This window comes from Somniosus microcephalus, chromosome 9 (genome assembly GCF_052327205.1).
Source record: "Somniosus microcephalus isolate GS21.2 chromosome 9, FLI_Smic_1.0, whole genome shotgun sequence".
Taxonomy (NCBI): Eukaryota; Metazoa; Chordata; class Chondrichthyes; order Squaliformes; family Somniosidae; genus Somniosus; species Somniosus microcephalus.
Genome location: NC_140995.1, coordinates 60,417,923 through 60,489,796, shown reverse-complemented (window position 1 = coordinate 60,489,796; position 71,874 = coordinate 60,417,923). Strand labels below are relative to the sequence as shown.

General features: G+C 47.2%; 2 protein-coding genes and 1 non-coding gene across 4 annotated transcripts in view; 2 read left to right on the top strand and 1 right to left on the bottom strand.

Moving 5' to 3' along the window:
* The window catches only part of fbxo16 (F-box protein 16), a 45,545-nt gene extending 32,563 nt beyond the window's left edge, over positions 1–12,982 (top strand). Inside the window, exons 6-9 of one of the 2 annotated variants that reach the window (XM_085996651.1) lie at positions 2,278–2,492; positions 4,259–4,361; positions 10,684–10,876; positions 12,129–12,982. In XM_085996651.1, the coding sequence (XP_085852777.1) occupies positions 2,278–2,492; positions 4,259–4,361; positions 10,684–10,876; positions 12,129–12,196 (579 nt within the window). In that variant the 3' untranslated portion in view covers positions 12,197–12,982. Of the gene's footprint in view, positions 1–2,277; positions 2,493–4,258; positions 4,362–10,650; positions 10,877–12,128 lie in introns of both variants that reach the window. The other variant, XM_085996650.1, reaches the window with a different exon arrangement.
* On the top strand, positions 8,419–8,530 carry LOC147112413 (U5 spliceosomal RNA). The gene has a single exon (XR_015079658.1). It is a non-coding gene; the product is annotated as a U5 spliceosomal RNA (small nuclear RNA).
* A 14,829-nt stretch (positions 12,983–27,811) lies between the features above and the next one.
* On the bottom strand, positions 27,812–49,963 carry pnocb (prepronociceptin b). Its single transcript, XM_085996643.1, has 3 exons — positions 49,819–49,963; positions 36,579–36,724; positions 27,812–33,365 (listed from the first exon to the last, which is right to left on the bottom strand). Exons 2-3 carry the CDS (start codon positions 36,702–36,704, stop codon positions 32,793–32,795), a joined length of 699 nt encoding a protein of 232 aa, XP_085852769.1. The 5' UTR covers positions 36,705–36,724; positions 49,819–49,963; the 3' UTR covers positions 27,812–32,792.
* Between the last annotated feature and the right edge of the window lie 21,911 nt (positions 49,964–71,874).

Below are 71,874 nucleotides of genomic sequence, written 5' to 3'. Positions count from 1 at the left end.
TGGGATAAAGTACCATTTCTCTTCTGATTCATGCTTGCTTCTGTCTAATCTTTATCTTACAATAAATTTGATTAGTAATTTTGGCCTACGCTATCTGACCTGTCACATATTTCTTCACACTCTTCCCTTGGAGAATAGTGTGAAGTAGTGGAAGGATTTGCAGGCTGACGAAGGAGCAGCGCTCTGAAAGCTTGTGATTTCAAGCTGTTGGACTATAACCTGGTGTTGTGTGACTTCTTACATTTGTCCACCTCAGTCCAACTCCGGCATCTCCACACCATGATTAACAGTGTGACAGGATGGCGATGTGAACACTGCTTCTATGGCTGTAACCATCTTTATAGCAGCTGATTGGGATGTTAATCCTATATAGTGGTAGGGTTTTATGGGCTCCCACAACCCACATGGTGAGGGGACGGAGGGGCACCCACACCCACTGGATGCGAGGATCCCGTTGGATGTCAACCCAGAGTTCAGAGCCGGAGCTCTGGTCCCCACTCGCCGGGACTGTCTGGAGCGGGGTACGAACCCTGCACCTTCTGACTTAGAGGCGGGAATGTTACCACTGAGCTGAAAGCTTGCACCTAGCATGGTGTTTTCTGCTGCTTTGGAGAGATCTGGAGGACACAGTGGGTAGGCCGTACTCTTTCCAATGCATAACCCCAAGGGTAGAATATTTCAATGTTTCCCTATGGCACATTACCTTGTATGCTTCAAGCATAAGGTCAAGTTTCCATAGAAGTTTACATCACAGAAGGAGGCTCATTGCTAGAGCAATCCAAAACAAATCTCACTGCCCTGCTCTCTCCCCATAATCCTGTATCAATCCAAAACAAATCCCACTGCCCTGCTCTCTCCCCATAGCCCTGTATCAATCCCAAACTAATCCCATTGCCCCGGTCTCTCCCCATTTCCCTGAATCAATCCCAAACACATCCCACTGCCCCGCTCTCTCCCCATAGCCCTGTATCAATCCAAAACAAATCCCACTGCCCCGCTCTCTTCCCATTGCCCTGTATCAATCCCAAACTAATCCCACTGCCTCACTCTTTCCCCATAGCCCTGTATCAATCCCAAACAGGACAAAAGTCATTCCAGGCTGCTCCTAACAATCTCCCAGCAACTATTGGTAGAGTAGCCTCGGTGTGTACAGCAGCAAGTCCACAGTCTACTCACATCTGGGGGTTGGAGGACACATGGTAGAAAGAAAATGGAGACATTTAGAAAAAAAACTGTAAATCCACTCCTTCAACTTATTAATGATTTGAAGTTAGTTAACAAAGTACTTTATTTTTGTGGAATACAAATAAACTGCTTTGAGAGTTACTCTTAATCTCTGGCGAGGTGTCAAGGCTCCAAACAATGCAGCAATACTAGAATCCAGTTCTCACTGTCACTGTATGCACAGACACACCACAGTATTGGCTCGCCAGTGTCATCCATTCAATGCATGTGGACAATAAGTCTTTTGGCTTACATATGTTAAAACTATTAACCAGTTATTATTTGAACACAGAATGGCCTTGAATGCAGAGCAGCAAAGAAGGTATGCTAAACCTTTATAAAACACAGGTTAGGCTCAGTTGGAATATTGTGACCAATTCTGGACACCACACTTTAGGAAGGATGTCAAAGCCTTGGAGAGGGGACAGAGGAGATTTACTAGAATGGCACCAAGGATGAGGGCCTTCAGTTACATGGAGAGATTAGAGAAGCTGGGGTTGTTCTCCTCAGAGCAGAGAAGGTTAAGGGGAGATTTAATTGAGGTGTTCAAAATTATGAGGGGTTTTCATAGAGTAAATAAGGATAAACTGTTTCCAGTAGAGGGTCAGTAACCAGAGGAAACAGATTTAAGGTAATTGGCAAAAGAGCCAGAGGGAAGATGAGGATAATAGTTTTTATGCTGTGAGTTGTTATGATCTGGAATGCACTGCCTTAAAGGGTGGTGGAAGTAGATTCAATAATAACTTTCAAAGGGGAATTGGATAAATACTTGAAAACGAGAAATTTGCAGTGCTATGGGGAAAGAGCAGGGCAAGTGGGACTAATTGGATAGCTCTTTTAAAGAGCCAGCACAGGCACGATGGGTCGAATGGCCTCCTTCTGTGCTGTAAGATTCTACGCTTCTCTATTTTTAAACCTCATACTAGATTCGAGGGTCTTGTGCGGGTTGTGGAGTTCTTCCTTGACACCCGCCGCCCCCTTTCCAAGGTCAAGCTTAACAACCTGTGGGACTGACTCCACAGTCTCTTTATTCAGCGTTCCTCCTGTTCCCAGACTCTGCCCAAAGACGAGTTTATTGTGGCGGAAGTCCATCCGTTACCGAAGGATCCCGCGGACCAGAAGCAGCCCAAGACAACAGCAACTCGATCCCTGCCTGGGAAAGCGTGGCACGAGCTCCCGCCCTGGCGCGGGTCAGACCGGCACCCGACAGACACCATACGCTTCAACTACCTGGACAACTGTGACCCCACTGAGCAAGCCGGGCAAGCGTAAGGAAACCTGTTTTTGGGGGTTTGGGGAAGGGAGCGCAAATCACTCGGGAGGGGCTTGTTGGTGTCCCAACACCCCAGTTCTCTAGCTGTTGCCGCGACGCGTCAGTGGATTCCAGGGCCCTGATGTCGCTCTCAATGGGCCCAGGGAAAGATTAATTTCCCCGACGAAAAGGGGCGGGGATGTCTGTTGCCGAGTCTCCACCCCTTTCACGTTGTCCTGGGGTTTCGGGAGCTTTCTCTGGGTGGCAGGCAAAGGGCCGGGCACGTAAATGGGGCATTCCCAGCCCTACCATGTGTTCCTGAAGGTTCACCAGAGGGATAACTAGAAGAATGAAGCCTGAAGAGGCTGTCACAGGCTCCTGCTCCTGGCCCCCTTCACATGGGGCCTGTAGAAGCTGTCACAGGCTCCTGCTCCTGGCCCCTGAAGAGGCTGTCACAGGCTCCTGCTCCTGGCCCCCTTCACATGGGGCCTGAAGAAGCTGTCACAGGCTCCTGCTCCTGGCCCCCTTCAGATGGGGCCTGAAGAAGCTGTCACAGGCTCCTGCTCCTGGCCCCCTTCACATGGGGCCTGAAGAGGCTGCCACAGGCTCCTGCTCCTGGCCCCCTTCACATGGCCCCTGAAGAAGCTGTCACAGGCTCCTGCTCCTGGCCCCCTTCACATGGGGCCTGAAGAAGCTGTCACAGGCTCCTGCTCCTGGCCCCCTTCACATGGGGCCTGAAGAAGCTGCCACAGGCTCCTGCTCCTGGCCCCCTTCACATGGGGCCTGAAGAGGCTGCCACAGGCTCCTGCTCCTGGCCCCCTTCACATGGGGCCTGAAGAAGCTGTCACAGGCTCCTGCTCCTGGCCCCCTTCACATGGGGCCTGAAGAAGCTGTCACAGGCTCCTGCTCCTGGCCCCCTTCACATGGGGCCTGAAGAAGCTGCCACAGGCTCCTGCTGCTGCTCCTGGCCCCCTTCACATGGGGCCTGAAGAGGCTGCCACAGGCTCCTGCTCCTGGCCCCCTTCACATCGGAAGTTGTATGAGGGCCAGGCAGCAAGGTCAAGAAAGGGAAATGTGCTTTTCTTTTTCCACAGGGGCCATCAAGTCTTTGGGGTTGGGTTTCCCATTGCCACCACTGCCTTTCTGCCCCTGATTCTAGGTACAGGGCGATGGTGGGCGGCTGGACCACATTGGAGTCACGTAAATGGCCTGAACCTGCAAATGCCAGTGGGTTCAGCTCAGGTGAGGTGCAGCACCCAAGAACAGTGAGGAGAAGAATACTGGAGCCCAGTACCTTTCCGAATGGGAATCTAACTGAGACCTTGGGAATAATCTTTTTATTGAGGAGAGTGTGGAAAAGATTTAAATAAAAGTAAAATGAGTTCACTCGATCTATGAAAGCTATAAATAGCTTTATTTTGGGTCAAACTATACCACAGACCCCCAAATTAAAAAAACTGACAAAACTAACAATTTATGTATAAAACAATAAGTTATCTTTTATTGTATTTTATTATTTATGGATCGATTTTTAATTGAACAGAGTAGGCTATTCCTTTTTATGTTCGGTTTGATGTTTGACATGTTAGTGGGGATTATTGTGGTTTATTCGTGTAACCTGTCACATAGCCTCCGAGTAACTTCCCTCGCACCTTACTGCAGGTAATGGGTTGGGCCTGTGCCTATCTCACCTGTCGCTGTGCATTATTCTCTATTCATTCTGTATGTCGTGTCTTGAATTAATATCATTATTTTTGGGTGGGGGCTGCTATATTTTTCCAGGAAAAGGAAGGGAGGCGGAGCCACCCCTGACCTTAGCCGACAGGGACATGAAAGAAAGAAGCATCCATCAGTAAACTACAAAATGAGGAAAGTGAAATCACTGGTAGGCTTGCTAATACTTCCTTCCTCAACTTTCTTTAAGGAACTTGAAGAGGGTGAAATTGGTCTTTGGAGAAAGGGCAAAATGGCCGATAGTGAAGTCGCGGCCTGCTTTATACCGTGCTCATTGAGTTAAATGAAAAACAAAATTGTGCGCGATGTAATACGGGCTGCCGAGTCGCTGTCGCCCGATTCCAACTTTCAGCAAAGAGCAGTTTCATTCCCTTGGTGTCCTCCATGATGATGTCTGTTTCACGGTCACTGTTCCCAAATTTATGGTATTCTTAGGATCAGCCTTTCACTATTTACATTTTGTTGATGAGTTTGTGGCCGTGGGATTTTTATTGTCAGTTGATCAAGGAAGACTTTCTGTGGTTTGCAGCGGGAGGTGGGACCCAATTATCAGAGCTGCACTGATTGTCCTGGGCCCTTCCTCGACTCTTATCTACCTGAGACCTCGCAATTCCAAAAGTTGCCTGCTCCAAACTAAGCAGAGGGCCATTATAGTTTGTCGGGAGGCAGTCCTTCAGGCAAGAATAACATCCCTGCGTCGTCAACCCAAAGAGGCCTCAAGTTCTAGTTCTCAAGAGGTAATCCTCGAGGTGAGACCAAAATGGCAGCACCAGCTCCTCTTCCAACTCCAGTTTTGTTGAGTCTCAGAGCTTTGTAAGTCCCACTGGTGCTGTCTGAGCAAAGAAAGGAACTAAAGATCACCAGTACAAGTACAGGTGTCCCTGTCCTGTAGTCACAGTTTAACTTGATCCACCTTTTCTATTCCACTTAGTATCTTGCGTGCCTGTATCAGCCTCCGTCATTCACCTCCTTTTAAGCAGAAGGAGTCTGAGTCCTTCTAACCTTTCCTCATTACTCAGTTCTCTGACAGTAGGAATTGGCCTCGGGCCCTTCTCTGCATGGTTTTTAGGGTCCAGGCATTTCCCTCCCACCTCGGTGACCAGAGCTGGTCAAGGTGCAGCACCAGAGCACCATATGTCAGCGTCAGACTTGTACTCTGCTTTGACAATGTGACTGACCATTCTGTTTCCTTTGTTGATTGCTGCTCCACAATGATTGGATGTGGTAAGTGTTGAGTCTGCTGTTACTCCCAGATTTCTCTGATTCTCCCCTCCCCATCCCCACTAATTCAACACCTCTCATTGAGTAATGATGTCCCCATTTTTGTTTTTCTCTTTTTTTAATTTGGATGTACAATTTTTCCCAGGACTTCATCCAATGGTAAATTTCAAAGCACATCTTGCTGTAATTTTTAACAATAAAACACCGTGGTGTGGCGGGAGGGGGGAGACATGATTTTGATGCGGGTGAAAGGGGGCCAGAGTGAGCCCACCACCCAGAGGCCTGAACCATATTGATGGTCACCCCATTGTTATATTCGCAGGGAGCTGCCCCTGGATTCTAATCAGAGGAAGAGGGAAATCTAGTGGCTCCTCGGAGGAGTTAGGTTAAGGAGGGCAGGGGGGATGTTTTCACCCCGGGGGGTACAGCCTGCGAAGGGTCAGGCATCAGGCTGGTCGATTTTTGCAATAATGCTCCTACCTGCCCCATTTTTGGAGCGGCCACCAGCAGTCCCTTTACAGACTGCTTCTAAGGCTGCTCTATGTGCAATGCCACAGGACGCAGCACGCCCTCTGCCCATTGGGACTTGAAAATTGCACTGGGGCCCTATTGATGTCCTAAGATCTTGATTCGCATTGTAGAGTGAGGCTCCCTCCTGTTTCCGGTGGAAACCTTGGCTGCCTGTCCAAAGGCCCCAGTCAAAATGGCGGCGGACAGACACAGAGCAGGAGTGAGTTTTGGGCAATAATACATTTTGCACAATTGTTGGGAATAATCATCATAGAAGCAGGAGTAGGCCATTCAGCCTCTCGAGCCTGTTCTGCCATTCAGTTAGACCATGGCTGATTTGTACCTGAACTCCGTTTACCCGCCTTTCCTCCATATACCTTATACCCTTACCCAACAAAAATCTATCGATCTCAGTCTTGACAATTTCTGTGGACCCTCCAACATCCACAGCCTTTTGGGGGAGAGAGTTCTAGATTTCCACAACCTTTTTTATGAAGAAGTGCTTCCTCATTTCTAAATGGCTTGGCTTTAATTTTAAGGTTATGCCCCTTGTTCTGGATTCCCCCACCAGAGGAAATTGTTTCTCTTTCTCTTTACCCTATTGAATCCCTTTATCATTTTAAACACCTCAATAGATCACCCTTCAATCTTCTAAACTCAAGGGAATAGAAGCCAAGTTTATGCAACCAGTCCTCAAAATTTAACCCTTTTAGCCCTGGTATCATTCAGCTAATGCTGCGCTGCATCCCCTCCAAGGCCAATATATTCTTCCTGAGGTGTGTTGCCCAGAACTGAACACAGTGCTCCAAATGGGGCCTGTACAAGGCTCTGTACAACTGAAGCATCACTTTCCTCACCTTTGTATTACAGCCCCCTGAGATAAAGGCCAACATTCCATTAGTTATCAATCAAGCAAATTCTAAAGCAATGATTTGGAAACCATTTACATGCCATGCAAAATCTTGCAGCACACATAGGAATGTTCCTACCAAAGGGACCGTGTTCTGTCACTGATACCTGTGGGCATCGGACCATTCATCAACACCAGCTGGCAGTGCCTGTCCACCCACTCTTTGCAAGTCCTTAAAAGTGAATGAAATATACTGGAAAACACCCCAGACTCTGAGGAGGGTGGAACAAGCATATATTCACAAGGAACAGGAGGATGTAGAAGGAACAAGCCTCAAACATGATCTGGAGTACTCCCAATGTGAACACAATGCCAGATGATTATCCAACAGGCCTGTATTTAGGCGGGTGGTGTGAAGGTATTTTGCCCACTCCTGGAGGCCACTTGCAGTGCTAGGATGTAGTGGAGAAGCTTAGTACAGTGATGTATAGTCGCCAAGAGATGTAAGCGGTTTTTGATCCTAGCCCAATTGCTAGACGGACGGTTCGAATCACCCCCACCTTACGAAAGTTCTATACCCGGGAATTATTATTCAGAGTGTAAATGGAATAAGTAACGGAGAGGAATGCTTCGGTGAAAAATCAAACTTATATTTATTTGGCCTAACATACACTGGCTAAAACATGCACTATTAAACAAAATCACTGTATCTGTGGAGAATAAAATCCAGGTTACAAACAACATAGAGTACACAACTGGGGACTATAACAAGCAGTAATTCCCTTGTTGCTATGGTGGACTCTAATTCCACCCCTACCAACGAATTACCCAGTCGCATAAGCCCCTTCGCCTGGCTGAACCAAACGAAGCTCCCATCCCACCATTTGCTCTGTCAGCTGTTAAACACGTCAGAATTGGTGCTTCTATGCCACCTAGTGACAGTTCTCCTTTACTGCGCCTCTGTAATAATGGGGATAACAGCTAGGTTTTATTTTATTGATGAAAAATTGTGCACTACAGTTAAGGGCTGAAATACCAGGAGACACAAGTTCAAATAATAGGAGTTCAGGGGTAAGAAGGGAAGCCAGGCAGAACTTTTTTGACAAAAGGTAATAGATTTGGAGAATAAATTTCCAGGAAAGCCAGTGGCTCAGTGGGTAGCACTCTTGCCTCTGAGTCAGAAGGTTGTGGGTTTAAGTCCCGCTCCAGGGACTTGAGCACAAAAATCTAGGCTGACACTCCAGTGCAGTGCTGAGGGAGTGCTGCACTGTTGGAGGTGCTATCTTTCGGATGAGATGTTAAACCGAGGCTCCGTCTGCTCTCTCAGGTGGATGTAAAAGATCCCATGGCACTATTTCGAAGAAGAGCAGGGAAGTTATCCCTCAATCAACATAACAAAAACAGATTATCTGGTTATTATCACATTGCTGTTTGTGGGAGCTTGCTGTATGCAAATTGGCTATGCCTGCCCACTCTTTACAAGTCCTTAAAAGTGAATGAGGAGGGTGGCGCAAGCATATATTCACAAGGAACAGTGACTACACTCCAAAAGTACTTAATTGGCTGTAAAGTGCTTTGAGACGTCCAGTGGTTGTGAAAGGCGCTATATAAATGCAAGTCTTTCTTTTACACCCTGGTTTTTCCATATCCTATAAATCTTTAGCCTTTTACTAAAGGTTTCTGTGGAGCAGATGATTTCAAGTGGTAATTAGATCCATTTCTGGAGAGAAAAAAGATTTAAAGGTGAGTGGGTGGGTGGAGTTGATACGGTGAGAGGGTGAGCGAAGGAACTTGCATTTATATAGCACCTTCTATGACCTCAGGATATCCCAAAGCTTTTTACAGCCAATGAAGTACTTTTGAAGTGCAGTCACTGTTGTAATGTAGGGAAACACAGCAGCCAATTTGCACACATCAAGCTCCCACAAACAGCAATGAGATAATGACCAGATAATCTTAGAGGATTACATAGGATATACGGCACAGAAACAGGCCATTTGGCCCAACCAGTCTATGCCGGTGTTAATGCTCCACATGAGCTTCCTTCGGACTTTCCTCATCTAACTCTATCAGCATAACTCTCTATTCCCTTCTCCCTCATATGCTTATCTAGTCTCTTAAATGCATCTATACTATTTGCCTCAACTACTCCCTGTGGTAGCGAGTTCCACATTCTCACCACCCTCTGGGTAAAGAAGTTTCTTCTGAATTCCCTATTTGATTTCTTAGTGGCTATCTTATATTGATGGCCTCTAGTTATGCTCTTCCGCACAACTGGAAACACTCTCTCTCTATCTACTCTAATCAAAACCTTTCGTAATTAGGTCACCCCTCAGCCCTCTTTTTTCAGGAGAAAAGAGACCCAGCCTGTTCATCCTTTCCTGATAGGTATACCCTCGCAAATCTGGTATCATCCTTCTCTGCACCCTCTCCAGTGCCTCTATATCCTTTTCATAATATGGCTACCAGAATTGTATGCAGTACTCCAAGTGTGATCCAACCAAGGTTAGATACAGGTTTAGCATAACTTCACTACTTTTCAATTCTATTCCTCTAGAAATAAACCCTAGTGCTTGGTTTGCTTTTTTTATGGCCTTGTTAACCTCTGTCGCTACTTTTAGCAATGTGTGTATTTGTACTCCAAGATCCCTTTGCTCCTCTACCCCACCCAGACTCACACCCTCCAAGTAATAAGTGATCTCCCTATTCTTCCTACCAAAATGTAAAACCTCACATTTATCTGTGTTGAAATTCATTTGCCAATTATGTGCCCATTCTACAAGTTTATTAATGTCCTCCTGTAATTTGTTGCAGTCCTCCTCAGTACAGGAAACTTTCGATTAACCGGCCACTAAATAACCGGAAATGTCGGTTAACCGGCAAAATTCAGGAGTCGGTTCAGATAACTTTGTTTACTTTTAGTTTTTTTTTACTCATTTCTGGCTGTGCAAGCGTCTAACTGAAGCTGTTGCTAAGCTACAGAGACGCAAGCTGTGCTGATCGTTTTGAAGCTGTTGCTAAGCAACAGGGTTTGTTGGAGCTCCGTATGTTTTAACTATAGCGCTCGATTCTCCGGCAATGTTGATATACCGGCACCAGCTCGGTCCCGTCCGTGCCGGATACCAGAAAGTTTCCTGTATTGACTATCCCCCCCAATTTGGTGTCCTCTGCAAATTTAGAAATTGTGTTTTTGATTTCAAAGTCTAAATCGTTAATATAAATTGTGAACAACAGTGGTCCCAGCACTGATCCTTGTGGAACACCACTACCTATCTTCTGCCACTGTGAATAGCTACCCTTTACCCCTACTCTCTGCTTTTTGTCTTGAAGCCAGCTAGCTATCCATTCTGCTACTTGTACCCTGACTCCGCATTCTCTGATCTTATTCATTAGTCGATTAGGTGGTATCTTATCGAAGGCCTTTTGAAAATCTAGATAAATGACATCTATTGCATTACCCTTGTCTACTCTCTCTGTTACCTCTTCATAAAAATCAATAATCTGTTTTAATGATGTTGGTTGAGGGTTAATATTGGCTGGGACACTGGGGAGAACTCCCTGCTCTTCTTCCAATAGTGCTGTGGGATCTTTTACGTCCAACTGAGGGGGCAGACAGATTTTTTTGCCAACCCTAATGCAGGGGTACAGTGCCCACACTGGTGCCCCAGTTCCGATCAGCCAGGTGTTTTATCTCCTTTCTGCCAACCATATCAAGTGCATAATGAGTCTACCTTGTCCCATCTGTCTAATGATGCATTATCTCTGTGGAACCAGCCTGCCATCAGCCTTATTTGTTGCAACCTTCCTCTATCTATTTTCAAACACTTCTGATTGTTTCTTGGCTTTGATTTGTGCTCAGATGTGCATGTCTCTTGACTTCAACTTAAGTCAGAAACGTCAAGTGCGCCCAGTCTGGGCAAGTCATGGTCCAGTGGGAGATTTTGTTTCCAAGGAGGAAGCCAAGGCACTAACCCGGAGCTCTGACTGGAACGCCGGGATTCGACCAGGGCCAGTTCGACCTGCGATACCAGCATTGAGCAAGAGGGGACAGAAAGCCTCCCTGCGAACTCAGAGGACCGTTCCTTGTGAGTAACAATGCCAGTCATCTGCATTATTCACCTTTTTAATACTGTCTGAGCATTGCTGGTAATAGCAAATTAAGCAATCTATAAACGGTTTAGTGGCCGCAGAAATAGAAAGAAAAGAAAGATCTTGCATTTATATAGCGCCTTTCACATTCTCAGGACATTCCAAAGCACTTTACAGCCAATGAAGTACTTTTGAAGTGTAGTCACTGTTATTAAATAGGCAAATGTGGCAGCCAATTTGCACTTAATCAGGTCCCACAAACAGCAATAAGAAAAATGATCAGGCAATCTGTTTTTAGTGATGTTGGTTGAGGGATAAATATTGGCCAGGACACCGGGGAGAACTCCCTTGCTGTTCTTCAAATAGTGCTTTGGGATCTTTTACGTCCACCTGAGAGGGCAGATGGGGCCTCGGTTTAATGTCTCATCTGAAAGACGACACTTCCGATGGTGCAGCACTCCCTCAGTGCTGTACTGGGAGTGTCAGCCTAGATTATGGGCTCAAGTCTCTGGAGTGGGGCTCGAACCGACAACCTTCTGACTCTTGAGATGTTTCCTCTCTGCAGAGAAGCACGTTTCCTCTACTGTGCTTTCTTACAACAAAACTGTAACTAGTTTTATACTGAAGTGATTCACTATCCTAATGATATCCGTGCACTGTGTATGGAGGCTTGGTATACTGTCAGGTTGTCACATGGTAGCTGGCCAGTGTGCACATTGCTGACTATGTTTTTGGCCTTTTCTGAAGCATTTATAATAAACAATCTGTTGAAATGGCTGTTGCAGAAAAGATTCGGTGATGAATGATGTGGCACTGGCATGCACAGGATTAGTGCAGATCACGGTTTAGATTAGGCAGAAGGGACAGAGAGTCTTAAGTACAAACGTATGTATCATGCATTGCCTTAGGGCTAAACGGAAGTGCTGAATTTATCCATAAACCACTGCAAATGAGCCCTTAGTCACTCCATGTGTTCAGTATAAACTATCTAGTTACTTGTGAGACACATGCATACCTTTTAGTTCTGCCCGAGTTCCAGGCCATGAAGCAATAACTGCAGTGGGAAAATGTGCCTCCTGATCCAAGGAGATCAGTGCTCGTCCGACTGTAGCGTTATTCTCACTGGAGAGTGACGTGTCCCGCAATCGCTCACTTTATAGTTTGAAGAGGAAGAGAATAACGCACCCGAGGGAAAAAAACAAATAACCATCTTGCTATGTTCTCTGCTCCCGATTCCCACCCCCGCAGCCTGCCCATTCTTTGAGAGTCAGCCGTGGCAAGTCCCCACGTCAGAGAGAGGGTCTGATGAAGAATGAGAGGAAGAAGCCATCTGGAGCAGAGACAGTAACCCCACCAGCGGGCTGAGCCAGTTAGTGCAGAACGGCGAGGAGTGGGTGAACTGGAGTAGGACTACACTGAAGGCACTGCTGGATTGCTGTGTCAACACCTCCTTTAATCATAGCATGAACTGCAACACTTTGAGTGGTTGGGTTAAATGATTATAATTCCTGTTTCATTTTGGTGAAAGCAAGAGACAAAAATGAGAATTAAAGGCATTTTTATATTGTGTCTCAAGTCACTGAAGAAATATATTAAAATCACTGCTAATAGCCTGAACCATTGAATGCAATATTGTTTGCTTCTCTCGCCCCACCCAGTATTGAGCTTTGCACCTTTTCTGATGTGTTAGGACAGTGTACAAAGGAAGAGAAGAGCTAACCCCCAGATAGGGAGTGAAATCAGAAGATGAATGCAACTCCTAGCAGTGGATTCTGTGTGAAGTTAGCTGAGGTCTGAGATCCCGGTGTGGGGAAACTTCAAGAGGAAGAAAAAGTTCACAGGAACACTTTTTAATTTTTTTCAAAACTTAAATTCACAATTCCTTCCTCCCACCCACAATGATCGTGCATCTACACATCTAGAAAACATCTCAAAAGCAAAAGCCATACTGGATTTAAGAAAAGCTACATTGGCTCTATCCCCTGATTTGCTGTGTGGTGACATTATGATTCATGGATTGGAGTGGAGTACAAATGATTGCTGTAAAATCAGTTGACCAGACTTCCTAATATACTATCTCAAATAAATGGTTTGAATCACGATTGTTGAATGATTTATTGATTATCATAGAATGGTTACAGCACTGAAGGAGGCCATTCGGCCCATCAAGCCCGTGCCGGCTTTCTGCAAGAGCTCCCAAACCCCACCACCCCCTTTCTCCGTAGCCCTGCAAAATTTTTTCCTTCAGGTACTTATCCAATTCCCTTTTGAAAGCCACGATTGAATCTGCCTCCACCACCCTCACAGGCAGTGCATTCCAGATCCTATTTCTTGCCCGATCTCCATATCCCTTGATTCCCCTAGAGTCCAAAAATCTATCTATCTCAGCCTTGAATATACTCAAAGACTCAGCATTCACAGCCCTCTGGGGCAGAGAATTCCAAAGATTCACAACCCTCTGAGTGAAGAAATTTCCCCTCATCTCAGTCTTAAATGGCCTACCCCTTATCCTGAGACTATGCCCTCCAGTTCTAGACACTCCAGCCAGGGGAAACAACCTCTCAGCATCTACCCTGTCAATCCCCTTCAGAATCGTGTATGTTTCAATGAGACTTCGTCTCCATGACGACTGTGTGGTGGTCACTGGACAGATGCATCTGCGACAGGTAGATTGGTGAGGATTGGTCAAGTAGGTTTTTCCCTCGTGTTGGTTCTCTCACCACATGTCGCAGCTATGTGCTTCAGGACTTGGCCAGTAGTGGTGCTACCGAGCCACTCTTGCTGATGGACATTGAAGTCCCCCACCCAGAGTACATTCTGTGCCCTTGCTACTCTCAGTGCTTCTTCCAAGTGGTGTTCAGCATGGAGGAGTATTGATTCATCAGATGAGGAAGGGCAGTAATCTGCAGGAGGTTTCCTTGCCCATGCTTCACCTGAAGCCATGAGACTTCATCTGGAGTCAATGTTGAGGACTCCTAGGGCCACTCCTTCTCGACTGCATATCACTGTGCCGGTGGGACAGGACATACCCTGGGATGGTGATGAAGGAGTTTGGGACATTGGCTGAAAGGTATGATTCTGTGAGTATGACCATGTCAGGCTGTTGCTTAACTAGTCTGTGGGACAGCTCTCCCAATTTTGGCACAAGTGCCCAGATGTTGGTGAGGACTTTGCAGGGTCGAATGGACTGGGTGTGCCGTTGTCATGTCCGTAGCCGGTGCCAAGGTCAATGCCGGGTGGTCCATCTGGTTTTTTAATTATTGTTTTTCACAACTGAGTGGCTTGCTAGGCCATTTCAGAGGGTAGTTAAGAGTCTACCACATTGCTGTGGGTCTGGAGTCACATGTAGGCCAGACCAGGTAAGGATGGCATATTTCCTTCCTAAAGGACATTAGTGAACCAGATGTGTTTTGCGACAATCTGAAAGTCACCATTACTGATACTAGCTTTTTATTCCAGAGTTATTTACTTAACTGAATATTAAATTCCCCAGCTGCCGTGGTGGGATTACTAGTCCAGTAACATAACCACTATGCTACTGTTCCCAACTGAGTTCTTTGATGAGATAACAGAGAGGGTTGCTAAGGGTGATGCTGTTGACGTAGTTACATGGATTTCCAAAAGGCGTTTGACAAAGTGCTACATAATAGGCTTGCCAGCAAAGTTGAAGCCCATGGAATAAAAGGGACAGTGGCAGCATGGATACGGAATTGGCTAAGTGATAGGAAACAGAGAGTAGTGGTGAACGGTTATTTTTCGGACTGGAGGAAGGTATACAGTGGTGTTCTCCAGGGGTCGGTTCTAGGACCACTGCTTTTCTTGATATATATTAATGACTTAGACGTGGGTGTACAGGGCACAATTGCAAAATTTGCAGCTGACACAAAACTTGGAAGTATAATGAACGGTGAGGAGGAGTGATAGACTTCAGGAAGCCATAGACAGGCTGGTGAAGTGGGCGGACATGTGGCAGATGAAATTTAACGCAGGAAACTGTGAAGTGATACATTTTTGTAGAAAGAACGAGGAGAGGACATATAAACTAAATGGTACAATCCTGAAGTGGGTACACTAACAGAGAGACCTGGGGTATGTGTGCACAAATCGTTGAAGGTGGCAGGGCAGGTTGAGAAAGCAGTTAAAAAGGCTTACAGGATCCTGGGCTTCATAAATAGAGGTATAGAGTACAAAAGTATGGAAATTATGATAAACCTGTATAAAACACTGGTTCGGCTCAAACTGCAGTACTTTGTCCAATTCTGGGAAGCACACTTTCGGAAGGATGTGAAGGTCTTAGAGAGGGTGCAGAAAAGCTTTACGAGAATGATTGCAGGACTGAGGGACTTCAGTTACATTGATAGACCGGAGAAGCTGGGGTTGTTCCCCTTGGAGCAGAGCAGGTTGAGAGGAGATTTGATAGAGGTGTTCAAAATCATGAGGGGTCTGGACAGAGTAGATAGAGAGAAACTGTTCCCATTGGCGGAAGGGTCAACAACCAGAGGACACAGATTTAAGGTGATTGGCAGAAGAACCAAAGGTGACATGAGGAAAAACCTTTTTACGCAGCGAGTGGTTAGGATCTGGAATTCACTGCCTGAAAGGGTGGTGGAGGCAGATTCAATCGTGGCTTTCAAAAGGGAATTGGATAAGTACCTGAAGGAAAAAATTTTGCAGGGTTATGGGGAAAGGGCGTGGGAGTGGGACTAGCTGAAGTGCTCTTGCAAAGAGCCGGTACGGACTCAACGGGCCAAATGGCCTACTTCTGTGCTGTAACCATTCTATGATTCTAGAATTGTACCTTTTAGTTTATATTTCTTCTCGTTCTTCCACAAGCAAAATAATTAGTAAACCTCTTACACCTTGAAAGAACTACAAAAGCAGGGAGGTTTCAGGCTCAATGTCCCATCGGTTCTGAACTAGCTGGTCTTAGCCTGGCCCTACAATTGGCTCGGTAACCCCAGAATGGGGAGTGGAGATGTTCAGCTAGGGTTGCCACTCCTGATCATTTTTATGACGCCCCTGCCCCACTGGAAAATGAGGCACATGGCCACCAGATTGGCCTCAGTCGGCATAGTCTGCTGCTGCTCACTCAGGCAAGTTACCAGAAGGGAGCTGGTGCGCATGAAATCATACCTAGTATGAGACAGTTCCTTGTGGGGAGGAGAAAAAATTGTGGTTAAACCCACCCCCCCCAGCAAAATCACTTAAAAAAAATTCATTCTCGGGATGTGTGCGTTGCTGGCAAGGCCAGCACTTATTGCCTATCCCTAGTTACCACAACTGAGGGGCTTGCTGGGCCACTTCAGTAGGCAATTAAGAGTCAACCAGGTTGGTGTGGGACTGGAGTCACATATAGGCTCAGACCAGGTAAGGACAGCAGGTTTCCTTCCCTAAGGGACACTAGTGAACCAATTGGGTTTTTACGACTATCCGACAGCTTCATGGTCATTTTTTATTTTTTTTAATTGATTTCAAATTCTCACAAATGCATGATGGGATTTGAATTTGCATTCCCAGGATTCTTCGTCTAAGCCTCTGGATAACTTAACTCGACTGTAGCTTGTTGAGATTTGTTCTATGTTCACCTGTATCCCAGGTGAACCCAGGCTGTCTCCTGAGGAACATACGCTGTTGGCAATGTTATTCTCCAGTCAATCACTGGGAGAATACTGACTGATCACTACTGTACCAGAGATCGTTAGGTACCAACAGTTCGGATAAGGAGCTAACGTTTTGGACTGCTGACCAAAGCTCTTCAGTTAGGAGCACTGACCACTGAAAGAGTAAACTGCAAGCAGTGAGGCCGTTGCACGATTATAAAATAAGAGAAAAAGGGGGGGACACCTTTGCCCCAAAGATACCCCCACCACAAAAGAAACCCTGAAAAATTCGAACTATTCATGAAGGTCGAGCAAATGCGGAATGCATAGGGGGGCAGTCAATGCTTACAGAGAATCTGGATAAAACCTTTCAATAAATAGCGGCTCCCAAATCATATCAAAAAAACAACAGCAGAGCCAGATTGCGCTGAAACAATAATGGCCTCAGGGCTGTTTCTGGTTCACGTGTAATGGCTTGAAAGAAAGGACTTACATTTATACAGCACCTTTCACAACCTCAGGGCATCCCAAGGCACTTAACAGCCAATTAAGTACTTTTAAAATCACTAGGAAACACAGCAGCCAATTTGATAATGACCAGATAATCTGTTTTTTAGTGATGTTGGTTATGGGATAAATGTTGGCCAGGATATATAATGCTGTGGGATCTTCTTACCTTCACCTGAGAGGGCAGAGGACTTGGTTTAAAGTCTCATCTGAAAGACGGTGGGCTTGATTTTTATAGAGGAGGCAGGTTGAGGGCGGGCCCGCTGCTCGGCAGCTTTCGGACCCACTCCCGGATGCCGCCGGCCCGCAGTTCCGATTTTTGCTTGATTGGCCTCGTTACGGCCGATGTGCGGGTCCCTCCAGGCAATTACTTGGAGCATGTCAGTTTCTCGTGTCTGATGATGCATTTTTGGAGTAAAAATTTAAAGGGGCCATGTCCCTTTTGCAAAAAATGTAACTGGAATGGCTTGGTGCTGTATTATCTAGAAAAGGGAGTTGACAGTGGCTGGTGTGAACACAAATAATTGAATGAAATTGCTGGTCATATTATTCCAGAAAGACATTTAGGATTTTTAAAATATCAATGTAGTATGTGACTAAGAAATGAAAAATATGTGTTCCAATCATTGGCTTGGTAAAATTAATGCTTTTTTCTCTTAAAGGTGCTGGCTGGTGCAGGAATAGCAGCCCCAAAAACTAAAGCTGCAGCCAGGTTCAATGAGGGCTCCCTCCATGCTCTTGTGGAGGGAGTTAGATGATGTCAGGAGGTCCTCTTCCCTGGAAATGGAAGGAGGAGGCCTCCTCAGCAAACCAAGGCAGCTTGGCTGCAAATTGCTGAGGAGGTGAGTTCGAGGTCTGTGCGCAGATGCACATGGGTTCAGTGTCGAAAAAGGTTTAATGATCCGCTAGGATCACCTAAAGTGTGGCCTCTGTTCTGGGAAATTGAAGTTCAAGAGTGAGGGCTCAGGGTGAATGCCATGTTGGTGGTGACACTGAGCGCTTTAGCAGACAGATGATGCCTGGGGTTTTGAGAATGCCGGACTTATATTCATCTCCATGTGCCAGCCACCTGTGGTTGAAGCGTAAGCTTACGCGAATCTGGCATGGATGAGTGCATCCACACGCCACTCTAGGCTTCAGGTGTTGGTGCAGCACTGCGCAGATGGCAGCGACTATGTCTCTCAAAAGTCTCAGCCACCTTTGGCACTGCTGCTCAGTCATGCTGAGGAAGCTGATCCTCTGCCTGTAAACCCTGTGTTGGGGGTATCTCCTGCGGCGAGGTGCAGCCCTGCGCTGAGGCTCTCTGCCTGTGCATCATCAGGTGAGTGAGGAGGAGGTTGGCGCTCCTGGTGCTGGTGCTGCTGTTGTGGCTGGTTGTGGTGCTGCCGCAGCTGCTCTTCCTCCAAATCTGACGACCAGGATGAGAGGATATAAATGTTTCCCATCCCGTAGCTATAGATTTCACTTGAGGCAAGAAGCTTGCAAGCGCACACTAGAAGTAGCCTGAAATTATTCCTATCAGGTCACACTGCAGATGGCTGTCAGCTTGAACACTCAAGGTCAGTAGATTTTGTAAGATCTTTACGATCTCTGAGTTCTTGGACAAGACACCAATAGGCAGCAGCCAGTACGTTTGAGCAATAGATCAAGATTTATTAAGCATACAGTGTAATATACTTAATATTAGGCGATAGCTTTAATGAGTAGCTCACAGCCCTTGGTCCCTGGAACCTCTCGGACACAGATGATGTCGTCTTAAGTCTGTTCCTTTGTCCTCGCTTTACGTCTGTGTGAAACTGTTCTTTGAATATCGAGGTTTTAACCCATTCCTTATCAACAGTTTGGTTGGCCAGTGTCCATATATGGACTTTAACAAAATCACCTTTTTTAATTGGTTCTAATGGTCAAAATACAATTGTCACTCAGGTTAAGGCTAGTAACCTGGCCACTCCTTTTCCTAAACATTTCCATTAACTCCGTTCTGCTGTCGTGTTATCTTGTTTATAGCTTTTCACCCCATTGGAATTTGCCATATCTCTTTCATTTCATGCCTCAAGCTGTACAAGGCCTTTCTATACCAAGGGCCCAGATCGTTTCAGCGCTGTTTCACTAGTCTTGATGTATCCAGACTATCTCACCAGATAAATACCTTAACTTCCATGATCTCTCTCATTTATTGGAAATTTATACTAATTATTCTTCAAATATTGTTGCAGTTAGTTTTGTTAAGCAAATTCTAAGTTCTAACAGGCCCAGAAATTCGGGTCTCCACGGGTGAGTACGCACGGGGTACTCACCCATAGGCCCGATGAAAGTGCCGGTTTCCTGCATGCACTGCGCATGCGCGGGAAACTGGCACTTCCGTTCCTCTGAAAGCAGGGGTTCAGAGGTCGAACACGTGCGTGGGGGAGGATGCGCGTGCGCATCAAACGTACGTTTTTTTTACAGGTTTCTCTGGGATCGTAAGCCTGCAGGATTTAGAAATGTAAAAAGCAGGCGTAAGGCCTGCTTTTTACAAGGTAAGTGGTGAATTAATTAAAATTTAAAAAAAATTTCCACAGGTTTATTATTTTTAAATACTTTAAAGCAAGGTAAGTTTATTTTTAGCCCGTTAGAATATAAAATTATTTTTTCCAAAAATTTAAATTATTGTTTAAAATAGTTATTTCATGTAATTTATAGTTTATTTTAAAAATGTGATGTATTTTAAAAAATTATTTGAATGTTTAATGCTATTTTGGGGCCGTAGTATTTATAAGTCTTGACAGCTCTTCCTGTCAGACTTATGAATGGGCTTTTCCCTGCTCCGATTGGCTGCCCATGGCCCACGTGATCCCAGGGGACGCATCGAACTAACTGCGCCCCTGGGATACGCAAGCACTGCGCGCCGGCAGCTGGACCAGGCCCAGGATCGGAATCCCACGCGGGCCCACAGCTCAACGGCCGGCGCGCAAGGTAAGTGCAGATCGGGGGCTTGCACCCGCGGGAAGCCCCCGACCCGAATTTCTGGGCCAATATGTTTTTCTTAGCAATTTAATGATTTGACCTTCACTTGCAGTCTGTGGCTGTTTGTTATCAAAACTTAGTCAAAACTGCTTTTGACTGTGCAGCTACATTTTGAACAAGTTCTAGTTACCCAGGCATAATTATGGGTAATATTATTTGGTCAATGGCTACACTTGAATTTATACATACTGTATTTGATTCTCGTCTACTAAATATCTTTAAATATCAGCCTTTCGTACAATTTGCAAAATCTTACCCAAACATCCAACAACAAGGTTGTTGCATTTGAATGTCAGCCATGTTACAGGAGTGTTTTTAAAGTGCTGCACCAATTAATATAAATCATGTCCTCCAGCAACCCGTCTCCTTGCAGCTAGCCTGTTTCTGACAAGACAGGAAACAGGAGCCAGAAGCACGAAAATGGGAAACCATCAAAATAGGATTAGCAAGGCAGTTAACAGGCTCTTAACTGCCTTAACTACCTGTTTCCAGTCGGATCAGCTTGGGAGCGGTTGAACAGACACTCACAAAAATCGGGTAGGGTCGGGATGGAGGTCTGAAGCCATTTTTTCTGATTTTTGCTTCCAACCCGCCTCCTCAGGGCTATTAAAATTGAGGTCACTACCTTCAACAGTGCAGCATTCCCCAGTGCTGCAGTGGAGTGTTGGCCTAGATTTTGTGCTCAGGTTTCTGGAGTGAGACTTGAACCCATAATTTCCTGACTCACAGGTGAGAGTGCTACCCACTGAGCCACAGTTGACACTTATATAAGTGGAGATAGAAAAACTATGCAAGAACTGAACTGATTGAAACATCAAGCATAAAGATCACTTATCTTTATCAGTGGTCAGGCTTGTACATCTTTCACAAATATTAGAAACACTTGATGAATCTTCAGAGACTGAGGAACTCTGCAAACCGTTGGCTTTCATTGTCCAAGGTGTCACTCTGTACTGTGTCCCATACTGTAAAACATTTGAGTGCTGGGTACAGACTGAGGAGCACATGTGCTGTGCTTTGATTTGCATTTGGTTTGAATAATATAATGAATGCAGCAAGTTATTATGATCTGGAATGCTCTGCCTGAAAGGGTGGTGGAAGCAGATTCAATATGAACTTTCAAAAGGGAATTGGATAAATAATTGAAGGAGAGAAAATCGCAGGGCTATGGGGAAAGAGCAGGGGGGTGGGACTAATTGGATAGCTCTACCTGAGAGCCGGCACAGGCACGATGGGCTGAATAGCCTCCTTCTGTGATGCAAGATCCTATGGTTCTATGAAATGTAAAAGTGGAACTGGAAGTGGGCTAATCTTTCTAATTTCTTTGTACTCATTATTTTTAAACGTTGAACTAACTTTATTTTTGTCACAATTGTTGAAATTTATTTTGTATTAAAATCTATTGATATAGTCTTCAGAAAAAAAACAAGTTGTACATTTTAGTGTAATTTTAATGTTTGCTATGAAAGATCAGTGGTTTGGTGAGTACATTGAAGAAATAATAAAAGAAGAAAATATGTAACTTTGGAGGAGTGTATCTACGTTACAATTAAAAGAAAAACATTCAAAAATGCTATTCCCATTAATATCCCAGCTTCCAGATTAGTTAACCCTTCAAACGCCATTGAGTCCGGTGATGCCTGCTTTTAAAGATTTCAGCTCAACCCCCAATGATGCTGTAGAACTGTATGAATACTAAAATATCGGGAGTGTCTATTACTATAAATACTAAGATACTGGGAGTATCTTTATTACTCTAAATACTAAGATATCAGGAGCGTAAGTACTAAGATCAGGAGTATCTTTCTGTAAATACTGAGATATCAAGAGCATCTTTAGTACTGCAAATGTGTAATTAGTACAGTATAGTGTTTATACTGTAAATACTAAGATGTCAGGAGTATCGTTATTACTTTAAATACTAAGATATCGGGAGTATTGTTATTACTTTAAATACTAAGATATCAGGAGTATCGTTATTACTTTAAATACTAAGATATTGGGAGTATTGTTATTACTTTAAATACTAAGATATTGGGAGTATTGTTATTACTTTAAATACTAAGATATCAGGAGTATCGTTATTACTTTAAATACTAAGATATTGGGAGTATCGTTATTACTTTAAATACTAAGCTATTGGGAGTATTGTTATTACTTTAAATACTAAGATATTGGGAGTATCGTTATTACTTTAAATACTAAGATATTGGGAGTATCGTTATTACTGTAAATACTAAGATATTGGGAGTATCGTTATTACTGTAAATACTAAGATATTGGGAGTATCGTTATTACTTTAAATACTAAGATATTGGGAGTATCGTTATTACTTTAAATACTAAGATATCGGGAGTATTGTTATTACTGTAAATACTAAGATATTGGGAGTATCTATCACTGTTACAATGAAGATATCATGGAATCTTTGTATTCGACCCCCTTGAGATAAAAGTCAACATTCCATTCGCCATTTTGATCACTTTCTGTACCTATGCACTAGCTTTTAGTGATTTCTGTACCCGGACACACAAATCCCTTTGCTTTTTCACAGCTCCTAGTCTCTCACCATTAAGAAAATACTTGATTTGTCTTTCTTGGATCCAAAGTGGATGACCTTACACTTCCCCACATCGAACTCCATCAAGATTATCTCTTACTGTAAGTCGTAAGCGATTGTAAGTATCATTATCACTGTAAGTAATATGATATCAGGAGTATCTTACTGTAAGTACTAAGATATTGGGAATATCTTTACTGTAATTTAAATGCTATATTTGAAAAAATATTTTAAAATATTGTTTCTACTCTTACTTTTTTCCCTCATACTTATTTCCTACTCATTCCTTCTGATGTATTTCTAACTTTTATATTATTGTTTTAAACATTTTCTATGTTTTGTATTTTTATTTTAAATTTATATTTTTTATTTATTTGCTTTCTCCTCTCCTGAAAGCGTGAGTCCTTGCTCACACCCTCTGATAAATGAGCAAGGTGGCCATTCTCATGTTTGACAGTGAATGGCAGTGCACTGTTCAACTAGGGGGGCATCAAATTCCTGGTCAATCCTGCCCTCATCCAAACTCCACACACATCCGCTTCCAACAAGGATGGCTGGATAGGTGTAATTAAGTTCATATCAAAGACAGAGGATATTGTAAATCTTTAAGTCCAACTTACTTAGATGCTTGCGACTTTCTAAATACAAGTCCATTTCGTACTTTGGACTTTCATGGGAAACATTTAATAAGAATTTGGGGAATTTCTCATATTGTTCAGTCAATGGTGAGTTAGAGTAAATATTTCCACTGACAAATAGTAACTTTACCTAAGGTCCATGAACCTTTTGTGTTGGAGTTGTCCTGAGTTGTCTGCAGTCACTGGTGCTGATACAGTCATGATGCTCCAGCCATCGTGAGTTATAGGGCAGGCTTGATGGGCCAGCTAGTCTTTTCCTGTCTGTCAATTTCATATGTTTGTATGATCTCATGATGGTGAAGGACATGTCAGCTGTGACTCAGTTGGTAGCACTCTCACCTCTGAGTCAGAAGTTTGTGGGTTCAAGTTCCTCTCCAGAGACTTAAGCACAAAAATCTAGGCCGACACTCCAGTTGCAGTACTGAGGGAGTGCTGCATTGTCAGAGGTGCAGTCCTTCGGATGAGAAGTTAAACCTCAGGTGGATGTAAACGATCCCGTGACACTATTTTGAAGAAGAGCAGGGGAGTTATCCCTGGTGTCCTGGCCAATATTTAGCCCTCAATCAGTGTCACTAAAAACAGATTATCTGGTTATTATTGCATTGCTGTTTGTGGGAGCTTGTTGTGCACAAATTGACTGCCGCGTTTCCTACGTTACAACAGTGACTACACTTCAAAAGTACTTCATTGGCTGTAAAGTGCTTTGGGACGTCCTGAGGTTGTGAAAGGTGCTGTATAAATGCAAGTCTTTCTTTCTTTCTTTCTTTATTAGCTCATCAGAGTTCTGAAGATAAGGTCATTAAGAATCCCCAGTATTTCTTTGCTCGTTTAGGGATTGGGCTGGTGGAGCAGGTTGAAATATTGTCCTTTCACTGGAAAACGTTAACATTCTGAAGACTGTTAAGGACTTCTAATTGATATAGGTTTCAGAAGTTTGAAACTGGTTCCCATTGAACAATAGTCTGCATTGTAAAGGTTGCTTTTCATTTTTTGCATGGATTGACATTAATTTAATGGGCGTGTATATGAAGCTATGGAAATGTGACAATGGAGCTGTATGTGGGGAAAGTGATGGTCTGGCTGGAGGCTGAGTTAGAGTTTGGGGCTATTGTAAGTAGAGTTGTAAGTTGATCTAACCCATGTTACACTGGCCTGTGAGCGCTTGATACGGTTGATAGGTACAAGAAAATGTGCCGTATTTTCCGATGCCTACGGGTGTGTACGAGCTGTGTACACACCCGTAGGGACATCAGAAATGCCGGTTTTAGGCATGCAAAGCGCATGCGCTGAAAACCGGCATTTCCGATTCTTGACAGATCGGATACCTGCCCTGGAGAAGGGCCTCTGCGGGTGGAGAGTTCCGCTTTCTGCACAACCTTCACCTGCTGAAAACATTTTTACCAGCATAAGAGTTGAAAAAAGTTAAAAAAATAATTTTTTTTCACTCATTTATAATTTTAAAATACTTTTGAAAAAGGTATGTTTATTTTTAGCCCCGTAAAAAACGTAAATTATTTTTTTCAAAAGATTAAATTTTTGTTTAAAATACTTAATTTAATGTAATTTTAACTCATTTTAAAAACATGATGGTTTTTAAAAAATTTATTTAATATTTTGATGTGTTTTTGGGGTGATCCCCATTCATACTTTTGACAGTTCTATCTGTCAAAAGTATGAAGGGAGATTACCTTCTCCTATTGGCTCACCTGGCCCACGTGACCCCAGGGACACTTGCGAACCTCATGCGCCCCTGGGATACGTGGGCCCTGCGCATTTCGACTGTGGACAGGCCCAGCATCGGAAGTGTCCGGACCTCGGGAGCCCTCAGGTAAGAGCGTAGATTTTTTTTCCGATAGGAGGCATCCACACGCAGGAAGCCTCCTATCGGAAATTACGGGCCATTGTTTTATTTCCTGCAAAATGCACAGAATTTAACAAAATATTTAAATTCCTATTCATTACAAAACTGATCTGACAAATAAATTCTTAACATCCGAGGGGTAGATTTTCTGGTCGCGCCTGCAAGGTCTGTAGGGAAATCGCCGGCCACGTACGTTCAATTTCACGACATCCGTCTTCGGTGGACAGATAATCATGGACTCCTCGTGCGATTTTCTCGCAGTGCCTTATTGGTGGTCGAGGTTGTGTGCCCAGAACGCCAATTGGAAAATCGAGCCCCTGCTACCTCGCTGCCCCGATCATTCAGTGAATTTATTCAGGGAGTGCCTGAGTCACACAAACCAAGAAGGTCTCAGGTTTTTTTTATGTTGAGATCCTATTCCAATGCTCTCCTGCCTGGCCCCCCATCTTCAACCCTCCACAAACTTTAACTCATCCAAACCTCTGCTGCCTATATCCTAACTCACACCAAGTCCCGTTCACCTATTACCCTTGTGCTCGCTGACCTACATTGGCTCCCAGTCCGGCAACGATTTAAAATTCTCATCCACATGTTGAAATTCCTCCATTGCCTTGCCCCTCCCTATCTCTGTAACCTTCTTCAGCCCTACAATCCTCCTGGAACTGTGAGTTCCTCCAATTCTGGCCTTTTGTGCATTCCCCACTCCCTTCACCCCATCATTGGCGACCGTGCCTTCAGCCATACAGGCCCTAAGCTCTGGAATTCCCTCCCTAAACCTCTCTGCTCCTTTAAGATTCTCCTTAAACCCACATCATTGACCAAGCTTTTAATCACTCCTCCTATGCCTCGGTGTCAATTTGTGTCTATAATTACGCTCCTGTGAAGCGCTTTGGGGTGCTTTCCAACATTAAAGGCACTATATAAATGCAAGTTGTTGTTGTTGTTATCTCATCTCAGCAAAGGGTAACAGGAAAATAAAATGATTAAATAAAATGACATAAATGGGGTCTGCATGCTAACTCTCAACTTTGGTAACGGGAGTTCTGAGCCTGCTTATAAGACACACGTTCCTTGAATAAGATTATTCCTTCCCCTATTTCTCAGGTCCCCCACTGACCTCATGTCTCTCTTGCATTCCAGCTTGAGTGCTCAGAGCTTCCCTCTATCTGACCTTACCCACGGAATCCACAGGACCCACTGCTGGCTGTGCCAGAGCAACCTCATCTCCCTCTCCCAGAGAGTATCTCACCCAATGCAGTTCCTCTGTAACTTCCTTCCTACCCCTCTTTCCTTTGCCACTGCCTGCTTTCCCAACACGCTGTTCTCCAACCACCAGCCTGCTCCATGTTGTCCTCCCAGCACGCTGGTTCCCTTGTGAGTGCAGGCTCCCATGACTTCATCTTGGATTGTCTATCAACAACCTGGGCCTGGCCAAAGACTGGCTCACGGGCAGCGACTCCTTCAACCTCACCATAGCCACCTCACTCGACTACATCTTCCACCACACCCCATTACCATCCACCCAACAGCACCAACTCCAAGATTTAGATCAATTCCTCATCTCCCTCAACATCCCTATCTCCCTACCTGCTCCATCTTCAATCTCCGCACCTGGAAAAAAAAACTCCCACCATCTCTCTCACCGACACACTCGCTAACTCCCAATGTCCCCTCCTGTAGTCCTTCACCTTGGTTCCTATTTTGACACCCTAATCTCTATCAAGTCTCCCACCCTCGTTACAGTTCTCATGTCCAGACCCTCAAACCTGATGCGTGCAGACCCCCAGCGCACATGTTATATAACTGGCCTGTTGTCTATAACCAGATGTGGCTGGACCAGCTCAATTAATACTGCCTCGCCCTCTCCACAGCCAAATCCTCCTACTATTCCAGGATTAATTTCTCGGGTCTTCAAGTAGTTTCAATAGCTGTTCATACCTGGTTAAGGTGCGATTACCTGACTGACGAGACTCTGGATGCAACTGTTAACAGTTAGGAGAGGCAGTTTACTAAGTGGAGTCTTCAGGGGTTTTGCATCAAGCTTGGTTTAAAAAAATATATTGGTTATGTTGGATTTTTGGTTCTTCCATTCACCATCGCGTATAGCGGGCAAATTGCGTTAACACCAACACACTCGCTATAAGTGGTGGGTACTGTACTGCAATCTAGGCAGAGCGAATAATAATTTGTAATATTAATAACTGAGAATAAGAGCTTTTCAGGGAGGGAAGAATGAACAAAAGTTATTTGCACCTGAAGTGAGTTTTGTAAATCGGTGATGAAACAGTATTACAAGTATATAGTATGTGGAAGACATGTGGGGTGTTTCCACTTTTGAATCCCACAATTTACCACCCGTATAAATGAATGGATGGAAAACCATTCAGTAGTGAGCAGGGGCTGGTGGGCGGTTTTAGGATCAGTAACATGTAATATTTTTAAACTCTGTCAGTCGCATGATAAGTGACTTTGGTACATTTTCCATTGAAGGCCATCTATGAGAGGAGCAATGTCACGGGAGGTCCACGAGTGTAGTTTAAGGTGTTTGCTGAAAGACCGAGGGAGAAAAAGAGAGAGATGTAGATATAGAGCAAGGGGTTCTGTCAGTGAGAGCGTTCCAGGATGCCTGGAACATGCTTTGATTCTGAATTAAGACTGGCTAACAAGGCTGAAAGTGCAGAAACAATGAATGCACAGGAGCAAATCTGGATAAGCCATTATCTGCCTGCAACACTGAGACTAAATAAATAGTAAACTAATTTATTCATAGTTTCCTATGTACAGTTTATCATGTTGAAAATTGTGGTCAAATATACAAACAACGTTACAAACATTTTGCAGTTGTGACAATGAAAGCAGGTTCTCTTTATTGGTCATGCTAAGTGCTACGGAACTGCAGGCAGTCAAGCTGGCTGAACCAACAACAAGTCTGTTTTAATCAAATCCATAAATACAGGCTACTGTGGCTGCCGAGCTGAAAAAAGCAGTTTCAGAAATGATATCACTGGTTACAGTGCATGCAGCAGCTAAACTAAACACAAGTACTATCTATTGAAAGGGAAGTCAGCCTTAACTATTGAGGATCACACACACTAAGGTGTAATGTGCCTAATCGTGGAGGGCTCATCTATTGCAAGAGCAAGAAAATTAACTACTTTTGTTTAGGTATATTTGACAAAGCAGTGAATTTAATGACAAAACACAGAAAGTAATGGCTTCACTAGAGTGGTTACAGGTGAGAGGCCAGATGGTTCATATCTAGAATACTAGATACCTGGGAGCAATTACAGGGCTGTAATTTAGGCAAAGAGGTTCAAGTCATCTCCTACATGTTTGTAACCATCATCTGATCTTTTCATTCTTTTCTAGGGCCAGATTGTTGCCGCTATTAGCTCTATTAGCACAGAGCGATCACCCGTGGAATGTAACTAGTCGGAGCTGTAAGGGTGCAGTAGGTCTTTTAAAAAAATATGACGCCTCTGTGAAGCTCTTTGGGACATTTTTCTACGTTAAAGTCGCTATATAAATGCAAGTCATTGGTGTTGTTGGTTGAGTGCAGCATGTGATATGGAGAATTATATGTGGCCTGTCGTAGGAATGGGTTTGATAGGCTTTCCTTGTCCTATACTTTCTTGATGTCCTTCTAACCCCGGTGACTAGTTTACTGCTGTAACGGGGACAGAATGTAGCCAGTAATTCTAAAACACCAGTGCTGTTTCTCTTGGGTTTCTTTTGAAGGTTATCTGAGGAGGGGGAGGAGCAGTGGGACTTTGCAAAATAGTGAGTGAGATCAACAAAATGGAAACTACAAACCCACTGGGTGTGTGCATTATGGGTTTCTCAACATAAGTCCAATTGTATTCCGCCATATGTTTGTCTGGTAAAATAACTGCAAAAATACCTTGTTACAGACAAAAAAAGGTAATTGCAAAGACTGTCATTCTCATGAACCCTATTGATCTGAGGTAGGTCATGGGTCATCATTAACTACCCCTGGCGTAGGGAGATCTGTTCCTGGGATTTTTGTGTGGGTGACCCTCAAAGAAATGGAGCTTTTAATTGACTGATCGGCGAGACAGCAAAAGGCAACAAATGAATAGCCTCTTTAATAAGAAAATTGTGTGGTGGGGGAGAAGTTCACTCGATCTCCTGCCATAACCTTGGCGGCAGCTGGTGAAATGGCATAAATGGCCTTTAACACTGTTTTTGGGGGTTTTCAGCCAATTTTTCACCAAACATAGTCGAAAATTGGAAGAACACAGCAGAAATTCTACCCCTACGTGTCCACATATACTCAAGAGCAGGTAAACCAGGCCAAATAGTAATTTGAGGCTTTCGGTAGTAATGATATTTTTGTCACTGGTGCTAACGACCGAGGAGTGTTGAGTGACTGCCTTAGAGTGTAGGAGGAGTGTTAGTCTTTTAAAACTCCTGATCCAAACAATTGGGAATGAAAAGTAGAATTGATTGGAGACTCAAGTGGTCACTGGAGAGTAAGGAGGCCTTGCACGATTTTACTCGGTTTAGTTACGACTACAATGCAATGCTGTCATTCTTGTATTCTGGTGCTCAACAGGGAAGGCCAAAGCTTTAATGATTATATCTCACCCGTGCACACAGTAAGAGCTTTAGCCATGTCTCACTGCCCCAGACTTTAGCTAAACCACATTTGTTCATTTTGGCCCAAGGTTATACAAGAGGTAGGTACCAAGTAATAGAAGTCATGGACAGTGTGGTCTCCTGGACTAGTTTCAATCACCTAGAGGGATCGGAGAGGAATTTTCTAGCTTTTTCCCCCTAATTGGCCTTGCGTTTTTATTTGGTCTTTCACCACTCCCAGGAGATTACATAGCACCTAGTGGGTAGGGAATGTCTTAATCATAAAGCATAAGGCATCACAGCTGTATGGGACAGGCTGGATAGACCAGTTGGTCTTTTCCTGTCTGATATTTTGGTTCATATGACCATGGGCTTTTAAAGTAGGGTGCCCATACATCCCTGTTTTCTGGGGACAGTCCCCAGATATGGTACTGTGTCCCCAGCCAAACAATGTCCCTGGAAGAGTCCCCGGTTCAGGAAATTCATCCCCAAATAAAATGTTCAGTGATTATAATTATCACAGGTCCAGCTGATGTTTACCGTCAACAACCTTGGTCATCACGTGCTGGTGGCACCGCCCACCATCTCATCAAACCGGGGTGACTGATGATTGATGGTGGAACTGATCAATCAAAGCAGGGGGAAATTGAGTTGCATCTACATCATAAATAAAGTAGACAAATAAAGTGCGGGCAGAGGTGGGATTATCCGGTGAGAGACAGAGGGCGCGTGGGTGGTGTATTTGTGAAAGAGCAGAGCAAGAATGGAGCAAAGAATGCACGCCAAATTTAAGAAAGCAAGTTTATTTAACCAGTATCTTTTAAGTACTTGGATTTGTTGTGTTCTTACTAATTGAGGTGCTTTATTCAACCCCGAGTTCTAAAGAATTCTGGTCCCAAAAATGTAATTTATTTTCATAGGTTTTGATTGAGCGGTTTGTTATTGTTTCAAATTTCTAACATATGTAGGTTTTTTATTTTATTTAATCAATCTTTACCGCCCACAGATTCACTTTTTAGGCCCTTTCGTCTTTGTTTTTAGCTTCTGTTCAGTGATACTGAAATAAACACTAGTAGTGCAATAGTGGACAACAGTTTAGTGGGAATGGGGTCAAGGGAGCCAGGAAGTTGGGCTCATTCACAGAATGAGCAGGAGGTAAGGGAGAAAATAGAGACATGGGTTCAGGGCTAGGGCACAGGGGAGCCTTGGGAGAGGTTTGGCTTGGTGGACAAGGAGATTGGGGGGTGTGGGAGAGGCAGTTGAACAGATGGTCTTAATCTTTATGACAACCAAGTCTGTGAGATCCTTCCACATGTTGTTGGTGAGAACACATTGGGATTTCCATCATACATACAGTGGAGAAAATTCTGAAAGCTGAAAACCCTCAGCTATAGGAGGGAAGGTGGGCTGAAGCAGGAGCAGAGATGGGCAATGTTACGAAGGTGGAAGTGGGCAATCTTTGTGATGGAGAGGATTATGGAGTTGGAAGCTCAGTTCAGGGACGCTGCGGTGGCAAACCATTTGGTTTAACCTGAGATAGTGGCCAGGGAACAGAGAAGGAACTGGTGGCCAAGGAACGGAGTTTGTGGTGGGGCTGAAAACAGCGGCTTAGGTGTTCCCCATGTTTAACTGGAGGAATTTTTGGCTCATCCAGGATTGGATGTCAGACGAGCAATGGAAATGTTGAGAGAGGCAATGGAGAGGTAGAGCTGGGTGTCAGTCAGTGTACAGAAAAAGCCTTGGAACTAACGGGTGGATGCTGCTTGGTTATACGGTGTGGTCATCAGTGTGCAAATTAAAGATAGGAATATGGGCAAACCGTCAGAGACTAGTGACGGTTGACGGAGGTTAATCTCTACGCACATTCCACTAGCAGAAGCAACAAAGTCGTCATGCCGGTTTTCTTGAAACGTGGAGATAGCACAGCAATCATTGATAAATCTGTGAAAAATAAATGATTTGGGCAGTGATGTGAAGAAAGAGATTTTCTGAATAGGCTGTATAGACAGTGGGTACGAGAAACTGACGTTCTTGAATTGTCTGAATGCGGTTCAGTAGTGTGACATCACATCTGCGGTAATTATATGCACATTTGTTTTGCATTTGTAGTGCATATGCGCAACTGTTAAAATATAGGCTGCTAAAATGTTTTGCCTCGCTATGCTACGCAACCTACATTTTCCATCCTGGCTACTTTTGCTGTGCTCCCACCTTGTGTGCAATGTTTCCTTTAAGCTGCACTCCCACGCAGCCGGCTTCTAAATAGGAAAAACTGCGCATGCATGGTATTTTGAATGGGCCGCACAGCCCCTTAAAGGGGCTATGCATCCAAAAAAATTAAAGGGAACATTGCGTGTGTCCCCGGATTCGGTTTAGAAAATATGGTCACCCTATTTTAAAGGGTTGTTTTAGCCATACCAGGAAACTTCAGATTAATTCCAAGAAAAGAGCCAGAGGTGAGATGAGGAGAAATTATTTTACGCAGCGAGTTGTTGTGATCTGGAATGCACTGTCTGAAAGGATGGTAGAAGTAGATTCAATAATAACTTTCAAAAGGGAATTGATAAATACTTGAAGGGGAAAAAATTGCAGGGCTTTGGGGAATGAGCAGGGACCAATTGGATAGCTCTTTCAAAGAGCTGGCACAGGCATGATGGTCCGAATAGCCTCCTTCTGTGCTGTATCATTCTAAGATTCTATGGAACTCCCCCGAGTGTCTGTCTAGTTGAACACCAGATATGTTTCAGAGTAGCAGCATTGAAGGTCCAACTGGTCAACGTTTCGTGACGCGATCTTTCAGGGTTAGACAGATGCAATCAGTGGTGAATTAACATCCTTACGTTTACCACCACATCAATTCATGCACCTCCGTCCACCAATCTGGTCCAATGCCCCGCGCGACACTTTTTGCAGATGACGAAGATTCTTTAAATGGCCGAGGAACTGGGCAAAAACAAAATGTTAATTTTTCCTTTGAAGCATGTGAGCCATCAGAGTGTGTTGTATGTACCGGTCATGACTTTACATTTACCTGTGAGTTAGGTGTGTCAGTATCACAAAGCAGTAAATGACTAATGTTAAGGCTGACTCCCCTATAAACTAACCTAGGCATTAGCTCTACCAAGTCTCACAATCCCAAATTTACACAGCCAAGTGGCCTGATAAACTGTCATACTCAGTAGAACGTGTTGTCAACCCAAGGTACTGCCTCAGGAATTTGCTATATCTTTTCTGATTGGTCTGTCTGCTCAGATTGCTCCAGTTCCTGGCCGATTTCCTGACACCCATGAAGCCGCCGTATCTCTTCTGGAAACTTCTCTTGTCCTCAGCAACGTTTCTGAAATTGTGTTTCCCCTTCATAAACCCTCCATATCTTTTGGAAGCCAGTGGCTCTGCTTGGAAACCAAAGGAGCTCTGGTCTGATGGCATCTCTGTATCTTGTCGACTGTTGTCCACCTCAAATGTGGCTTCGGCTCCATCATCATAGATGTCTTCTGTGCTGCCAATGGGCGACATGTTCTTCACTGTTTGGAGAGAGCCATGAATGTTTACCGAGTTGAGTCTCCCATTGCTTCCAGCAATACCAAAAGGCAGGCTTCTGGCTTGAGATGTGCTCACGTCCAGAGGTAGCATTGGTGATGCAGAGGCGATTTTTCTGCAGTCTTCCCAAATAACAGAGGATACAACTTTCCCTTCGCACTCTAGAATGCAGACCTAAAACAACAGAGCAGGTTATTCAGTGATGGAGTGTACTTCTGATTCTTCCTTTTTATTAAATCATTTGTTTTTATCAATCTACATGTCTGCCTTCTTACATAGGAACAGGAGGAGGCCATTCAGTCCCTTGAGCCTATTCAATTAGATCTTGGCTGATCTGTACCTCAACCCCATTTACCCACCTTTGTTCCATATCCCTTGATACCCTTACCCAGCAAAAATCTATCGATCTCAGTCTTTATTACTGTAAATACTTACATCAGGGGTATCTTTATCACTGTAAAAACTAAGATATCATAGGAACAGGAGGCGGCCATTCAGCCTCTCTGGCCTATTCTGCCATTCAATTAGAGCATAGCTGATCTACACCTCAACTCCATTTACTCGCCTTTGCTCCATATCCCTTGATACCCTTACCTAACAAAAGTCTATCGATCTCAGTCTGGAAAGCTCCAATTGACCCCCAGCCTCAACAGCTTTTTAGAGGAGAGAGTTCCAGATTTCCGCTACTCTGTGAAAAATTGCTTCCTAATTTCACTCCTAAATGACCTGGCTTTAATTTTAAGATTATGCCCCCTTGTTCTGGATTCCCTCACAAGAGGAAATAGGTTTTGATAAGGTAGATAGAGATAAACTATTATTTTAAACACCTCAATTAGATTACCCTTCAATCTTCTAAACGCAAGGGAATACAAGCCAAGTTTATGCAACCTGTCCTCATAATTTAACTCTATTAGCCCTGGTATAATTCTGGTTATAGGGCGCTGCACCCCCTCCAAATCCTTCCTGAGGTTCGGTGCCCAGAACTGAACACAGTACTCCAGATGGAGTCTGCCCAAGACTCTCTGCAGATCGCAAAGAGTTAAAAGAAAAAAAGCAAGACTTGCATTTCTATAGCACCTTTCATGATCACCGGATGTCCCAAAGCGCTTTACAGCCAATGAAGTACTTTCCAAGTTTAGTCACTGTTGTAATGTAGGAAACGCAGCAGCCAATTTGCGCACAGCAAGCTCCTACAAACAGCAGTGTGATAATGACCAGATAATCTGTTTTAGTGATGCTGATTGAGGGATAAATATTGGCCAGGTCATTGGGGATAACTCCCCTGTTCTCATTCGAAATTGTGCCTTGGGATCGTTTACATCCACCTGAGAGTGCAGACGGGGCCTCAATTTAATGTCTCATCCGAAAGACGGCACCTCTGACAGTGCAGCACTCCCTCAGTACTGCACTGGGAGTGTCAGCCTAGATTTTTTATGCTCAAGTCTCTGGGGTGGGACTTGAACCCACAACCTTCTGACTCGGAGACGAGGGTGCTACCAACTGAGCCACGGATGACACGTTTCAGTATTCCATGTGACAGCGTAGCTCGTTATTGATGAGACGTCCGTGAACAATTCCAGATCTGACTCTCTGATGGAGCTGATCACGCTCTCACCAATCACTGTGATGAGTTGTGTGATGGAGCAGAGTGCCATATTTTTCATTCCGAATCCAAAATCCCACTGCCAGTCCTGCAGTCCTAGCTTCCTGCCAGTGGTTGGTGCTAGTGTACGTTGTACAGCCCATTCCTGCTAACATACTTTCTAAATGAAAGTATTTTCTTCATAGCAGCTCTGTGCACTGCCTGCCGTTGAATCTTCTCCATCCCTTCACTAGGAGCAGCAGACAGCCTAGTAACCAGTACGGTGTGGTGAGTGCTGACTCTCTGCAGATCTTCAACAGGGAGTGTGACTGGTTCCTGACAGGGCAGAGATCGCATCATATAGGAAGTAAGTGGCTTTACAGATAACACACGGTCCGTGTGATCTCCTGGACTGGTTTCGATCACCTGAGGGGGTCATGGAGGAATTTTCCAGAGTTTTTTTCCCTTAGTCGCCCTAGGTTTTTCTCTGTCCTTTTGCTTCCCCCACGAGATTACATGGCTGCGAGGGGTGTGGGGGGAAGTGTTTAGTCCTGATGCTCTGGCCATCATGAGTATGGGTCAGGCGTGATGGACCCGCTAGTGTTTTCCTGGCCTTCACTTTCATAAACCAAAAACGGGCCTTTTGATAGTCTGCTCGTCGGACTGAGGGGGTCCCCAGACGGCGCCGCCAGAGCTACACGGACCCGCGAGGTCCCCAGTGTGAACCCTGACTCGTGCCGAGTCGGTTGACCTCCACCAGAGGAGCAGTAGGAGAGAATGTGCCAGGGCTCCGGCTCCTGGTCATTGTTCAGTGAGCCCTGCTGGAAGCACATGCGCATGGAGCTCAGCTGCGATGGTCTCCATGCTGGCACTCACTGTGTGATGGCCACCTGCATGAATACCACACACCCACCGCACCTCAGCAATGAATCAGTACCTTCAGGAGAGGAAGGGAGAAACTGGCAAAGGAAGTAAAAGTGCGGAAGTGTTATCTTCATCTCAGTTGATGCGCCGCTCATGACGCAGCTGCCCCCATTGTACTGGTTTATATTCCAGATAAGGGGCATCATCGGCCCCTGGATCCAGCCTCATGCAGGTGAAGACAGGTCCACACTTGAAGAGGAGGTGGGTTGGAACATGTTCTGAGTGGGTTCAAGTCCCACTCCAGGCACTTGAGGACAAAAATCTAGGCTGACACTCCAGTGCCATACTAAGGGAGTGCTGCACTGTCGGAGGTGCCGTCTTTCTGATGAGACGTTTAACCGAGGTCCTGTCTGCCCCCTCAGGTGGACGTAAAAGAACCCATGGCAGTATAGGAAGATAGCAGGGGAGTTGATTCATCATTTATCTTGTTGTTTGTGGGACCTTGCTGTGCGCAAATTTGCTGCCACATTTCACTTTCGATTCAATTCTGGAAAGTGCTCATATCGCTCTATTCCCTTCTCCCTCATTTAAGCATCAAGCCTTCCCTTAACTAAATAAAATGCTCTCTGATTCAACCACACCTTGCGGCACGGAGTTCCACATTTGCACCACTCCCTGTGTATGTATAAAGAATTCCCTCCTAAATTCTTTATTGGATTGGTTAGTGACTAGCTTATATTTATGCCCCCTTGTTCTGGACTCAACCACAAATAGAAACAGTTTCTCCACATCCACCCCCTCCAACCCTACAGTTCCTTACAGAATGATTCGCAGATCAGGTTAATACCACCAGGGAAAACAGCAGACAAAGTGCAAGGGCACATACTGATAAAAACTGGCATGTAAGACTGTAAAATGGAGACAGGGTTTCTGAGACGCACCAGTATGTTGAAGTGCCGATGCTGGTAGAAGAGTTTGTTACAGGTGAGACACTCGGCCTTGCAGTCTCCCTGACAAGAAGAAAACAGGTAGAAGAGCAGTACGAGAGACAGGAGAGTGGTCTTCATATTGATTCAGTTAGGATAGGCTGCAAAAGAAAAAGATACATTAAACATTCACCTTAACTTCCAGCTTCATTGAGGTGGTCTTCAAATGTCCCATCATAATGTTAAACTCCCACTAACTGAACAATAGATATAGAACGAATAAAGCACTGAGTTTCTATAACGGACACTCAGATATAGAACAAATAAATCACTGAGCTTTCTGTAACGGACACTCAGATATAGAACGAATAAAGCACTGAGCTTTCTATAACTGATACACACACAGACAGAGAACAAATAAAACACTGAGCTTTCTATAACTGACACACACAGAGAACAAATAAAACACTGAGCTTTCTATAACTGTGGTGTGGAGATGCCGGAGTTGGACTGGGGTGGACAAATGTAAAAAGTCACACAACACCAGGTTATAGTCCAACAGCTTTATTTGAAATCACAAGCTTTCGGAGCGCTGCTCCTTCTTCAGGTGAAGTGGAGAAATGCATAAAGACACAGCTTATATAGTCAGAGAATCATGTCAGATGTTTACAGGTAACCTTTCCAACTGCCATTAATCACACCTCGGCAGAGAGATAATCACAGCAGTCAAAGGTGTGAATGGTGTCCAAACAGGTCAGTCAGGGAAACATTACATCAAAGAACAATGAGGTGGGGTCACAAGGGGTCAAATATTGCAGATGCTGGGGTCTGTATGAAAAACAAAAAAAGACAAAAAACATTTTTTTTTTTTTGGCTGGAAATCACAGCAGGTCCGGCCGCATCTGTGTAGAGAGAACAAGCCAATGTCGACTCGAGTCTGGATGACCCTGCATCAGGTGGGGTTACATGTAGCGTGACATGAACCCAAGATCTCTGTTGAGGCCGTCCTCATGGGTGCGGAACTTGGCTATCAGTTTCTGCTCGACGATTTTGCGTTGTCGTGTGTCTCGAAGGCCACCTTGGAGAATGCTTACCCGAAGATCGGAGGCTGAATGTCCTTGACTGCTGAAGTGTTCCCCGACTGGGAGGGAACACTCCTGCCTGGTGATTGTTGCGCGGTGTCCGTTCATCCGTTGTCGCAGTGTCTGCATGGTCTCGCCGATGTACCATGCTCCGGGGCATCCTTTCCTGCAACGTATGAGGTAGACAACGTTGGCCGAGTCACATGAGTATGTACCATGTACCTGGTGGGTGGTGTCCTCACGTGTGATGATGGTATCTGTGTTGATGATCTGGCATGTCTTGCAGAGGTTGCTGTGGCAGGGTTGTGTGGTGTCGTGGTCGCTGTTCTCCTGAAAGCTGGGTAATTTGCTGCGAACGATGGTCTGTTTGAGGTTAGGCGGCTGTTTGAAAGCGAGTAGTGGAGGCGTGGGGATGGCCTTAGCGAGGTGTTCGTCATCATCGATGACATGTTGAAGGCTGCGAAGAACATGGCGTAGTTTCTCCGCTCCGGGGAAGTACTGGACGACGAAGGGTACTCTGTTGGTTGTGTCCCGTGTTTGTCTTCTGAGGAGGTCTATGCGATTTTTCGCTGTGGCCCGTCGGAACTGTCGATCGACGAGTCGAGCGTCATATCCCGTTCTTACAAGGGCGTCTTTCAGTGTCTGTAGGTGTCCATCGCGTTCCTCCTCGTCTGAGCAGATCCTGTGTATTCGCAGGGCTTGTCCATAGGGGATGGCTTCTTTAACGTGGTTAGGGTGGAAGCTGGAGAAGTGAAGCATCGTGAGGTTGTCCGTGGGCTTGCGGTAGAGTGAAGTGCTGAGGTGTCCGTCTTTGATGGAGATTCGTGTGTCCAGGAATGAGATTGATTCTGAGGAGTAGTCCATGGTGAGTTTGATGGTGGGATGGAACTTGTTGATGTTATCGTGTAATCTTTTCAGTGATTCTTCGCCGTGGGTCCATAGGAAGAAAATGTCGTCGATGTATCTGGTGTATAGCGTTGGTTGGAGATCCTGTGCAGCGAAGAAGTCTTGCTCGAACTTGTGCATGAAGATGTTTGCGTATTGGGGTGCGAATTTGGTCCCCATGGCTGTTCCGTGTGTTTGGGTAAAGAACTGGTTGTCGAAGGTGAAGACATTGTGGTCAAGGATGAAGCGGATGAGTTGTAGGATGGCGTCTGGAGATTGGCTGTTGTTGGTGTTGAGTACTGAGGCTGTCGCAGCGATGCCGTCATCGTGGGGGATACTGGTGTAGAGTGCCGAGACGTCCATCGTGGCGAGGAGTGTTCCTGGTTCAACTGGTCCGTGGGTGCTGAGCTTCTGTAAGAAGTCTGTAGTGTCGCGACAGAAGCTGGGGGTTCCCTGTACGATGGGTTTCAGGATGCCCTCGACATATCCAGAGAGGTTCTCACACAGGGTTCCGTTGCCTGATGCGATAGGCTGACCTGACCTGTTTGGACACCATTCACACCTTTGACTGCTGTGATTATCTCTCTGCCGAGGTGTGATTAATGGCAGTTGGAAAGGTTACCTGTAAACATCTGACATGATTCTCTGACTATATAAGCTGTGTCTTTATGCATTTCTCCACTTCACCTGAAGAAGGAGCAGCGCTCCGAAAGCTTGTGATTTCAAATAAAGCTGTTGGACTATAACCTGGTGTTGTGTGACTTTTTACATCTTTCTATAACTGACACACACAGAACAAATAAAACACTGAGCTTTCTATAACTGACACACACACAGATAGAGAACAAATAAAACACTGCGCTTTCTATAACTGACACACACAGATAGAGAACGAATAAAACACTGAGCTTTCTATAACTGACACACACAGATAGAGAACAAATAAAGCACTGAGCTTTCTATAACTGACACACACACATAGAGAACGAATAAAACACTGAGCTTTCTATAACTGACACACACACAGACAGAGAACAAATAAAACACTGAGCTTTCTATAACTGACACACACAGATAGAGAACAAATAAAACACTGAGCTTTCTATAACTGACACACACACAGACAGAGAACAAATAAAACACTGAGCTTTCTATAACTGACACACACAGATAGAGAACAAATAAAGCACTGAGCTTTCTATAACTGACACACACAGATAGAGAACAAATAAAGCACTGAGCTTTCTATAACTGACACACACAGAGAACGAATAAAACACTGAGCTTTCTATAACTGACACACACATATAACAAATATATACCTGATGGGTGATGCAAAAGTCGTGAGTTTTATTTTTTAAAAGATTGTATGAATAATGAAAGGCAGGATCTGCTTTAATCATGTCTGAAAAGACTCCACATTAAAGCCACTTTTTGTACTAGATTCCACAAACAGCAGTGAGATGAATGGTTAGTTCATCTATTTTAGTTAAGGCTAAATAATGGGAATGATAGCAAAGTGGTTATGTTACTGGACTAGTAGTCCAGGGGCCTGGACTAACGATCCAGAGACGTGACTTCAAATCCCAGCTGTGGAATTTAAATTCAGTTCATTAAATTAATCTGGAATAAAAAGCTAGTATCAGTAATGAAACTACCAGATTGTAATAAAATCTCATCTGGTTCACTAATGTCCTTTTAGGGAAGGAAATATGCCGTCCTTACCTTACCTGACCTATATGTAATTCCAGACCCACAGCAATGTGGTTGACTCTTAACTGCCCTCCGAAATGGCCTAGCAAGTCACTCAGTTGTACCAAACCACTACAAAGAAGTATACTAAGAATAAAACCTCCTCACTAACATCTGGGAACTTGTGCCAAAATTGGAAGAGCTGTCCCACAGTAGGTCAAGCAATAGCCTGACATAGTCATACTCACAGAATCATACCTTTCAGCTAACATCTCAGACTCCTCCATTAGCATCCCTGGGTATGTCCTGTCCCACCAGCAGGACAGATCCACCAGAGGTGGCGGCACAGTGGTATACAAGGAGTGGCCCCAGGAGACCTCAACATTGACACTGGGCCCATGAAGTCTCATGGCATCAGGTCAAACGTGGGCAAAGAAACCTCCTGCTGATTAACCCTCCCTCAGCTGATGAATCAGTAATCCTCCATGTTGAACACCACTTGGAAGAAGCACTGAGGGTAGCAAGGACACAGAACGTACTCTGGGTGGGGTCCATCACCAAGAGTGGCTTGGTAGTACCACTACTGACTGAGCTGGGCGAGCCCTGAAGGTCATAGATTTTGGCTTTAGATTCCTGAGGAATTGGAACTATTTCTGGAGGAGGTGGGATCTCTACAAGCCAGACGGGTTGCACCTCAACGGGAATGGGACCAATATCCTCGTGGGAGGGTTTGCTAGTGCTGTTGGGGAGGGTTTAAACTAGCTTGGCAGGGGGATGGGAACCTAAGTATAGAGTCAATAGGGAGGGAAGAAAAACTGGAATTGGAAAACAAAAATGTAGAAAGTAAATTGGAAGGACAGGAATAAAGGGCTAGATAGTAGTCAACAAGGAGGTTTGCCTGTACTAAATGGTATATACTTCAATGCGATCAAGGCAGATGAGCTGAGGGCACAGGTAGATACTTGGGACTATGATATTATAGCGATTACAGAGACGTGGCTGAAAAAGGGGCAGGTATGGCAGCTCAACATTCCTGGTTACAGGATTTTCAGACGGGATAGAGAGGGAGGTAAAAAGGGAGGGCGGGGGTCACGGTATTGATTAAAGAAACTATTACAGCTGTGAGGAGGAATGATATGTTGGAGGGATCACTAAACGAGGCCATATGGGTCGAATTGAAAAACAAAAAAGGGGCGATCACACTGCTGGGAGTGTACTACAGACCCCCAAACAGTGAGAGGGAGCTAGAAGAACAAATATGTAGACAAATTTCTGAGAAGTGCAAAAACTATAGGGCAGTAATAGTAGGGGATTTCAACTACCCCAATATTAACTGGGATAAAATTAGTGTGAAGGGTATAGAAGGTGCGAAATTCTTAAAATGCATCCAGGAGAACTTTTTTAGCCAGTATATAGCAAGCCCAACAAGGGAGGGGGCGGTTCTGGACTTAGTTTTAGGGAATGAAGCTGGGCAGGTAGAAGGCGTATCAGTGGGGGAGCATTTTGGCGCTAGTGACCATAATTCTGTTAGATTTAAGGTAGTTATGGAAAAGGACAAGGATAGACCAGGAATAAAAATTCTAAATTGGGAAAAAACTAATTTTGCTATGCTCGGAGGGGATTTAGCCATAGTGGACTGGAAACAGCTACTTGAAGGTTAAATCAGTGTCAGAGCAGTGGGAGGCATTCAAGGAGGAGATCCGGAGGGTTCAGACCAAACATGTGCCCTTAAAGAAAAAAGGTGGGACTAACAAATCTAGAGCTCCCTGGATGTCGAGAGACATATGGGGTAGGATAAAGAAAAAAAGGGAGGCGTATGACAGATACCGAGGGCTAAATACTCCAGAATCTTTAGAGGAGTACAGAAAGTGCAGGGGTACAATTAAAAATGATATTAGGAAAGCAAAGAGAGAGCATGAAAAATTCTTGACAAGTAAAATCAAGGAAAACCCAAAGATGTTTTATAAATATATTAAGAGTAAGAGGATAATTAAAGAAAGGGTAGGGCCTATTAGGGTTCATGAGGGTAATCTGTGGGTAGAGGCGGGAGATGTCAGTAGGGTTCTTAATGAATACTTTGCATCTGTTTTCACAGAGAGGGGCGAAGCAGACATTGCTATCGGGGGGAGGAGTGTGAAATATTAGATGAAATAAACATAGTGAGAGAGGAAGTATTAAGGGGTCTAGCAGTTTTAAAAGTGGATAAATCCCCAGGCCCGGATGAAATGTATCCCAGGCTGTTAAGCGAAGCAAAAGAGGAAATAGCAGAGGCCCTGACCATCATTTTTCAATCCTCTCTGGCTTCAGGTGTGGTGCTGGAGGACTGCTAATGTGGTACCCTTGTTTAAAAAGGGAGAAAAGGATAGACCGAGTAATTACAGGCCAGTCAGCCTAACCTCAGTGGAGGGAAAATTATTGGAAAGAATTCTGAAGGACAGGATAAATCTTCATTTAGAAAGACACGGATTAATCAAGGATAGTCAGCACGGATTTGTTAAGGGAAGGTCGTGTCTGACAAACTTGATTGAAATTTTTGAGGAGGTAACAAGGAGGGTAGATGAGGGTAGTGCGTTTGATGTAGTGTATATGGACTTTAGCAAGGCTTTTGATAAGGTTCCACATGGCAGACTGGTCATGAAGTTAAAAGCCCATGGGATCCAGGGCAAAGTGTCAAGTTGGATTCAAAACTGGCTTAGAGGCAGGAAGCAGAGGGTAATAGTTGATGGGTGTTTTTGTGACTGGAAGGCTGTTTCCAGTGGGGTTCCGCAGGGCTCAGTACTAAGTCCTTTGCTTTTTGTGGTATATATCAAAGATCTTGGCCTAGAAATTGAGTGGAGTTAGCGCCCAATTAGAGGCGCTAGAGGGCCTTGCGCCGGAATTATAGCCGCTTCGGAAATTGATTTGGGCCCTACCATCGGCGTTAGCCGGTAGCGCTGCGCCGGCACCGATGACGTCATCGGTGTGCGCAGCGTCCCGGTTGCCGTGGTAACGCGGCCGCCTCGCCCGTGGCAGCCGCAACCAACGATTTTTCAAAAGTTTCTTGCTGGACTTAGCGCCGGCGCATTAAGGTGGCGCGGCGGCCGGCCGCTTTCCCGGCGGCCGCCTGCCCGCACCTCCCTCCCCGGACTCCTCCACCACCCCCCCGCGGCACAGATGTGTGTGGGCCTCGAGCCCGGCACTTCTCCGAGGTGCCGGGCTCATTTTTCGTGCGATTCCACCGGCCAGCGGTCGGCTGCAGGCAGCTCCTCCTTAACAGAAGGAGGAGGCCTGCAGTACCCCAGCCTGCCGCACCGCATCGGGTGCCGCAGCGGGGGATTAGCGCCGCAATCCTGCATTCAGCGCCCATTGTGAGGCGCTGACACCCTCCATTAGCGCCCGCAGCCGTCTGGGCACGGCGCAGCTGAATTTTTGGCGGGCGCAGCGGCAATTAACGCTGGCGCTAAATTTCGGGCGCTACAGCCCTGGCGGAGGCAAACTCAATTTCTAGGCCCTTGACTTGAATATAGGGGGTATGATTAAGAAGTTTGCAGATGATACTAAAATCAGCTGTGTGGTTGATACTAAAGAAGGAAGCTGTAGACTGCAGGAAGATATCAATAAATTGGTCAGGTGGGCAGAACAGTGGCAAATGGAATTCAATCTGGAGAAGTGTGAGGTAATGCATTTGGGGAGGGCTAACAAGGAAAGGGAATACACATTAAATGGTAGGACACTGAGTAGTGTAGAAGAACAAAGGGACCTTGGAGTGCATGTCCACAGATCCCTGAAGGTAGCAGGCCAAGTAGATAAGGTGGTTAAGAAGGCATACGGAATGCTTGCCTTTATTAACCGTGGCATAGAATACAAGAGCAGGGTGGTTATGCTTCAACTGTATAAAACACTAGTTAGGCCTCAGCTAGAGTACTGCGTGCAGTTCTAGTCACCACATTACAGGAAAGATGTGATTGCACTAGAGAGGGTACAGAGGAGATTTACAAGGATGTTGCCGGGAGTAGAGAATCTTAGCTATGAGGAAAGACTGGATAGGCTGGTTCTGTTTTCCTTGGAACAGAGGAGGCTGAGGGGAGACCTTATTGAGGTGTATAAAATTATGAGGGGCCTAGATAAAGTGGATAGAAAGGACCTATTTCCCTTAGCAGAGGGGTCAACAACCAGGGGGCACAAATTTAAAGTAATTGGTGGAAGGTTTAGAGGGGATTTGAGGGGAAATTTCTTCACCCAGAGGGTTGTGGGGGTCTGGAACTCACTGCCTGAAAGGGTGGTAGAGGCAGGAACCCTAACCACATTTAAAAAGTACTTGGATGTGCACTTGGGATGCTGTAACCTGCAGGGTTACGGACCAAGAGCTGGGAAGTGGGATTAGGCTGGATAGCTCTTTGTTGGCCGGCGCGGACACAATGGGCTGAAATGGCCTCCTTCCATGCTGTAACTTTCTATGATTCATAGCTGTCAGACTGGGCCTGCAGCAGGTGGTGAGAGAACCAGCGCGAGGGAAAAACCTACTTAACCTCGTTCTCACCGGTCTATTTGTCGCAGATGCATCTGTCCATGACAGTATTGGTACAAGTGACCACTGCACAGTCCTTGTGGAAATTAAGTCCCGTCTTGACACCCTCCATCGTGTTGTGTGGCACTACCACCGTGCTATATGGGATAGATTTGGAACAGATCTCGCAGCTCAAAACTGGGCATCCAGGAGGTGCTGTGGGCCATCAGCAGCAGCAGAACTGTATACCACCACAATCTGTAACCTCATGGCCAGGTATATCCCTCACTCTAGCATTACCATCAAGCCAGGAGACCAACCCTGGTTCAATAAGGAGTGTAGAAGAGGATGCCAGGAGCAGCACCAGGCGTACCTAAAAATGAAGTGCCAACCTGGTGAAGCTACAACACAGGACTACATGCATGCTAAACAGTGAAAGCAGCATGCTATAGACAGAGCTAAGTGATCTTACAACCAATGGATCAGATCAAAGCTCTGCAGTCCTGCCATATCCAGTCATGAATGGTGGTGGACAATTAAACAACTAACTGGAGGAGGAGGAGGCTCCATCCTCTATGATGGTGGAGCCCAGCATGCGAATGCAAAAGACAAGGCTGAAGTTTTCGCAACCATCTTCAGCCAGAAGTGCCGAGTGGATGATCCATATCGGCCTCCTCCTGAGGTCCCCATTATCACAGAAGCCAGTCTTAAGCCAATTCGATTCACTCCACGAAATGAAGAAAGGGCTGAGCGCACTGGATACAGCAAAGGCCATGGGTCCCGACAACACCCCAGCTGTCAGGCTGAAGACTTGTGCTCCAGAACTAGCCACACCTCTAGCTAAGATGTTCCAGTACAGCTACAACACTGGCATCTATCCTACAATGAGGAAAACTTGCCAGGTAAGTCCTGTCCACAAAAAGCAGGACAAATCTAATCCGACCAATTACCCATCAGCCTACTCTCAGTCATCAGCAAAGTGATGGAAGGTGTCATCGACAGTGCTATCAAGCAGCACTTACTCACCAATAACCTGCTTACCGATGTTCAGTTTGGGACCACTTGGCTCCAGACCTCATTACAGCCTTGGTCCAAACATGGACAAAAAAGCTGAATGCCAGAGGTGAGGTGAGAATGACTGCCCTTGACATCAAGGCAGCATTTGACTGAGTGTGGCATTAAGGAGCCCTAGTAAAACTGAAGTCAGTGGCAATCGGGGGAAAACTCTCCACTGGCTGGAGTCATACCTAGCACAAATATCCTGCTTTGTTGTAAATATTACAAGGAAAGCGAATCTGCAGGAAGGAACGTGCCCCCGGCACTGCCAGTGTTACCTTTTGAGAGGTTATCGCTGTGAAATGCATTAATGATGAATGTAACGGTCTCAGCCTTTGCATAAAACAAGAGGACTTCCAGCCTTGGAGGGCATTTCCAAAAAGGCTGTTGGCAGAAAGCCAAATCAATGGAGCGGGAGCCCGTTCTCAGCAGTTTACAATCTTTCAAATTGTTATTAGTCGACAAGTGGATGTTTGTCCAAGTGGTTGCTGCAGTAACTTTAATAATCTTGTCCTTAAGACCCACTCGCCATGCACAGCCATGATCTCGGAATGGCGGAACAGGCTCGAGGGGCTATATAGCCTACAGTGTGCCATCTGTTTGCATGTGGCACTAGATTCACTTGTGAAAACATGTCATGGGTTAGGGCCTCCCTGTCCAGTTTCCCCCGCTCCCACCCATAATCACTCGCAAGTGTCTAATTCAATAGACAAAATAATAGGAATAGAGGAACAGAGGAGGAGGCCATTCAGCCCTCTCGAGATTGCTCCACCATTCTAATTGATCACGGCTGATCTGTATCTTAACTCTATTACCCACCCGCCTTTGCTCCATATCCCTTGATACCCTAACCTAACAAAAATCTATCACTCTGTTTTGAAAGCTCCAATTGACCCCCAGCATCCACAGCCTTTTGGGGGAAGAGAGTTCCAGTTTTCCACTACCCTTTGTGTGAAGAAGTGCTTCCTCATTTCACTCCAGAACAGCCTAGCTCTAATTTTAATTTTTTTTAACATTTAGTTCACAGGATGTGGACATCACTGGCAAGGCCAGCATTTATTGCCCATCCCTAGTTGCCCTTGAGAAGGTGGTGGTGAGCCACCTTCTTGAACTGCTGCAGTCCTTGTGGTGAAAGTACTCCCACAGTGCTGTTAGGGAGGGAGTTCCAGGATTATGACCCAGCGACTATGAAGGAAAGCGATATATTTCCAAGTCAGGATGGTGTGTGACTTGGAGGGGAACTTGGAGGTGGTGGTGTTCCCATGTGCCTGCTGCCCTTGTCCTTCTAGATGGTAGAGGTCACTGGTTTGGGAGATGCTGTCGAAGAAGCCTTGGCGAGTTGCTACTGTGCATCTTGTAGATGGTACACACTGCAGCCACGGTACGCCGATGGTGGAGGGAGTGAATGTTTAAGGAGGTGGATGGGGTGCCAATCAAGCAGGCTGCTTTGTCCTGGATGGTGTCGAGCTTCTCGAGTGTTGGGACTGCACTCATCCAGGCTTCTGCCCTGTAGATGGTGGAAAAGCTTTGGGGAGTCAGGAGGTGAGACACTCGCTGCAGAATACCCAGCCTCTGACTTGCTCTTCTGCCCCCTTGTTCTGGATTTCCCCACCAGAGGAAATCGTTTTTTACTATCTACTGTATTGAATCCCTTTATCATTTAAAAGAACTGATTAGATTCCCCCTCATCCTTCTAAACTCAAAGGAATACAGACCAAGTTTATGCAACCTGGCCTTAAAATTTACCCTTTAAGTCCTGGTATCATCAATAATATCAACAGACTCATTCTATCAATATATGTATCTTTGAATCCTGTCTCAGCAAAATATCCAGTAATTCAAAAACATGGAATCTAGCGTAACACTGCAAAAATCTCAAAACATGCCCATCAGTTGAAATCGTAATTACATGAGTGAGGGTCACAAAAGGAAAGAATATGTCTCCGTCTGGGGCTCCCAACCCTTGCTTGAGGCTCCCAGTACTGTAGCTGAATCTCTGGTTCTCTGTCTTTCTCCTCTCCTGTTCAACAACATCTACATCTTGCATTTAGACAGCTCCTTTAACATAGATCAACATTCGAGGGAGATCTGGCCAATATTCAGCTTCATAAAACAAGGTGTAAACTTGTTGAAAAGGCAAAAGTCTACCAACTCCTGCTCCATTTTATTCTATCTCATTGTTATCCAGTTTTGATTCTTCAATCTTCATTGTGGCTGTCTATTTTTCACACCTGTGCTTTCTTTCTGTCCTCTCTCTCTCTCCCCACCCCTGTTATCCACACTCCCCCATCCTGAATGCTCTGGGAGTGAATGTCTGCGGGCACTGATCCTCCCGTACTGCTTTCAAGTGAGAGCCTGGATGGAGCTGTCAGGTCCATGCGGGGCACTCCAGTGGAGCTAGACCCTGGCCCACAGTGTAGACACACACACACGACACACAGACACACACACCACCACAACAACAACAACTTGTATTTATATAGCACCTTTAATGTAAAATGCCCCAAGACGCTTCACAGAAGTATTAGAAGACAAAAAAAATTGACACCGAGCCACATAAGGAGAAATTAGGGCAGATGACCAAAAGGTTGGTCAAAGAGGTAGGTTTTAAGGAGTGTCTTAAAGGAGGAAAGAGAGGTGGAGAGGTTTAGGCAGCGAATTCCAGAGCTTAGGGCCTTGGCAACAGAAGGCACGGCCACCAATGATTGAGCGATTATAATCAGGGATACTCAAGGGGGCAGAATTAGAGGAGCGCAAATATCTTGTGGGGGTTGTGGGGCTGGAGGAAATTACAGAGATAGGGAGGGGCGATGCCATGGAGGGATTTGAAAACAAGGATGAGAATTTTGAAATCGAGGCGTTGCTTAACTGGGAGTCAATGTAGGTCAGCGAGCACAGGGGTGATGGGTGAACGGGACTTGGTGTGAGTCAGGACACAGGCAGCCCAGTTTTGAATGACCACAAGTTTACGTAGGGTAGAACTTAGGAGGCCGGCCAGGAGTGCGCTGGAATAGTCAAGTCTAGAGGTAACAAAGGCATGGATGAGGGTTTCAGCAGCAATTGAGCTGAGGCAGGGGCGGAGACGGGCAATGTTAAGGAGGTGGAAACACACAACACACACGAAAAACGGCCCAGAGGGGGCAATGGGAAGCAGCAGCGAACTTTCGCAATCCCGTCCTTCACACTAAGATCAGATCTACTACCCTCAGCACAGAACAGTGATCAAACCTGGGATCTTGCTGCTCCGCGGGACCCAGTGCCAGACTGCACAAGCCACTGAGCCAACGCCCCCGTTTTTACCATCTGTGCTTTGATATTCTCTCTCTCATCCTGTGATGTAGATTTGTCCCTGGGTTCGTTTGGACCCCAGTCGCACTGCCTCGCTCACCCCTCCACCCTAGCAGCTCCCCTCTGAACTCAGGACCCTGGAACTCCCCACCCCAGGATTCACAAGAAAGTGAAGGGAGTGCAGGGGAAAACTGACCCGAAATTTCACGCCCTTCGCTCCCGGGAGCCGGCACCTACTCGGGTCAAACACCCCGGGAGTCGGCACCTACTCGGGTCAAACACCCCGGGAGCCAGGACCGAGGGAGAGGGGAGTGACTGCAAGAAAGAGAGGACTAAACCCCGAGGGAGACATGGAAACTTAAGGTGAGGGAGCAGGAATAGGCGAAAGTGGGAGTGGACGGCGGGGAAACAGCTTTCGATTAAATGAAAAGTACCGGTGAAGTTAAAAGTTGCTGGAAAAAAGAAATTGGGAAATGAAACAGAGTAAGTGAGAAGGAGAGAGAGAGTCCCACAGATCAGTAATCCAGATATGAAACCTGATGAGTTGACCACAAAGAGAAAGGGAAACAATATTTAACTGAACCAGGAAGGAAAATCAGTAAAAGGGACTAGAGATGGTTCGAGGGAAGGACTCGGAGAGTGCGAGGGTAGGCGGCAAAGAACTGAAGGAATTAAAGGGAGCTCGGGGCACAGAGAGAGGAATAAAGTTTAAAGCGAGCACCGGTCGTTTAAGGGTGAGATGAGAAATTGAGAGTAGATCTCCTACCTGAGACTGTCCGGCAGTGACTGGGTAGCTGCGAGCTCTACTCCTCACACACACACACACGGCAGGTTGCTCCGTCCCCTCAATCCTGAAGCAGGTTGTGTGGTTTAACACTGCCCGCTTGTCTCACGCCTCCCTTCTGATATACCCTTACTGGACAGACAGTCAGCAGGCAAAGAGCACACCCCTTCCAGGAATACATGCATTTCTAGAAGCAGCTTCCTGGAACCCCTCACACTCACTCACTGATTGACACAACGTCATTCAGTCACCAACCCCTGAGTCACTCAGTCACTGACCCCTGAGAGTCACTCAGTCACTAACACATCATTAAATAACTGACCCCTGAGAGTCACTCAGTCACTAACCCGAGAGTCACTCAGTCACTAACACATCATTAAATAACTGACCCCTGAGAGTCACTCAGTCACTAACCCGAGAGTCACTCAGTCACTAACACATCATTAAATAACTGACCCCTGAGAGTCACTCAGTCACTAACTCGAGAGTCACTCAGTCACTAACACATCACTCAGTCACTAACCTGAGAGTCACTCAGTCACTAACCCGAGAGTCACTCAGTCACTAACACATCACTCAGTCACTAACCCGAGAGTCACTCAGTCACTAACACATCACTCAGTCACTAACCCGAGAGTCACTCAGTCACTAACACATCACTCAGTCACTAACCTGAGAGTCACTCAGTCACTAACACATCACTCAGTCACTAACCTGAGAGTCACTCAGTCACTAACCCGAGAGTCACTCAGTCACTGACCCCTAAGAGTCACTCAGTCACTAACCATCAACAGTCACTCATAGTCCTACATAGTTTTTACAGCACAGAAACAGTCCAACTGGTCCATGCTGGTGTTTATGCTCCACGCGAGCCTCCTCCCACCTTTCTTCATCTAACCCATCAGCATAACCCTCTATTTCTTTCTCCCTCATGCTTATTTAGCTTCCCATTAAATGCATCTATGCTATTCGCCTCAACCACTCCCTGTGGTAGTGAGTACCACATTCTAACCACTCTCTGGGTAAAGAAGTTTCTCCTGAATTCCCGATTGGATTTAGTACTGACTATCTTGTATTTATGGCTTCCAGTTCTGGTCTCTCCTGCAAGTGGAAACATCTTCTCTTTGTCTACCCTATCACACCCTTTCATAATCTTAAAGACCTCTATCAGGTTATCCCTCAGTCTTCTCTTTTCTGGAGAAAAGAGCCCCAGCCTGTTCAATCTTTCCTGATATTGTAGATATAACCTCTCAGTTCTGGTATCATTCTCGGAATATTTTTTGCACCTTCTCCAGTGTCTCTATATACTTTTTATAATATAGAGACCAGAACTGTTTACACTACTCCAAGAGGAGTCTAACCAAGATTCTATACAAGTTTAACATAACTTCACTGCTTTTCAATTCTGTCCCTCTAGAAATGAACCCCAGTGCTTGGATGCTTTTTTAATGGCCTTAACCTGTGTCACGACTTTTCGTGATTTGTGTATCTGTACCGCTAGATCCCTTTGCTCCTCTACCCCATTTAGATTTTTAATTTCCAAGGAGTGTGTGGCCTCCTTACTCTTCCTACCAATATGTACCACCTCACACTTATTGATATTGAAATTAATTTGCTAATTACATGCCCATTCTGCAAGTTTATTAATGTCTTCCTATATTTTGTCACGGTCTTCCTCTGTATTAACTATATTCCTCAAATAGGCGTCGTCAAAAAATTTTGATATTATACTTCCAATTCCCAAGTCCAAATCATTTATGTAAATGGTGAGCAACAGTGGCCCCAGCACCAATCCTAGCAACTAGCTGCATTAAAAAATAAGTTTACACCTCGCCCCTCTTTTTTCCATTTAGTGAAGTCCAAATCTCACTCTAGTCTGGGTGTAGTATACTTCAAGGACCAGGTCCCAATCTCTGGTCAGAGTTTGCACCGGGTGCAGTACAACTCAGGGACCGGGTCCCAATCTCTGGTTGGAGTTTGCACTGGGTGCAGTATAACTCAGGGACTAGGTCCCAATCTCTGGTCTGGGTTTGCACCAGAGCAGTATAACTCAGGGACCAGGTACCAATCTCTGGTCTGAGGTAGCACCGGTGCAGTATAACTCAGGGATCGGGTCACAATCTCTGATCGGAGTTGCATCATGTGCAGCATAACTCACGGACCGGGTCCCAATTTCTGGTCAGAGTTTGCACTGGGTGCAGTATAACTCAGGGACCGGGACCCATTCTCTGGTCAGAGCTTGCACCGGGCGCAGTATAACTCAGGGACCAAGTCCCAATTTCTGGTCAGAGTTTGCACCGGGTGCTGTTTAACTCAGGGACCAAGTCCCAATCCCAGGTCTGGGTTTACTCGGGTGCAATATAACTCAGGGACCAGGTCCCAATCTTGATCCGGTCTGAATTTGCACCATATGCAGTATAACTCAGGGATCGGGTCCCAATCTCTGGTTGGAGTTTGCACCGGGTGCAGAATAACTCAGGGACTGGATCCCAATCTCTGGTCAGAGTTTGCACCGGGTGCAGTATAACTCAGGGACCGGGTCCCAATCTCTGGTCAGAGGTTGAACCGGGTGCAGCATAACTCACGGACAGGGTCCCAATCTCTGATTGGAGTTGCACCGGGTGCAGTATAACTCACGGACCAGGTCCCAATCTCAGTCGAAGTTTGCACCGGGTGCAGTATAACTCAGGGACCGGGTCCCAATCTCTGGTCAGAGGTTGCACCGGGTGCAGTATCAACTTACAGACCAGATCCCAATCTCTGGTCTGGGTTTACACGGGTGCAGTATAACTCAGGGACCAGGTCCCAATCTCTGGTCGGAGTTTGCACCGGGTGCAGTATAACTCAGGGACCAGGTCCCAATCTCTGGTCGGAGTTTGCACCGGGTGCAGTATAGCACAGGGACCAGGTCCCAATCTCTGGTAGGAGTTTGCACCGGGTGCAGTATAACTCACGGACCAGTTCCCAATCTCTGGTCGGAGTTTGCACCGGGTGCAGTATAACTCACGGACCAGTTCCCAATCTCTGGTCGGAGTTTGCACCGGGCGCAGTATAACTCACGGACCAGTTCCCAATCTCTGGTCGGAGTTTGCACCGGGTACAGTATTACTCAGGGACCAGGTCCCAATCTCTGGTCGGAGTTTGCACCGGTACAGTATAACTCAGGGACCAGGTCCCAATCTCTAGACTGGTTTTACCCGGGTGCAGTATAACTCAGGAATCAGGTCCTAATCTCTGGTCTGGGTTTACCCGGGTGCAGTATAACTCAGGGACCAGGTCCCAATCTCTGGTTGGAGTTTGCACCGGGTGCAGTATAACTCACGGACCGGGTCCCAATTTCAGGTTGGATTTTGCAACAGGCGCAGTATAACTCACGGACCGGGTCCCAATCTCTGGCCGTAGTTTGCACCGGGTGCAGTATAACTTGGGGATCGGATCCCAATCTATGGTCGGAGATTGCACTGGGTGCAGTATAGCTCAGGGACTGGGTCCCAATCTCTGGCTAGAGCTTGCGCTGGGCGCAGTATAACTCGGGGACCAAGTCCCAATCACTGGTCTGTGGTTTGCACCGGGTGCAGTATAACTGAGACCAGGTCCCAATCTCTGGATGGAGTTTGCACCGGGTGCAGTATAACTCAGGGACAGGGTCCCAATTTCTGGTCAGAGCTTGCACCAGGTGCAGTATAATTCAGGGACCAGGTCCCATTCTCTGGTCTGGGTTTGCCCGGGTGCAGTATAACACAGGGACCAGGTCCCATTTTCTGGTCTGGGTTTACCCAGGTGCAGTATAACTCAGGGACCGGGCTGAATTTTTAAAGAACATTTTAATTCGGTTACGGGATTTGGGAGTCGCTGGCAAGGCCAGTATTTATTGCCGATCCCTAATTAGCTTTGAGAAGGTGGTGGTGAGCCGCCTTCTTGAACCGCTGCAGTCCGTGGGGTGAAGGTACTCCCACAGTGCTGTTAGAGATGGAGTTCTAGGATTTTGACCCAGCGACTATGAAGGATCGGCGATATACATCTATGTTAGGATGGTGTGTGACTTGGAGGGGAACTTGGAGGTGGTGTTGTTCCTATGCGCCTGCTGCCCTTGTCCTTCTAGGTGGAAGAGGTCGTGGGTTTGGGAGGTGCTGCCGAAGAAACCTTGGCGAGTTGCTGCAGCGCATCTTGTAGATGGTACACACTGCAGCCACGGTACGCCAGTGGTGGAGGGAGTGAATGTTTAAGGTGGTAGATGGGGTGCCAATCAAGCGGGCTGCTTTGTCCTGGATGGTGTCGAGCTTCTTGAGTGTTGTTGGAGCTGCACTCATCCAGGCAAGTGGAGAGTATTCCATCACACTCCTTTATTGTGTCTTGTAGATGGTGGAAAAGCTTCGGGGACCAGGTTCCTATTTCTGGTCGGACTTTGCACCGGGTACAGTATAACTCAGTGAGCGGTTCCCAATCTCTGGTCGGAGTTTGCACCATGTGCAGTATAACTCAGGGACCGGTTCCCAATCTCTGGTCTGAGTTTACCCGGGTGCAGTATAACTCAAGGATCAGGTCCCAATCTCTGGTCAGAATTTGCACTGGGTGCAGTATAACTGTTGGACCGGGTCCCAATCCCAAGTCTGAATTAGCACCAGATGCAGTAGAAATCAGGGACCAGGGCCCAATCTCTGGTCTGGGTTTGCCCAGGTTCAGTATACCTCTGGGACTGGGTCTCAATCTCTGGTCGGAGTTTGCACCGGGTGCAGTATAACTCAGGCACCGGGTCTACCCGGGTGCAGTATAACTAAGGCCCCAGGTCCCAATATCTGGTCTGGATTTACCCGGGTGCAGTGTAACTCAGGCACCGGGTCTACCTGGATGCAGTATAACTCAGGCCCCAGGTCCCAATCTCTGGTCTGGGTTTACCCGGGTGCAATATAACTCAGGGATCAGGTCCCAATTTCTGGTCTGGGTTTACCCGGGTGCACTATAACTCAAGGACCAGGTTCCAGCCTCTAGTCTGGGTTACCCAGATGCAGTATAACTCCGGGATCAGGTCCCAATCTCTGGTCGGAATTTGCACCGGGTGCAGTATAACTCAGGGACCAGGTCCCAATCTCTGGTCTGGGTTTACCCGGGTTCAGTATAACTCAGGGACTAGGTCCCAATCTCTAGTCTGGGTTTACCCGGTGCAGCATGACACAGGGACCAGGTCCCAATCTCTGGTCGGAGTTTGCACCGGGTACAGTATTACTCAGGGACCGGGTCCCAATCTCTGGTCGGAGTTTGCACCGGGTACAGTATAACTCAGGGACCAGGTCCCAATCTCTAGACTGGTTTTACCCGGGTGCAGTATAACTCAGGAATCAGGTCCTAATCTCTGGTCTGGGTTTACCCGGGTGCAGTATAACTCAGGGACCGGGTCCCAATCTCTGATCGGAGTTGCACCGGGTGCAGTATAACTCACGGACCGGGTCCCAATTTCTGGTCGGCGTTTGCAACAGGCGCAGTATAACTCACGGACCGGGTCCCAATCTCTGGTCGTAGTTTGCACCGGGTGCAGTATAACTCAAGGACTGGGTCCCAATCTCTGGTCGTAGTTTACACTGGGTGCAGTATAACTCGGGGATCGGATCCCAATCTATGGTCGGAGATTGCACCGGGTGCAGTATAACTCAGGGACCGGGTCCCAATCTCTGGCTAGAGCTTGCGCTGGGCGCAGTATAACTCAGGGACCAAGTCCCAATCACTGGTCTGTGGTTTGCACCGGGTGCAGTATAACTCAGGGACCAGGTCCCAATCTCTGGATGGAGTTTGCACCGGGTGCAGTATAACTCAGGGACAGGGTCCCAATTTCTGGTCAGAGCTTGCAGTATAATTCAGGGACCAGGTCCCATTCTCTGGTCTGCGTTTGCCCGGGTACAGTATAACTCAGGGACCAGGTCCCATTTTCTGGTCTGGGTTTACCCAGGTGCAGTATAACTCAGGGACCAGGTCGCAGTCTGAATTTTTAAAGAACATTTTTATTCGGTTACGGGATTTGGGCGTCGCTGGCAAGGCCAGCATTTATTGCCGATCCCTAATTAGCTTTGAGAAGGTGGTGGTCAGCCGCCTTCTTGAACCGCTGCAGTCCGTGGGGTGAAGGTACTCCCACATTGCTGTTAGGGATGGAGTTCTAGGATTTTGACCCAGCGACTATGAGGGATCGGCGATATACTTCTATGTCAGGATGGTGTGTGACTTGGAGGGGAACTTGGAGGTGGTGTTGTTGCCATGCGCCTGCTGCCCTTGTCCTTCTAGGTGGAAGAGGTTGTGGGTTTGGGAGGTGCTGCCAAAAAAGCCTTGTCGAGTTGCTGCAGTGCATCTTGTAGATGGTACACACTGCAGCCACGGTACGCCAGTGGTGGAGGGAGTGAATGTTTAAGGTGGTGGATGGGGTGCCAATCAAGCGGGCTGCTTTGTCCTGGATGGTGTCGAGCTTCTTGAGTGTTGTTGGAGCTGTACTCATCCAGGCAAGTGGAGAGTATTCCATCACACTCCTTTATTGTGTCTTGTAGATGGTGGAAAAGCTTCGGGGACCAGGTCCCAATCTCTGGTCGGACTTTGCACCGGGTGCAGTATAACTCAGGGACCAAGTGCCAATCTCTGGTCTGGATTTGCCCGGGTGCAGTATAACTGTTGGACCGGGTCCCAATCTTGCTCCGGTCTGAATTAGCACCAGATGCAGTATAAATCAGGGACCAGGGCCCAATCTCTGGTCTGGGTTTGCCCAGGTTCAGTATACCTCAGAATCACAGAAACCCCACAGTGCAGATAGAGGCCATTTCGGCCCATCGAGCCTGCACCGACACATATCCCACCCGATCCCCGTAACCCCACGTATTTAATCCCCCTAACACTAAGGGTCAATTTATCATAGCCAATCAACCTAACCCGCACATCTTTGGACTGTGGGAGGAAACCGGAGCACCCGGAGAAAACCCACGCAAACACGGGGAGAATGTGCAAACTCCACAGACAGTCGCCCGAGGCCAGATTTGAACCCGGGTCTCTGGTGCTGTGAGGCAACAGTGCTAACCACTATGCCACCGTGCTGCCCCTCTGGGACTGGGTCTCAATCTCTGGTCGGAGTTTGCACTGGGTGCAGTATAACTCAGGCACCGGGTCTACCCGGATGCAGTATAACTCAGGTCCCAGGTCCCAATCTCTGGTCTGGGTTTGCCTGGGTGCAATATAACTCAGGGATCAGGTCCCAATTTCTGGTCTGGGTTTACCCGGGTGCACTATAACTCAGGGACCAGGTCCCAATCTCTGGTCTGGGTTTACCCGGGTGCACTATAACTCAGGGACCAGGTCCCAATTTCTGGTCTGGGTTTACCCGGGTGCAGTATAACTCAGGGATCAGGTCCCAATCTCTGGTCGGAATTTGCACTGGGTGCAGTATAACTCAGGGACCAGGTCTCAATCTCGCTCCGGTCTGAATTTGCACCGTATGCAGTATAACTCAGGGATCGGGTCCCAATCTCTGGTCGGAGTTTGCACCGGGTGCAGTATAACTCCGGGACCGGGTCCCAATCTCTGGTCAGAGGTTGCACCGGGTGCAGCATAACTCACGGACAGGGTCCCAATCTCTGATCGGAGTTGCACCGGGTGCAGTATAACTCACGGACCAGGTCCCAATCTCAGTCGGAGTTTGCACCGGGTGCAGTATAACTGAGGGACCGGGTCCCAATCTCTGGTCAGAGGTTACACCGGGTGCAATATAACTCAGGGACCAGATCCCAATCTCCAGTCTGGGTTTACACGGGTGCAGTATAACTCAGGGACCAGGTCCTAATCTCTGGTCGGAGTTTGCACCGGCTGCAGTATAACTCAGGGACCAGGTCCCAATCTCTGGTCGGAGTTTGCAACAGACGCAGTATAACTCAGGGACCAGGTACCAATCTCTGGTCGGAGTTTGCACCGGGTGCAGTATAGCACAGGGTCCAGGTCCCAATCTCTGGTCGGAGTTTGCACCGGGTGCAGTATAGCTCACGGACCAGTTGCCAATCTCTGGTCGGAGTTTGCACCAGGTGCAGTATAACTCGGGGACCAGTTCCCAATCTCTGGTCGGAGTTTGCACCGGGTGCAGTATAACTCACGGACCAGTTCCCAATCTCTGGTCGGAGTTTGCACCGGGTGCAGCATAACTCAGGGACCAGGTCCCAATCTCTGGTCTGGGTTTGCCCAGGTTCAGTATACCTCTGGGACTGGGTCTCAATCTCTGGTCGGAGTTTGCACTGGGTGCAGTATAACCCAGGCACCGGGTCTACCCGGGTGCAGTATAACTAAGGCCTCAGGTCCCAATATCTGGTCTGGATTTACCCGGGTGCAGTATAACTCAGGCACTGGGTCTACCCGGGTGCAGTATAACTCAGGCCCCAGGTCCCAATCTCTGGTCTAGGTTTACCTGGGTGCAATATAACTCAGGGATCAGGTCCCAATTTCTGGTCTGGGTTTACCCGGGTGCACTATAACTCAGGGACCAGGTCCAGTATAACTCAGGGACCAGGTCCCAATCTCTGGTCTGGGTTTACCCGGGTGCAGTATAACTCAGGGACCAGGCTCCAGTCCCTGGTCTGGGTTTACCCGGGTGCAGTATAACTCAGGGATCAGGTCCCAATCTCTGGTCGGAATTTGCACTCGGTGCAGTATAACTCAGGGACCAGGTCTCAATCTCGCTCCGGTCTGAATTTGCACTGTATGCAGTATAACTCAGGGATCGGGTCGCAATCTCTGGTCGGAGTTTGCACCGGGTGCAGTATAACTCAGGGACCGGGTCCCAATCTCTGGTCAGAGGTTGCACTGGGTGCAGTATAACTCAGGGACTGGGTCCCAATCTCTGGTCAGAGGTTGCACCGGGTGCAGTATAACTCACGGACAGGGTCCCAATCTCTGGTCTGGGTTTACACGGGTGCAGTATAACTCAGGGACCAGGTCCCAATCTCTGGTCGGAGTTTGCAACAGACGCAGTATAACTCAGGGACCAGTTCCTAATCTCTGGTCGGAGTCTGCACCGGGTGCAGTATAACTCACGGACCAGTTCCCAATCTCTGGTCGGAGTTTGCACCGGGTGCAGTATAACTCACGGACCAGTTCCCAATCTCGGGTCGGAGTTTGCACCGGGTGCAGTATAACTCAGGGACCAGGTCCCAATCTCTGGTCGGAGTTTGCACCGGGTGCAGTATAACTCAGGGACCAGGTCCCATTCTCTGGTCTGGGTTTGCCCGGGTGCAGTATAACTCAGGGACCAGGTCCCATTCTCCGGTCTGGGTTTGCCCGGGTGCAGTATAACTCAGGGACCAGGTCCCATTTTCTGGTCTGGGTTTACCCAGGTGCAGTATAACTCAGGGACCGGGTCGCAGTCTCAATTTTTAAAGAACATTTTTATTCGGTTACGGGATTTGGGCGTCGCTGGCAAGGCCAGCATTTATTGCCGAACCCTAATTAGCTTTGAGAAGGTGGTGGTCAGCCGCCTTCTTGAACCGCTGCAGTCCGTGTGGTGAAGGTACTCCCACAGTGCTGTTAGGGATGGAGTTCTAGGATTTTGACCCAGCGACTATGAAGGATCGGCGATATACTTCTATGTACGGATGGTGTGTGACTTGGAGGGGAACTTGGAGGTGGTGTTGTTCCTATGCGCCTACTGCCCTTGTCCTTCTAGGTGGAAGAGGTCGTAGGTTTGGGAGGTGCTGCCGAAGAAACCTTGGCGAGTTGCTGCAGCGCATCTTGTAGATGGTACACACTGCAGCCACAGTACGCCAGTGGTGGAGGGAGTGAATGTTTAAGGTGGTAGATGGGGTGCCAATCAAGCGGGCTGCTTTGTCCTGGATGGTGTCGAGCTTCTTGAGTGTTGTTGGAGCTGCACGCATCCAGGCAAGTGGAGAGTATTCCATCACACTCCTTTATTGTGTCTTGTAGATGGTGGAAAAGCTTCGGGGACCAGGTTCCTATTTCTGGTCGGACTTTGCACTGGGTGCAGTATAACTCAGTGAGCGGTTCCCAATCTCTGGTCGGAGTTTGCACCAGATGCAGTATAAATCAGGGACCAGGGCCCAATCTCTGGTCTGGGTTTGCCCAGGTTCAGTATACCTCTAGGACTGGGTCTCAATCTCTGGTCGGAGTTTGCACCAGGTGCAGTATAACTCAGGCACCGGGTCCACCCGGGTGCAGTATAACTTAGGCCCCAGGTCCCAATCTCTGGTCTGGGTTTACCCGGGTGCAATATAACTCAGGGATCACGTCCCAATCTCTGGTCTGGGTTTACCCGGGTGCACTATAACTCAAGGACCAGGTTCCAGCCTCTAGTCTGGGTTACCCAGATGCAGTATAACTCCGGGATCAGGTCCCAATCTCTGGTTGGTGTTTGCACTGGGTGCAGTATAACTCCGGGACCGGGTCCCAACCTATGTTTGGAGTTTGTACCTGATACAGTGTAACTCAGGGACCGGGTCCCAATCTCTGGTCTGAGTTTGCACCAGGTGCAGTATTACTCAGGGACCGCGTCCCAATCTTGCTCCGCACTGGATGCAGTATAACTCAGGGACCGGGTCCCAATCTCTGGTCTGAGTTTGCACCAGGTGCAGTATTACTCAGGGACCGCGTCCCAATCTTGCTCCGCACTGGATGCAGTATAACTCGGGGACCGGGTCGCAATCTCTGGTCTGGGTTTGCCCAGGGGCAGTATAACTCAGGGTCCCAATCTCACTCCGGTCTGGCTGGATTTCAGTGATTTACATAGAAACATAGAAGAAACATAGAAGATAGGAGCAGGAGTAGGCCATTCGGCCCCTCGAGCCTGCTCCGCCATTCAATAAGATCATGGCTGATCATCCAAACTCAGTACCCTGTCCCTGCCTTCTCCCCATATCCCTTGATCCCTTTAGCCTTAAGAAATATATCTAACTGCTTCTTGAATATATTTAATGAATTGGCCTCAACTGCCTTCTGTGGTAGAGAATTCCACAGGTTCACCACTCTCTGGGTGAAGAAATTCCTCCTCATCTCTAGCCGAAATGGCTTACCCCTTATCTTTAGACTGTGACCCCTGGTTCTGGACTCCCCCGCTATCGGGAACATCCCTCCTGCATCTAGTCTGTCTAGTCCTGTTAGAATTTTATAAGTTTCAATGAGATCCCCTTTCATTCTTCTAAACTCCAGCGAGTATAAGCCTAATCGACCCAATCTCTCCTCATACGTCATTCCTGCCATCCCAGGTATCAGTCTGGTGAATTTTCGCTGCACTCCCTCCATGGCAAGAACATCCTTCCTCAGATAAGGCGACCAAAATTGCACACAACACTCAAGGTGTGGTCTCACCAAGGCCCTGTACAACTGCAGCAAGACATCCTTGTTCCTGTACTCAAACGCTCTCGCTGTGAAGGCCAACATACCATTTGCCTTCTTAACTGCCTGCTGCACCTGCATGCTTACCTTCAGCGACTGGTGCACAAGGACACCCAGGTCTCGTTGCACTTCCCCTTCTCCCAATCTATTGCCGTTCAGATAATAATTTGCCTTCCTGTTTTTGCCACTGTGGTAAACCACTGTTATACCTGTCTGTATGTGTATGTGTATTCCACTAGGTACAGGTCTGGACATGCCTCGGCTGACTCCTCCCACTATTCCAGGTATATAAGTGACTACCACCCAGTCCCTTAGTATTCTGGACGGGTCGACCACTCGAGACAAGACCTTCATTCTTTAGTTAATAAAAGCCTGGTTGTTACTCGCTTAACCTCAGTCTTTTGAGTAATTGATGGCGCATCAATTTTATTAACTAAATTTTTTATAATGGAGAAGATCCTCACACCAGCATGCCTGGACGTGGACAGTCGGGAAGCGGACGCTTCCACCAAGTTTGCTCACTGGCTCACGTGCTTCGAGACATTCCTGACTGCCTCCACTGCGGTCGTAACGGATGCGGACAAACTGTCTGTCCTGATCTCCAAGGTGAACCACCGAGTGTACTCAGTCATCCGGGACGCGACCTCGTACACAGCCGCCCTCCAGCTCCTCAAGACCCAGTACACGCGCCCTGTGAACGACGTATACGCCAGGCACCTTCTGGGGAGTCGCAAGCAACAACCTGGGGAATCGACTGAGGAATACCTCCAAGCACTGTCCGTGCTTGGCCGGGCCTGTGGGTGTAAGGCGGTAACGCCCGCTAAGTACACGGAGGAACTGATCCGGGATGCCTTCGTAGCGGGCCACAGGTCCAACTACACCCGACAGCGACTGCTGGAGCAGAGTGACCTCACCCTCGACAAAGCCTCCGAAATCGCACTAACGCTGGACGCAGCCTACCGGGGCATGGAAGCCTACTCCCCTGCACCGTGGACGCCGCGGGGAACGACAACCTGGGACACGGTAGGACAGCCCCATAGCACCGTGCCACCCCAGCCACAGCCCAACAACGGCCCAACTACTGCAGCAGTGTCCCAAAGCCAGACAGCAGTATCCCAAGGCCAGAAATGCTACTTCTGTGGCCAGGCCAAACACCCCAGAGCGCGCTGCCCGGCGAAGAATGCGACCTGCTCGGGCTGCGGGAAAAAGGGATACTACGCCAGCGTCTGCAAGGCCAAAGACACCCCGAACGCCAGCAGCGCCGCGTGTGGGCCGTGCGAGCCGCCATCTTGGGCCCCCAACAGCGCCGCGTGTGGGCCGTGCGGGCCGCCATCTTGGGCCTCCCCAGCCATGTGCGAACCACCGCAGCAGCAGCCATCTTGGACGACTCCAGCCACATGGGAATCATGGACGCCGCCATCTTGGACACCAGCCGGGACGCAGCAGACCGCCAACCCCCCCCATCTGATACCCGCAGCGACACACCGACCCCTACGCTGGCCTCTGTTACGCTGGACCAAACGAGACCGCACCAACTAGCTCGGTCCAAAATGGACGTTAAGGTAAACGGCCATGCAATAAACTGCCTTTTTGACTCCGGGAGCACAGAGAGCTTCATCCACCCCGACACGGTGCGGCGTTGCTCTCTCCCAGTCCTGCCTGCGCACCAGCGGATTTCTATGGCCTCCGAGTCCCAGTCAGCAGACATTGGCGGCTACTGCGTGGTGACACTAGTAGTAGACGGGACTGTGTTCAATAATTTTAAACTCCTGGTCCTGCCCGACCTCTGCGCTGCCGTCCTACTGGGGTTGGATTTCCAGTGCCACCTCAAAAGCGTTACGCTGGTGTACGGTGGCCCCCTCCCCCCACTCACAGTCCGCAGCCAGCAGCCTCCAAATTGCCCGCCGCGCACCAGATGCAACCTCTCCACACTCAGAGTCCCACCCCCCCCACTGTTTGCTAACCTCACCCCCGACTGTAAGCCCATCGCCACAAAGAGCAGGCGATACAGTGCCGAGGACAGGGTTTTCATCAAAACCGAAGTGGAGCGGCTCCTGAAGGAGGGGATTATTGAGGGCAGCTCCAGCCCCTGGCGAGCCCAGGTTGTGGTCGTTAAGACCGGCGAGAAACAACGCCTGGTCATCGACTACAGCCAAACAATAAACCGCTACACCCTGCTGGACGCCTACCCACTCCCCCGCATAGCTGACATGGTCAACCAGATCACGCAGTACCGCGTCTTTTCGACCATTGACCTGAAATCAGCGTACCACCAGCTCCCCATCCGCCCTGAAGACCGCCAGTATACTGCTTTTGAGGCAAACGGCCGCCTCTATCGCTTCCTTAGGGTTCCCTTCGGCGTTACCAACGGGGTCTCCGTCTTCCAAAGGGAGATGGACCGGATGGTCGATCAAAACGCGCTGCAGGCCACTTTCCCTTACCTAGACAATGTGACCATCTGCGGCCATGACTTGCAGGACCACGACGCAAACCTCGAGAAATTCCTCCGCACCGCCCAACTCCTGAACCTGACATATAACAAGGAGAAGTGCATATTCCGCACAGACCGCCTCGCCATCCTTGGCTGTGTTGTGGAACACGGGGTCATCGGTCCCGACCCGGACCGGATGCGTCCCCTTATGGAACTCCCACTGCCCCACTGCCTAAAAGCTCTGAAGAGGTGCCTAGGGTTTTTTTCCTACTATGCTCAGTAGGTCCCCTACTATGCAGACAAAGCCTGTCCGCTGATCAAAACCACCTCTTTTCCCCTGATGGCAGAGGCCCGCTTGGCCTTCCACCGTATCAAGGAGGACATTGCCAAAGCCACCATGCACGCAGTGGACGAATCCATCCCCTTCCAGGTGGAAAGCGATGCGTCCGACTTCGCTCTGGCCGCCACCCTTAATCAGGCGGGGAGACCTGTGGCATTCTTCTCACGAACCCTCCAGGGCCCGGAGACCAGACACTCCGCGGTCGAGAAGGAGGCCCAGGCTATTGTGGAGGCTGTGCGTCATTGGAGGCACTACCTGGCCGGAAAACGATTTACCCTGCTCACTGACCAGCGTTCAGTTGCTTTTATGTTCAACAGCAAGCAGAGGGGCAAAATCAAAAATGACAAGATCTTGAGGTGGAGAATCGAACTTTCCACCTACAATTACGAGATCTTGTACCGGCCTGGAAAGCTCAATGAACCCCCAGATGCCCTATCGCGTGGCACCTGCGCCAGCGCGCAGATCGATAGGCTGAGGGCCCTCCACAATGACCTCTGCCACCCGGGGGTCACCAGGTTCTTCCACTTCATCAAGGCCCGCAACCTGCCTTACTCCATCGAGGAGGTCAGGACCATGACCAAGAACTGCCAAGTCTGCGCTGAGTGCAAACCGCACTTTTATAGACCAGACAGAGCCCACCTGATAAAAGCCACTCGCCCTTTCGAACGCCTGAGCGTCGATTTTAAAGGGCCTCTCCCCTCCTCCGACCGCAATGTGTACTTCCTCAACATCATTGACGAGTACTCGCGTTTCCTGTTCGCTATCCCCTGCCCGGACATGACCAGTGCCACGGTCATTAAATCTCTGAACAGCCTCTTCACCCTGTTCGGTTTCCCCAGCTATATCCATAGCGACCGGGGCTCATCGTTTATGAGCGACGAACTCCACCAGTACCTGCTCGCTAGGGGTATAGCCACAAGCAGGACCACCAGTTACAACCCCCGGGGGAACGGACAGGTAGAAAGAGAGAATGCAACAGTTTGGAAGGCCGCCCTACTAGCCTTAAAGTCTAGGGGCCTTCCGACCTCCCGCTGGCAGGAGGTGCTCCCCGATGCGCTCCACTCGATTCGGTCACTGCTCTGCACTGCCACCAATGCCACCCCTCACGAGAAAATGTTTGTCTTCCCAAGGAAGTCCACATCGGGGACATCGTTACCGCCATGGCTGACGTCCCCAGGGCCGGTACTACTGAGAAGACACGTGAGGGCCAATAAAACGGACCCCCTGGTCGAGAGGGTTGACCTCCGCCACGCCAACCCCCAGTACGCTTACATTGTGTACCCGGATGGGCGGGAGGACACAGTCTCCATACGAGACCTCGCACCCTCGGGGACCGCTGTAACCCACTACGACAGTCTCCATACGAGACCTCGCACCCTCGGGGACCGCTATAACCCACTACCCATTACCACCCCCCCCCCACGACCCGATATCCAACCCCAGCAGCCGGCTCGCCTTGGACCGTCACCCACGAGGACTACACTCCAGGGCCCCAGCCTACACGGGACGCGACACGGGACGCGACGCCGGAAGCTCCACCACCCCTGCCGTTGCCACGTCGATCACAGCGGCAGACAAGACCTCCGGAGAGACTCCAATACACAAACTTTTAAATACACTTCACCCCGCCGGACTCATTTTTAAACAAGGGGTGAATGTGGTAAACCACTGTTATACCTGTCTGTATGTGTATGTGTATTCCACTAAGTACAGGTCTGGACATGCCTCGGCTGACTCCTCCCACTATTCCAGGTATATAAGTAACTACCTCCCAGTCCCTTAGTATTCTGGACGGGTCGACCACTCGAGACAAGACCTTCATTCTTTAGTTAATAAAAGTCTGGTTGTTACTCGCTTAACCTCAGTCTTTTGAGTAATTGATGGCACATCAGCCACCAAAGTGGATAACCTCGCATTTATCCACATTATACTGCATCTGCCATGCATCTGCCCAATTACCCAACCTGTCCAAATCATACTGGAGCTTCTCGGCATTCTCCTCACAGCACACACGCCCACCCAGCTTTGTGTCATCTGCAAACTTGGAGATATTACATCTAGTTCCCTCGTCTAGATCATTAATATATATTGTGAATAGCTTGGGGTCCTAGGACCGATCCCTGCGGTACCCCACTAGTCACTGCCTGCCACTCGGAAAAAGACTCGTTTATTCCAACTCTTTGCTTCCTGTCTGCCAACCAGTTCTCTATCCAAGTCAGTACCTTGCCCCCAATCCCATGTGCCTTAACTTTACACGCTAATCTCTTATGCGGGACCTTATCGAAAGCCTTCTGAAAGTCCAAATACACCACATCCACTGGTTCTCCCTTATCTATTCTACCAGTTACATCCTCAAAAAATTCCAGTAGATTAGTTAAGCATGATTTACCTTTTGTAAATCCATGTTGACTTTGTCCGATCCTGTCACTGTTTTCCAAGTGCTCTGCTATTACATCTTTTATAATGGACTCTAGCATTTTCCCCACTACCGATGTCAGGCTTACCAGTCTATAATTCTCCGTTTTCTCTCTACCACCTTTTTTGAACAGTGGGGTAACATTAGCTACCCTCCAATCCATGGGAACTGTTCCAGAGTCTATAGAATTTTGGAAGATGACCAGCAATGCATCTACTATTTCTAGGGCCACTTCCTTAAGTACCCTAGGATGTAGATTATCAGGCCCTGGGGATTTATCGGCCTTCAATCCCGTCAATTTCCCTAACACCATTTCCCTACAAATACTGATTTCATTCCGTTCCTCCCTCTCATTAGACCCTATGTTTCCTGACATCTCTGGGAGGTTATTTGTGTCCTCCTTTGTGAAGACAGAACCAAAGTATGTATTTAATTGGTCTGCCATTTCTTTGTTCCCCATTATAAATTCCCCTGATTCTGACTGCAAGGGACCTACGCTTGACTTCACCAACCTTTTTCTCTTCACATATCTATAAAAGCTTTTACAATCAGTTTTTATGTTCCCTGCGAGCTTACTGTCATACTCTATTTTCCCCCTCTTAATTAATCCCTTTGTCCTCCTTTGCTGAATCCTAAACTGCTCCCAATCCTCAGGTTTACTGCTTTTTCTGGCCAATTTATATGTCCTCTCCTTGGATCTTATGCTATCCCTAATTTCCCTTGTTAGCCACGGTTAAGTCACCTTTTTTGTTTTATTTTTATGCCAAACAGGGATGAACAAATTCTGTAGTTCATCCATGCGATCTTTGAATATTTGCCATTGCCTATCCACCGTCAACCCTTTGAGTAACATTCCCCAATCAAACCTACCCAACTCGCGCCTCATACCATCGTAGTTTCCTTTATTTAATTTTAGGACCCTAGTCTCTGAGTTAACTACTTCACTCTCCATCTTAATGAAGAATTCTATCATATTATGATCGCTCCGCCCCAAGGGGCCTCGCACAACAAGATTGCTAATTAATCCTTTCTCATTACATAATACCCAGTCTAAGATGGCCTGGTCTCCAGTTGGTTCCTCGACATATTGGTCCAGGAAACCATCCCGTATACACTCCAGGAATTCCTCCTCCACAGTATTGTTACTAATTTGGTTAGCCCAATCTATATGTAGATTAAAGTCACCCATGATAACTGCTGTGCCCTTATTGCACGCTTCTATAATTTCCCGTTTAATGCCATCCCCAACCTCCGCATTACTGTTTGGAGGTCTGTATACCACTCCCACTAATGTTTTCTGCCCCTTGGTATTTCTCAGTTCTACCCATACAGATTCCACATCATCAGAGCTAATATCCTTCATTACAATTGTGTTAATCCCCTCTTTAACCAGCAATGCTACCCCACCTCCTTTTCCTTTTTGCCTGTCTTTCCTGAATATTGAATACCCCTGGATGTTGAGTTCCCAGCCTTGGTCACCCTGGAGCCATGTTTCCGTAATCCCAAACATATCATATCCGTTTACCTCTATTTGCGCAGCTAATTCATCCACCTTATTACGAATGCTCCTCGCATTAAGGCACAAAGCCTTCAGGCTTGTTTTTTTTAACACTCTTAGACCTTTTAGAATTAATATTTACTGTGGCCATGTTTGATTTAAACCCTTGATTTTTCTGACTGCCACCTTTGCTTTTCTCCTTCCTGTCTTTTGCTTCTATCCTTGTTTCCCTTTCCTCGGTCTCCCTGCTCAGGTTCCCAACCCCCTGCCATTTTAGTTTAAACCCTCCCCCAGAGCACTAGCAAACACTCCCCCTAGGACATCGGTCCCGGTCCTGCCCAGGTGCAAACCGTCCAGTTTGTACTCGTCCCATCTCCCCCCCCAGAACCAGTTCCAATGTCCCAGGAATTTGAATCCCCCTTGCACCATTGCTCTAGCCACGTATTCACCTGAAATATCCTTCTATTTCTACTCTGACTAGCACGTGGCACTGATAGCAATCCTGAGATTACTACCTTTTGAGGTCGTATTTTTTAATTTACCTCCTAACTCCCTATATTCAACTTTTAGGACCTCATCCTGTTTTTAACCTATATTGTTGGTACCTATATACACCACGACAAGTGGCTGTTCACTCTCCCCTTCCAAAATGCTCTGCAGCCGCTCTGAGACATCCTTGACCCTTGCACCAGGGAGGCAACATACCATCATGGAGTCTCATTTGCGGCCGCAGAAATGCCTATCTATTCCCCTTACAATAGAATCCCCTATTACTATAGCTCTACCCCTCTTTTTTCCTCCCATCCTGTGCAGCAGAACCACCCATGGTGCCAGGAAGTTGGCTGCTGCTGCCTTCCCCCGATAAGCCATGCACCCCAACAATATCCAAAGCGGTATATCTGTTTCAGGGGGATGGTCACAGGGGACCCCTGCACTACCTGCCTGCGCCTACTACTCTGCCTGGCGGTCACCCATTCCCTTCCTGCCTGTGCAGCCTTTACCTGCGGTGTGACCAACTCATTAAACGCGCTTGCCACGATGTCCTCAACATCGCGAATGCTTCACTTTGTATCCATTCGCAGCTCCAGCACCGCAATGCGGTCTGCCAGTAGCTGCAGCTGGATACACTTCCCGCACACATAGTCGTCAGGGATACAGGAAGTGTCCCTGATTTCCCACATAGTGCAGGAAGAGCTTACCACGGCGCCGAGCTGCACTGCCATGACTTACCCTTTAATTAATTCAAATTAAATTAAATCAAATCAATCCCATCAATTACACTATCATTAAATGATATACTCAAGGGCCCTTGTTTACCAGCAGTCCCCGCTACACAACAGAGACCTTAGAAACTATAAACCACAAAATTTAAGTTTGGAAAAAAGCGAGAAAGCGAGAAATACTCACCAACCAATCACTTACCTGCTTTCTGGTGACGTCACCCTTCGATTACTTTTTACTTCTCTCTCTCGCCTCTCCCGCTCTCGGAGCTTGGTTTAAATCAGCCTCTCCCGCCTCTCCTCTCGCAGGTCCGCCTCTCCCATTCTCGGAGCTCGGTTTAAATCAGTCTCTCCCGCCTCTCCTCTCGCAGGTCCGCCTCTCCCGCTCTCAGAGCTCGGTTTAAATCAACCTCTCCTGCCTCTCCTCTCACAGGTCTGCCTCTCCCGTACTTGGAGGTCGGTTTAAATCAGCCTCTCCCGCCTCTCCTCTCACAGGTCCGCCTCTCCCGCTCTCGGAGCTTGGTTTAAATCAGCCTCTCCCGCCTCTCCTCTCGCAGGTCCGCCTCTCCCGCTCTCAGAGCTCAGTTTAAATCAGCCTCTCCCACCTCTCCTCTTGCAGGTCCGCCTCTCCCGCTCTCGGAGGTCGGTTTAAATCAGCCTCTCCCGCCTCTCCTCTTGCAGGTCCGCCTCTCCCGCTCTCGCAGCTCGGTTTAAATCAGCCTCTCCCGCCTCTCCTCTCGCAGGTCCGCCTCTCCCGCTCTTGGAGCTCGGTTTAAATCAGCCTCTCCCGCCTCTCCTCTCGCAGGTCCGCCTCTCCCGCTCTTGGAGCTCGGTTTAAATCAGCCTCTCCCACCTCTCCTCTCGCAGGTCTGCCTCTCCCGCTCTGGGAGCTCGGTTTAAATAAGCCTCTCCCGCCTCTCCTCTCGTAGGTCCGCCTCTCCCGCTCTCGGCGCTCGGTTTAAATCAGCCTCTCCTCTCGCAGGTCCGCCTCTCCCGCTCTCGGAGATCGGTTTAAATCAGCCTCTCCTCTCACAGGTAATTCGATGCAGTTCCTCGTCAGTTTAAAACTTTCACATGTAATTTTTGAATTGTTACGGAAATCTGAAAGTGCCAGCCACACTTTATCAACATTACAAATTAGTCGCTTAAGATGTGGGCTTGACACCCGTGCCCACTTGCATGGTTGGAGCTCCATCCTGTGCCCACTTGCATGATTGGAGCTCCATCCTGTGCCCACTTGCAAGTTTGGAGCTCCATCCTGTGCCCACTTGCATGGTTGGAGCTCCATCCTGTGCCCACTTGCATGACTGGAGCTCCATCCTGTGCCCACTTGCATGGTTGGAGCTCCATCATGTGCCCACTTGCATGGTTGGAGCCCGATCCTGTGCCCACTTGCATGGTTGGAGCTCCATCCTGTGCCCACTTGCATGGTTGGAGCTCCATCCTGTGCCCACTTGTATGGTTGAAGCTCCTTTGTTGCTGGCTGAGTGTGATTAAGTGAGTGTGCAAAACTGTGACGAATGGAGTTCAATGTGGGGAAGAGTGAATCTGAGAAAGATAAATCTGAATATTTTCTTAATGGCAAGAGACTGGGAGTTGTGGAGGAGCAAAGTGATTTGGGTGTCCATGTGCAGAAATCACTAAAAGCTAGTGCACATGTACAAAAAGTAATCAAAAGGTCTGATGGAATGTTGGATTTGTCTCAAAAGGTTTGGAATACAAAGGGGAGGAAGGTTTGCTTCAGTTGTACAGAGGTTTGGTTAGACCCCAACTGGAGTATATACTCAGTTCTGGGCACCAAACCTCAGGAAGGATATATTGGCCTTGGAGAGGGTGCAGCACAGATTCACCAGAATGATACCAGGGCTTAGTGGGTTAAATTATGAGGACAACTTGCATAAACCTGGGTTATATTCCCTTGAATTTAGCAGGTTGAGGGGTGATCTAATTGAAGTCGACCCCACCTGATGTAAAAAGACTACGGAGTGCTTGGTTTGAGTATAAAACAAGGCTTTAATCAACTGTTTCAAAACCATGAGATTTCTAGTTACATCACTAGTTCCTGGATACAGAAACATCCTGAGCAAGCTGGGCCCACACCCGAGTATTTATACTCCTTGGACGGCGCCACCAGCTGGCCGACCAGTGTTACTTCATGAGTCATGATAAGATTCATGACACCACCATTTAAGATGCCCACGTTTTAATCGACCAAAAACGCTAACCATTTTCCATTTGCATTATAGTGAATTACAGTAGTTGACTGCTTCAATAAATAAGCTTCTCAAATAAATGCTACAAATTGATGATGTGTTGACCGTGATTAATGAATAATTATATTCTTTGATGGATTTATCCAGTTGTTGTTCGAGAGTGTTCAGTTTCTCTCCTCTAAGATCTCTTTCCTTCTCGTGGCTCCGAATCCCCATCAATTGGTTCAATCGGCCCTACTCTCTCAGGACAGCTGTGGCTTCCTTCCCTCTGAGAATGCTTCTCATCTCTCCCATGTGCCCACTTACTCAAACCCCAGGCCAATTCCTCCTTTGCGGTCTAAATGCCTGTGCTTCTCTCGAACTGGCAGCAGGTGGGATCTCAGCTGGCAGACACCGTGAGGTCATTGCCCGGCCTATGCAGGGCTCCCTCTGCAAAGTCCAGGTGAGTGAGCCTCAAGGAGAACACTGGGAGATCCCCACACTCCAGTACTCACTCTCTGGGCTCAGCCATCACTCGCTACCTGGTAGAGTGGGCAAATCGCATTAGCACTAACATGCTCGCTGT

What these genes read in the sequence shown, in the direction of transcription:
- pnocb (XM_085996643.1), bottom strand. Translation starts at nt 36,704, where the DNA reads ATGAAGACCACTCTCCTGTCTCTCGTACTGCTCTTCTACCTGTTTTCT. An exon ending in ATCGGCACTTCAACATACTG is followed by an intron (nt 33,366 to 36,578) that starts GTGCGTCTCAGA and finishes CTGTTGTTTTAG; the next exon opens with GTCTGCATTCTAGAGTGCGA.